This window comes from Gossypium hirsutum, chromosome D10, assembly GCF_007990345.1.
Source record: "Gossypium hirsutum isolate 1008001.06 chromosome D10, Gossypium_hirsutum_v2.1, whole genome shotgun sequence".
Taxonomy (NCBI): Eukaryota; Viridiplantae; Streptophyta; class Magnoliopsida; order Malvales; family Malvaceae; genus Gossypium; species Gossypium hirsutum.
The window spans coordinates 15,947,634-16,019,722 of record NC_053446.1 but is presented as its reverse complement, the minus strand read 5'-3'; the positions used below and the strand labels follow the sequence as shown (position 1 = coordinate 16,019,722).

General features: G+C 32.2%; 3 protein-coding genes and 1 long non-coding RNA gene across 9 annotated transcripts; 2 read left to right on the top strand and 2 right to left on the bottom strand.

Annotated features, from left to right (window-relative positions):
* The first annotated feature begins 3,964 nt into the window (after positions 1–3,964).
* On the top strand, positions 3,965–5,528 carry LOC121222153 (uncharacterized). The gene is made up of 3 exons (XR_005919176.1): positions 3,965–4,112; positions 5,155–5,202; positions 5,284–5,528. It is a non-coding gene; the product is annotated as an uncharacterized lncRNA (long non-coding RNA).
* A 16,960-nt stretch (positions 5,529–22,488) lies between these two features.
* LOC107914401 (protein MKS1) lies at positions 22,489–23,461 on the top strand. Its single transcript, XM_016843309.2, has one exon. The coding sequence runs from the start codon at positions 22,678–22,680 to the stop codon at positions 23,287–23,289; it is 612 nt and encodes a 203-aa protein (XP_016698798.1). The 5' UTR covers positions 22,489–22,677; the 3' UTR covers positions 23,290–23,461.
* Positions 23,439–28,306, bottom strand: LOC107914400 (protein tipD). 6 transcript variants are annotated; one of them, XM_041102112.1, is made up of 9 exons: positions 27,774–28,306; positions 26,623–26,998; positions 25,369–26,380; positions 25,174–25,264; positions 24,876–25,033; positions 24,729–24,783; positions 24,542–24,621; positions 24,360–24,453; positions 23,439–24,128 (listed from the first exon to the last, which is right to left on the bottom strand). In XM_041102112.1, the coding sequence occupies exons 3-9, from the start codon at positions 26,293–26,295 to the stop codon at positions 23,590–23,592; spliced, it is 1,944 nt and encodes a 647-aa protein (XP_040958046.1). In that variant the 5' UTR covers positions 26,296–26,380; positions 26,623–26,998; positions 27,774–28,306; the 3' UTR covers positions 23,439–23,589. The 6 variants fall into 6 exon arrangements, with proteins under 6 accessions (XP_040958046.1, XP_016698796.2, XP_016698795.2 ...); XM_016843307.2 differs by lacking the exon at positions 27,774–28,306 and adding an exon at positions 27,181–27,334; XM_016843306.2 differs by having other exon boundaries at positions 25,369–26,998.
* An 18,630-nt stretch (positions 28,307–46,936) lies between these two features.
* LOC107914723 (U-box domain-containing protein 27) lies at positions 46,937–48,596 on the bottom strand. The gene has a single exon (XM_016843741.2). The coding sequence runs from the start codon at positions 48,435–48,437 to the stop codon at positions 47,229–47,231; it is 1,209 nt and encodes a 402-aa protein (XP_016699230.1). The 5' UTR covers positions 48,438–48,596; the 3' UTR covers positions 46,937–47,228.
* Positions 48,597–72,089: the final 23,493 nt, after the last annotated feature.

The following is a 72,089-nucleotide window of genomic DNA, read 5'->3' as shown; positions in this document are numbered from 1 at the left end:
CCTAAAAAATCTTAAACTAAAACCCTAACCTTAATAAAATTAAAACCTTAACCTTAGGAGACAGAACTAGAAATCTCGTCTAACTAGATGCACTTTCCAGCTAAATCAGCTTATATCTCTAATTAAATTTAAAATTGGTGTAAACCCTAATTAAAAAAACGGCCTATAAGCATTATTTTTCCCATGAAATAACTCTCTTAAAAAAAATTTAAATTTTCTCTCTCGTATAAAGATATTTATTATGTCTCTTTTCTCAATCATCCTAACTCAATATTTATTGGTCAACTTATTTTTCTCTACATAAACTCATTTTATTGTTTTTCATATTTCCAATATAAATTGTATACTTTCCAATTTTGATAATCCTCTTTCATCTTTTTTTTACCCTTTTTCTTCGCCTTAATATTTTCATGCATAAACCCAAAATTATTTCTCTCTAATGACAACATATCATTAGGTTTACAAAATTATTCAACAAATTTGAAATTGTTTTCTTTCCATTCAATAATTTTGAAAAAAAATTCTAAACAAAATAGCTATAAACATTCTTATTCCATTTCATCCTCACTGAATAGTTGATTCGTGCCTAAAAATTTACATTTTACCCTCTCATTTTCTCACCTCAAAAAAGCTCCCACTCAGCCTGATAGCCACTCTCAATCCCGACCTCTATTGCTTCTTTTGTCTCCAGCCAGTAGCAGTCCTCCCTCAGGTAAACCTTTTTTCTCTTTCGTTATTCCTATTTGCCTCTTTTAGTTATCTTAAGAACAAGACTGGTTCAAAGTCTTGAAAATAGAAAAAGCAAAGATTAGATTTTTTTTTACGTACAAAAATTTGGATAGAAATAAAAAGATTTAGTTAATTTCCTCAAAGTTTCCTCCCCAAGTCGAAGAAGAAGTCCTAATAATTTAAGACTGTCAAGGTGGTTTTCATTTCTGCTTCAAATCCCCAATTTGTAGGAGGGAAAAGAAGAGAGATTGAATGGAGAGTGTAGTATAGTAAGGGTTGGCTTTATCTAGAATTTTCTCTTGGATTATAATTACTTTTTATTTCGATGTAACCAAAAAGATTAGATTTTTGTTGCAACTTTGGGTGTCTCACCATGTTGTTTTTGGCACTTTAATCATCTTCAATATCCAGGTTTGGACTAAAATAAACAATACCCAAATTCTCATTTTTCCTTTTTCTTTCATTATTTGTGTTCTTTTTTCCTCTCTAAGCTTTCCTAATTATACTAAGAAAGAAAAGGACTTTTGCTTGTGATGAGCCCTCGGTTTCTTTTTTTCTCCTTTTTATTAATACTGAGATAAAATTTTGTGATGCATTTTGTCTTGTTTATACACTTTATCTTTGAACCTTTTTCTTTGAATTGTAAATTTGGTTTTCTGTGAATTTCAAAGTTGAGGCATTTTAAGTAGTGTGTGTGTGTGTGTATTTATGGTTCATAGTATGCCATTTGAAGTATAAACAATCCTCTCTAGGATAAAAAAAAATGGCACCATATGGTGATTTAGCAGAATAGTTGGTATAATGGGGATCAATTAGAATGTCAAATGGTATAGAATAACAGAGGTAATGTAATAGATAAAGAATTACATGTGTTCCCTCTCTGCAATTGTATGCTCTAAAATAAAAATATAAGCCTAGTTAGTTGTTGAGGGAGCTGCTAGATAGTCTTGTCGTTGTTAAATGTAAGACATTCTGGTATTATAAGTTCGAATACAAATTCCAAAGTTGAGGTAAAAAGGAAGTCTTAATACTGAAATTGTGAAATATACATACACAGGATCAACACTAGAATAGGGTTACATTTGGAACCTTGAAAAAGGGGGGACTTTACCATTATTCCAATACGAGATTATGAAATCACGTTTCCTACCTCTACACATCATAAGTGAACTCTCATCTCAGATCATCAATAAGAAAATGGTATTTTAATTATGTTGGATCAAGTGATATTAAAATGATATTTGATATTTAGAAACATGCATTGTCATCATTATCCTCATATGTAACACATGAATTATATCAATTGAAACCTATTAAATTCTAATAAATATCTTTGTTGCACGGTTCTGTAGCAACAATTTAGACACTGCTAGGTATGTATCTTATACTTTAAATATATAAAAAAATTTAATTGAAACTCAGAAAAATGATTGATTGTGACTTATCAAACATTCAATTTTCACTTTCCTCAAACTTTCACATTGTTATTTAATATTTTGTTCTTTTTAACCTAATTTTCCTGGGATTCTGTCATGCTTGTGCACATAAAAAATGTTTTATTTTTAAAATTTTTTTATTGATATACCAATTCTCTTTTTTCAAATTGGGAGAAATCATTACAACTTATTGACATTTTTGGCCTTATCTTGGTAAGTTATTTCACCTGATTTAAACTGTTCTGGCCAAAGTTTGTCTTTGATATTGATTTCCTTGTTTGTGAAAGTTAAAACTAACTTCAAAATTTCAGATCTTTTGAATGTCGTGTTTTAAAAGACAATACAAAAGTTTTAGTTAAACTTGAACTCACTACATTTTATGTGCATAAACTTTCAACCTGACAATTTAAAGTTTCAACCTTGATATTTACTATTTTAATTATAATCCTCGCATTTCATCAATAACTGGAATTTAAAGAAAATTAGTAGAAATTCCTCATAGATAGCTAGCATTTTTGTATAAAATAAAAGGTCTCAATCCTGATAGCACATTCGATCTTAATTCCAGTTCCACAATAACTGATTCAAACAAAAGTTTTTAAGTTTCCAATATCCTAAGGCATAGGTACAATCCAATTGTATAAAATAAAAGGAGCATTCAAGTTATACTTATAACCAATTATTGAAGTTGTATGAGATTATAAATAATAGAAAATGATGAAGGAGAAAGTCACTAATATAATAGAAAAGAAAGTGGTAAACATAAGAGATGAGAATACCATGGATTAAAGTGAAGTGAGTAGGATGTCATTGCTGAGAACCTGTGTCCATTCATAAAAAACAGAATAGTTTAAACAACATTCCATTGTAAATTGAAGTAAAGTATGGACATAAGCATCTGGTGTATAACATGGCATCTCTAAATATATGGACATAAGCATCTGGTGTATAACATGGCATCTCTAAATATACAAGATAAAAATATGTTTATGTGGACATTAATTTTTGTTTGTAATAGCAAAATGAACAAATCCTTATGTTTTGATTTCAGGGAACTCCTAATTCTTACATCCAACTAGCATCTTGTTTTGTGATTAATTTATACTGTGATTTGAATATATCTAATACTTTAATATCTTGCAGTAATGGCTCATTAGCCTTTAATAGTTTGAATAGAATAGTTTGAACAACATTCTATTGTAAATTAAAATAAAGTGTGGACATAAGCATCTGGTGTCTGACATAGCATCTCTAAAGATACAAGATAAAAATCATGTTTATGTGGACATTAATTTTTGTTTACAGTAGCAAAATAAACAAATCCTTATGTTTTGATTTCAAGGAACTCCTGATTCCTACATCCAACTAGCATCCTATTTTGAGATTAATTTATATTGTGATTTGAAGATATCTAACACTTTAATATCTTGCAGTAATGGCTTGTTTATCTTTAATAGTACAAAGTGAGAGGCGAAAAAGAATTGGTCTTACATTGATAGTATGGTTGCAAATATGTACAGTTGCGAGTTGGTTTAGAGTTGTCCATGGGCCGAGTGGCCCGACCCGGCCCGACGGCCTGCCCGAAATATGGGAGGGTTCGGGTAAAAATATAGGCCTGAAATATGGGCTTGGGCAAAAAATGAGGCCCGTTTAGAAAATGGGCTGGGCCTCGGGCAAAATTTTTTTGGCCCGAGAATATTTTAAATATATATTTTTTATTTTTAAAATATAATAGTTAATTTTAGTTTTAACTTTTAAGTTTTTAGTTTTTAGTTTTATTTTTCAGCCGACAGTCTCTGTCTTCCAAATTCTAAAATCCCTAACATGTGCCTTCTAAAATCCCTAACCCCGTCTATCTGTCTCCATCGATTTCCAATCACCGATCCACCTCCACCGTCAAGATCTCCATCGATCCACCTCCGGTTTTCCAACAAAATCGTATTTAAGGTAAACTCGAAACTGTTTGTTTATTCTTTAAATGATACTTGAATGAAAGTGGGGTAGGATCTTATGATAATATCAGAGAACTAATCGGGTGTATAGATTCTGTTAATCGTAGTAGTGCTGAATATAATCACTGCTTTCTGCACTCAAAAGATGTTTTTCTCATTTTCTTCCTGCTTCCTGCTTCCTAAAATTATATATAGTCATTGTTTCAACCGGATTCTTCTCATTTTCTTCAATGGAATTCAAACCCAAATCTTCATTTCTATTTGAATATGTTTTTGCAGTTTTTTTATGAACTTGAGATCTTTGCTTCCTCATAAGAATTGAGTTTCTCTCATTTCCATCAGATCTTCCTTTCTTGACCTGAATCGGACTCTTCTTCTTAATCCCATTATCAATTAAATTGCATCCCATGTTAATTGAGAAAGAAGAAGGAAACGAGTCAAGCAACAAAGAAATTTTAGATGAGCGCTATTATCAATCTGCATATGCAAGTAATATTAGATGAGCATGAGCCATCATTATATATCATTATGTGTCATCCCCATCATTATATATTATTATATATCATTATATATAATTTTAGGCAAATTTTTTGTTTAATTGTCTGTTGTGTAAACCCTTTTAGTACAACAAAAGGGATGCATTCAGTGACATCTTTTTAGTTTAATTGTTTGTTGTGTAGACCCTTTTGAGGGGTTTAGCTTGACAAAATCATTGCTCAACATATATAAATATTTGATGCACGCTTAAAGGCTTTTTCCACTCTTTATAGTATTTAAAAAGTATAAGCTACGCGTAATTAAGAGGAGAGAAATCAAATGAGTCGTATCTTAAAGAGTAAAATTGAAGAATCCAATATCGTATAATCCTTTTTATATGAAGATTTTCTTATATAGTAGAAGTTTGTCTATGTGTTCTTAGCAGATTTTAATTTACTATATTTTCGTTTAATCTCATCTTTTTTGTTTACTGAGATCACAAGCTTAGTTTCTTCATTTAATCTCATCTTTTTTTTTGTTTTTGCTTTGTTTTATTACAGAAACAATTGACATTGAAATCGATTTGGCTTACCTTAGCTTCCTTTCCTGTAAGCTTTCATTTACATTTTCTTTTTACAATTTAATTTAATTTGATTTTCTTTTGTTTTACTTTGTACATCATTTTGCAGATTAGCAGATTTTCCCATAAGCTAAAATTGCTTATCTACTAGTAGGAAAATAATGGGATTGAGAAATAAAGATGCTTCTATTTATGATTTTGGATTAGATTTATGCAGTTTGAATTTCATTAATTTCTTTTTTGGTACAAATGTAATTTATCTTATAGAATAAGTATGACTATCTCAATTGTTTAAACGCAAAGGATGATTTCTAGTTTAGGTTTATACTATATATACAATAATATGCTTTCTATGTTTATATATAAATTTGAAATCTAATAAATGTTTTTGTTCCATTCAATTCTTATTCTTATTCCTTTTTTGTTTGCATTTTAATTTTGTTTACGTTTTCCTCTACATAACGGTAACGGACTTTCAAAGTTAAACTATTTTATCTAGTTTTCATTTGTAGACCATGATATCTTTTTAAAATTATTTCAATTTTTTTTATACAAGATAATTTTAAAGATAACTGATTGTAGCTTAAAATTATTTCAAAAGTTAGAATGAATTTTATTAAAAAAATTTTAATAACAAATTATATATTTATAAATTTTGAAAGACTAAATTATTTTTTTATTATTTTAAATAGTTCAAACTTCAAAGTACAATTTTACTATTATTAATTTAAAATTTTATATATTATAAAAGTATGCATCTAAGTGGATGAGTAGTGTTTTTTTTTTGTTAATTAGACAGCAAGTTAATTAGTAGTTTAAAGAGTTATTAATTTAAAATTCTATATATTATAAAAGTATGCATTTAAAGAGTTCAAAATATGCATCTAAGCTTATGTTGGTGACTTCCTATAAAGCAAGAGCATAAAATATTATGCTCAACCTTTTAAAATTATAAATGGAACATTAGCCGATTGTTTATATAATGGAAAATTAGCTCAAAATTTCACATTAGCCTATTGTTTATATAATGGAACATTAGCTAGAAATTTCACATTATTGCCTTGCTTTCTTTTATGCTTGGCTGCTCAATCGTGGCTGTTATATAATATTTATGTTCAGTTATTTAATAAAATATTTGTATATATATATTCAATAACAGAGTTATAAATAAGATTATTTTTGGATTTCAGGACTTGAATTTTTATGACTATGGCTAGTTCGAACACTCCTATACCTGTGGACGATGGGTTTAATGAGTATGAAAGTGCTGTCAAACGTCAAAAGTCTACCACTTCAAAGGTGTGGGATGAAGTGACAAAGCTTGAATGTGACAACAAAAATGAATTGAAGGCACAATGTAATCATTGTAAGATTATCTTCTCTGCTAAGTCTTCTAGTGGAACCTCTCATTTAAGACGTCGTCTAAATAGCTGTTTGAAAAAAGTTAATAAGGACATCACTCAATACACCATAGTCACTCAACCATCACCAGAAGGTGTTCCATCTATAAAAAAACTACAAGTTTGATGTTGATGAGTGTCGCCAGACTATTTCTACTTTTCTTGTGTGTGGCAAGCATTCATTTAGGACAGTTGAAGAACCGAGATTTAGATACATGATGAGAATTGCTAGTCCTAATTTTAAGAATATAAGTAGACAAACAGCTACTAGGGATGTCCTAAAGTATTATGCAAAAGAGAGAGATCATGTTAAAGAAGAGTTGGCTAAAGCACCTGGTTTAATTTGTCTAACTTCTGATAATTGGAATTCGGAGCATAGTAATGATGAATATATTTGCATTATTGCTCATTGGGTTGACAAAGATTGGAAGCTACAAAAGAGAATCATAAGGTTTAGAGCTTTATTTCCTCCGTATGATGGTTTGAACATAGCGGATGAACTTGTTTTATGTTTATCTCAATGGGGTATAGATAAGAAAATTTTTAGCATCACTTTGGATAATGCTTCTTATAATGATGTTATGGTTTCTTGTCTTAAAAATCGTTTTCGTGCAAACCGAGCTATTTTGTGTGATGGTACTTTTTTCAAGTTAGATGTTGTGCACATATATTGAATCTTATAGTTAAAGCTGGTTTGGAACTTGCCAATGATGTTGTTTGTAAGATTTGAAATGGGATTAGGTACATAAAAAAGTTAGGAATTCGTAGGAAAAGATTTTATGATGTGGCCGACAAAAGTTTTCATTTGAATGTGACCAAAAAGTTACGTCAAGATGTGTGTGTGTGATGGAATTCTACTTATTTGATGCTTGAATCTTCTCTTTACTATAAAGATGTGCTAGATTATTGGGGCCAACGAGATAAAGATTATCAAATGTTTGCACTTTCTAGCGAGGAGTGGAGAAATGTTGCTATTCTTGCAAATTTTTTAAAGTCTTTTATGATGTAACTTGTGTTTTTTCTGGTTCTAATTATCCAACGACTAATCTTTATTTTAGAGGGGTTTGGAAGGTTCACAAGCTCTTGATTGATACAGTTAAAGGCCCTTATTCATTTTTAACTCCAATGGTTAAGTAAATGCAAGAAAAATTTAATAAGTACTAGGCTGAGTATTCGTTGATATTGTCATGTGCTGCAATTTTAGATCCTCGCTACAAGTTGAATTATGTGCAGTATTGCTTTAATACAATCTATGGTATTCATGCTTCAGATTTTGTTGAGACCATTCTTATCAATCTTAGACTCTTGTTTGATGAGTGTATTAAGAAATCCAATTCCATGTCTTCCTCTTTGGCTGGGAGTTCTTATGTTTCAGATAAAAATCCTGTTGATTCTGGTTTGGATGAACACAATGATAATAGTGCTGATTTTGGGGGATATTTTGATGAGAGTGATGATTATAAATGGTATTTAAATAAATCTAGCACTAGGAGTGAAAAGTCACAGTTGGACATTTATTTGGAAGAACCGGAGCTTGAGTTGAATAGTCAAATAGATGTTTTAGATTATTGGAGCAAAAGTTCAGTTCGATACAATGAGCTTTCATTATTGGCTCGTGATCTTTTGGCAATTCCAATATCGACTGTAGCTTCCGAATCGGCTTTTAGCATGGGTAAGAAAGTTATCACACCTTTGAGGAGTTCACTTAAGCCAAAAACGGTTCAAGCCGTTGTTTGCTTCGATGATTGGATGCGAGCTAAGGGATTTTCAGCAGGTAATTATTATTCTCATTTTATTGTTGTAATTTTATATTTTTTTTCATCAATTTGATTATCTAATTATTCATTTTTATTTCATGTTAGAAATTGGTTGCAAAAGGGACGATGACGACGATGACGACGATGAGGATGATGTTTCTTTAGTTGCTTTTTAAGATACTTTCTTTCTAAAAATTTAAAATTTAATTTAGCTTATAATTTATATTTTGTTATAAAATTAAATATGTTGATGGATTAATGTATGAATATTATGGTTTGTTGTTTATTGCTATAAAATTAAGTATGTTTAAATATTTTGTTATAAAATTTAGGTGACAGGATAAAATTAAGTATGTTTAAATTAAGTATGTTTATTGCTATAAAATATAGTTCTTTATTTGTCCAACTAATTTATGTATAAATAAGAAGTAGAACAGATTTGCTCATTGGTCATTAAATATCAAAATAGAAATAGAAATGGAATAAATAAATCCATGTATTAATGGCTTTAATAATGCACATCAATAATACATATTACATAACTCCTTTTAATTGTTTAATAGAAAGAGACCCAAATGATTCAATGTCTAGTGAATAGGATGGTGTGTTTAATAGAAAGAGACCCAAGTGATTCAATGTCCAGTGAACAGGATGGTGAACATGCAATGAATTTCAATTTTTAGCCGAATAATAGAAATGAAAGCAAATAATTTGATAAAATAATTTAATATAATTTGATTTTTTTAGTAACAATTAATATAATTAACAATTCAAAATTTTATTAACAAAATGTTGACAAAAAAATATAATTTGATACAATTTTAATAACAATTAATTTTGATAACAATTAGTTTTAATTTTATTACAAATATAATTGTAATTTTAATTAAAAACGGGCCGGGCCGGGCCAGGCTCGGGTTCCATATTTATTCCTCGGGTCGGGCTTGGGCAAAATCTCAGGCCCATATTTCAGGCCGGGCCCGGGCCTAGAAAGCGAGCTAAAATTTTTTTCGAGCCAGCCCATGGACAGCTCTAAGTTGGTTCTTAGTTACATTGGGTGTCGTCTCTAGTCTACATATTTATAAACCAAGGATTAGATCATATATTGTAGATTTTTATGCACAATGAGATTATGTGAAAAGACTTGCACATGCTAATGATAAGACCTATATCGAACAAGTTAGAATGAATAGAGTTACTTTTTTTAAACTATGTGAGATGTTACAAACTTTAGGGGGATTGAATTCGTCAAGGAACATGCTTGTTGATGAGCAAGTGGCAATGTTTTTACATATAACTTCTCATAACCTTAAAAATCGAGTTATCAAGGATCACTTTAATAGGCTCGGGGAAACCATTAGCATATCATTTCACAATGTTTTACATGTTGTCATATGCTTACAAGATGTGTTATCTAAAAAGGCAGAGACAATTACAGCAAATTCTACAAACCTAAGGTGGATATGGTTTAAGGTATTGGAGTGAGTTCCATATATAGTTTGTACATAATTCACTTGATTCAGATTTAAATATAGTATCCTAACCTTAGGTTTTTAAACTATTTTTTGTAGAATTGGTTAGGTGCTTTAGATGGGATCCACATCAAGATTAGGGTTCCAAAAGTTAATAAACCTAGATATCAAATGCAAAAAGGTGATATAACAACAAATATGTTAGGTTTTTGTACACCTGATATACATTTTGTTTATGTTCTTCCTGGTTGGGAAGGTTCTATTGTTGAGGGACAGGTTCTTCAAGATGCCATTAGTAGGAGATATGGACTAAAAGTTCCTCATGGTAAAGTGTAGAATCGGAGGAATTTGAATTAATTTTTAAGATCATATTGTTTTGGAAAAGTTAACCATAATAAATAGTTTCTTTTTTCTTTTTTATAGGTTGTTATTATCTAGTTGATGCTAGTTACACAAACTGTGAGAGATTTCTTATGCCTTTTAGAGGACAAATATATCATTTGAATGAGTTGCATCAGGGTTACCAGCCAAGTACTCCAGAAGAATTTTTCAATATGAAACACGCTTCAGCACGTAATGTTAATGAAAGATGCTTTGGGTTAATAAAACTTAGATGGGAAATACTTAGGAGTCCATTATTCTATCCTGTGAAGGTGCACAATAGAATCATTATGTTGTTTTCTTCATAATTTTATTCTAACCTATATAAGTCTTGACCCCATTGAAATGGAGTTGATAGAAGGATTACCTAGTAATGTAATAGATGACGATAAATTGAATATCGTAAATATTCATCCATCGGATGCATGGGCTACTTGGAGGATGGAACTAGGCAATCAAATGTTCTATGAATGGAAAGCATCTAGAAATTAGTTAGGTTTAGGTTAAAAATAGTATAAGGTTAATTTTTTTATGTTATTTCATGTATCTAGTTTATGAAACTTTGGTGGTGTTTGAATCGTCTTTCTGTATTGTACTAGACTTGTTGAATTACAACTTTAATTTATTTCCTTTTAATTCGTCATGTGTTATAATTTTATAAAGTGTCGACCTTTTGATTCATAATATCGAACCTAATTTTAATTTGCGTTTTTTCCTAAGATAGTTATGTCAGGCTTTTCACAATCAAGTGTTTCTTTCCAAATTCTCGAGGAACCAAAAGGAAATGGGTTCCAGAAGAAGATGTTGTGTTGGTTGCCTGTATGCTCGACTTGCACAATGTTGAAACCTTTAACGCAGATACGAGATTCAAGGCCGGTTATTTAAATGAGCTGGAAAGAATGTTAGAAAATTTTTTACCCCATGTTATGTTAAAGGCTAAACCTAATCTTGAATCGAGGATTAAGACATTGAAAAGGGATTGAGTAATCGTTTATGACATGCTCAGTAGAAAAGATAATAGCAACTTTGGTTGGGACGAGCATAGGCAGCTTGTTGTTGTTAAAGACGTTGTGTAGAACTCGTATATAAGTGTAAGAATTATTTCCTGTCATTATTATCTTGTTTTGACCAAACTTATATTTAATATGAATTCCTCCTTTTTTATAGAGTCATAAAGAAGCCAGTCAATTTAGACATCGTAGTTTCCTTTATTATGACCAACTTACTGCCATCTACTCAAAAGATAAAGCCACTGGGAAAGATGCTCAAACAGCCGCTACTATTATTGAAGAAATAGATGCTAAGGATGTAGCTACTGTAATTACTCAAGAAGAAAAAATGATTTCCATGCATGCGAAGTTGATGTTTCTTTGGATGAGATGAATCTCTCAGTTACACGATCGAAACCATCTAGAAACCAAGATGATTCCACATTTTCAAAGGAAAAAAAAAGATTTCTAATGCAAGTGAACAAATTTCTTTTACTTCATTTACTGATGCTACCACGTTATTGGCGGAAAATATACGGGCCATTGGCCTTGCAATAAGTAGGAGCATTGTCTCCGAAGTGCTAATTCAAAAAAAGTCAGAAATGGTCATTCAAAAAAGTGCTCTAAAATTATATTCAACCTTATGTGAACTAGAAGGATTAACTAAGAATGAGCGCTATCTAGCGTTGAGCAAAATTCCTGACCATCTAACGCAAATGCTCATTTTCTTTAGTCTACCTTCTTCTATATGATTGGAATAGGAGAGAGGATTGCTTTGTGACCATTAAAAATCATGGTTGTGTTGGTGACGTTTTGGTAACTTTTTGTATATGTAGTATTTGGATGGTATAATGACATGATAGAATGCCATTACAATGTTGTAACTTTTTGATGTTGTAAAATTTTAACATATAGATTATGACATATAAGCTAATGACATCATGTAACTTTTTGTTAATATATGAACATTATGTTTGGATGTAAAATACAATTCTCAAGCTATTTATTACTTTTAATATTTTTCTTTTTTATTTTAGAAAATAATTAAATTATTTGTTTCGCTAATGATATTTTAGCACATTAAATATGTATTGCAGTTTAAAAATAATAACGTAGGTTATATATTATTTTTATAATATTATATATTATGATTTTTTAATTCATATTTTAATAATATTTTTATTAAGAATGTTATTAAATTATATATTATTTTATTAAATTTTATTTTTATTGTTATTAAAATATATCTAATAATAATCTTATTAAAATTTAATAACAATAACAATAATCATCTGCTTAAAAAATTAATGCTAAGGGTACTTTGGTCATTTAAGTCTTTTGCCTTATGCTATTATAACATCTATTCTATTCAACCAAATACAAGAATGTTGTTACAGCTCTATTTCATTCCATTCAACCAAACAATTGAGTTACTGATTATAGCTCTATTCTATTACAACCCTATTTAATAATAGCCTTATTCTATTATAGTGAACCAAACATGACATAACCCTTTTAAAATAATTTTGACAAAATTATTGTTTGTTAATTTTAATTCTTTTCTCATTCAAAATAGTGTAGGAGTGCAACTTTTTAAATGAAAATAATTAAAATAAAAAATATCTCATTTAATCGTAAATTATTATTATAAAAATGTTTGATTAATATTAAAATAAATTCAATGATAAAAAATTTGAAACGAAAATATATTGTTGTGTATTAGTTCTATCAATATTGAATACATTCATTGTTGCTCTATATTACTCGACGTCGCTATATTGAAATTTTTTTAATTATAATTTTTAATTTAGTATTATCTAGTTTATTAATTTATTTGTTACCATAATTTTAATATGTCTATAAGATAGATAGATAGATATAATATGATATTAGTCTGTATATGATTTTGGTATGTCTATTTGTACAAAAGAATAGATATAATTCTTAATTTCACCTCTATAGTAGGTTAGTCTCTTTAATTTTTAAAAATTTAATGAAATTGATAATGCTATTGAACCCTACTATTAAATTGTTAATCTAGGAGTTAACGGTTCAACAATTTATATATAATGAATTAACAAAAATTGAGATTTCAACAATTTATATGCATCAAACTAGCAAAAATCAGTAGTTAAAGTTTATGTATTTACCAACAACTAAACTAACTTTGTAGTTATTATAAAATACGATGATCAAATTATAACAAATTAAAGTAAAAAAAAAACTATTTTTTTTTGAATTTTCATAAAATAAGGGATGAAATCCATAATTAAATGAATAATTGAAACTTAGGTAACTTAAAATTAAGTTATGAATAAAGCCATATAAAATATTTAAGATAATTAAAATCCAATTTGATTAACAAATTAATAATCTTACACAACATTAATAAATTATGCAACTAATCAAATAAACCTAATTAACAAATCATGAAGAACACCATATATGCACAAATTGTGTGAACTAATGGTTTAGTTTTATCTTTGAGATTTAGAATCAATGTAGGGTTGTTCTTTCCATCGTTTTAACTAGTTACTAGATACATACATACATAATGATAATGTGAATACATTATGGATAATATGAAATTTTGTAAAAATCAAATTTCAAGCCAATGATCGACTACCAATTATGTATGTATGTATAAAGAGAAGATGTAAATGTTTTAGTAATTAACTTTCAAATTTAAAGTTATTTTGATATGCATGCATACATATATATATGAACTAATTCAACTCTAATATATGTTTTCTTAAAAAAAGTTAAACCCTAATCTCAATTTTTGTCCAAGCTTGTCTATGTTTAAAAATAGTTAACTCAAGTCCCTTTTAAGTTTATCTATTATTTTTCATTCTTTTTAAAATATTATTTTTAATTAAATCTTATCTTTTCTTAATTTTGGTGAATTTCTTTTCAGCCTGCCCATTATTTTTAACTCTTTCTAAAATATCAATATTTTTTAATATTTACATTATAGTATTATATATTTAATTTAATTTAATTTTATATAAAATACATAATATATAAAGTATATATATTATAAAGTAGAAATCCGGCCAAGCTCGAGCTTTTAATGTTGGAGCACAAGCTTGACTCATTTTAAATGGGTTTAATTTTTTTCCCAAGCTTACTTTTTTGGGCTTCCTACTTTTGTTCAAACTCTCATATTTCAGGCATGCCTTTAGCCTTGGACAAGTAATCTAGCCCTTGAACAGGTCTATCTCCATGCTTAACATCTAAAATTTGTTACATATGTGAAAAATAATATATTATATATTTTTAATAAATAAAAGTTACATGAATAATAATTAATATTTTAGTTTTTGACAAATATGAACGAATAGTTTTAATTAAAAAATGATTTTTCAAGTAATTAACCAAAGAGTACTGAATAAATTCAATTTATATATAAAATATTTAAATGATATAATTATCTTTATATTCAAAAAATAATAGCCTTAGATTTTTTTGTACTTTTACCAACTAAGTTTATACCATTTGATTTGTGACATCAAACTTAATCAAATATTTTATTATACTATAAATAATTATCTTGTGATCATTGTAATAAGCCCAACTGGCCCGGACCCATATAATAAACCAAAACACACAAAAATAAGCAATCCATTTTACACAGCCCAATTAATTGGCCCGAAACACAAACCCAATAATTAAAATAGCCCAACACAGCAAAACTAAAAAAAAAACCCTAACAGCAAGTAGCGCCGCAGCCTCCCCGCCTCCAGCAAGTGCCCAGTCGCCGCAAAACTCGGGGCTGACTCCTCCACGTTCGCTCCACAAGTACCTGCAAGTGTCACGGGGCTAGACCTTTCATCTCGTAATCCGTGCGGCCTTAGGCGATCCATTCGTCCCAAACTCGCCTAAGTCAGCCTTTACGCCCAAAAGTGAGGATTCTTTAGAACTCCTCCAAGGCACCGATTTGTATAGCGGAAGCAATTGTGCCAAAAGAAGCTACAAAAGAACAACAGAAAGCCAAAGAAAGAATGCACACAAAGTGTTTGAGTAAATGCTCAAGAATTCTATTACTCTTAAGAATTCAGCTTACAATGGATGATTACAAATGAGGGGGAAGCTCTCTATCTATAGTTGAGCTCCCCCTAAACCGACGGTCAAGATACATTTACATCGACGGACGAGATTCACTATATCCCTTGATTTTAGGGATTTACAAGATTTGTCATATCAAATCTAATCTAATCTTTACAAGATATGATTCTCTCTATCTTCTAAGATTAGTTACTAAAATTAGCCTAAGTTGCCATGTCTTCATCATCGGGCCAACCAAGCTTCAATCTGACAGGTTTGTCCAATAGCTCTTTGAATCGGGCCAGTTCTCGTGTGCTAAATGTTCCCTATCTAATCAATAGACCTCCATGGGGCGCTTCTTGTAGCATGGTCACAAGCTTTGCACTTTGGCCCGTGACATTCTCCCCCACCCATTCTCGCAATGCCCTCGTTGCGACTTCTGAATGGCACTGGCTTGATTCGCCTCGGTCTCGTCTCGACTCTTTAGCCTTTCCCTTCCTTCGGGACTTTTGCCTCGGCTTACGTCGCTTCTTATCTTGAACTGTTGCACTCGTTGGTACATTCTGTTGGCAAGAAGTCTCCTCTTTAACTTGCCCCAATTTTGACTTGTTCCCATTGGAATCCCCTCGATTCTCATACCTCGGCTTCGTCCCGCCCACAGTTCCTTGGCCTCTTTGCTTATGAACTTTGAAAGGGCCCCTACGACTTTGCCAAGCCAATAAGTCGGAATTCAGAACACTATCAGGGTATTTGTAATGTACCTTACTTGCAGCATTTACTCGTCTAGACTGTCTTTGCATCGCTCCTTTTCTCTTGATGCTCGATGCACAACCAACCTTTCCCAAAGGTGCCGGCTCCACAGTCGATCATGTAGGCTTCATATCGGTTTCTTGTGCCACCAACACTTTCGAAGGCACTTTCGTAGCATTCCGTTTTGACGAATTAATGTTTCTCCCATACGAAACATCTTCGACTAGTTAGATTGACGATAACACCTTAGTCCCAACCTTCATATCCCGATGCACCGGCACAACCGTTTTTGTTGACGGATCGGTGACAATATGGATTTGATCGGCCCATGGTTGCAGAGTTGCCTAAATCCTGACAAGAAAATTTAAGCCAAGCACAAAATCGTAATCATATAATCGGATTACCTCAAATTCTTCCTTGCTCTTCCATTCGTTGTTTGTAGTTCCACATCACGAACTACTCCCACAGTTGAGGCTTTTTCAGAAGTTGCTACATTGATCTTCTTATTTGATTTTATAATCGCCAGACCAAGCTTCTTTGCAGCCTTTTCCGACATGAACAAGTCTGATGCTCTCGTATCAATAAGAGCACTCCGCTTCTGACCCACAATGTTGATGTTCACAAACATCAACCCATTTTCACCATTCCCCTTCCCAGGAATGAGCACCATCGAACTGACTTTCGATGTCTTTCCCTCGGTAGGCTTCGCCTCTTCTTTCGGCTCATCATTCTTTTTGATTGCTGAAATCATCACTTTATTCGAACATTTTCGCGCCATGTGTAGTCCTTGACAAAGGAAGCATTTATCTTCTTCCTCTTGTCCCTTGGGTTGTCTAATCCCCGCTTCGCATCTCGTGGTTTCCCATTACCACTTGCGCTATCGGTACTGTTGCCATCATCGATATGTCCCTCTTCATCTTTTTCATGGTTTCTCTCACCATTGCCCTTTCCATTGGGCTTAGATGCCTCAAGCTTGTCTCCCGCTGGATCAAGCTCAACAAAGGACTCTGCTTCGACCATGGCTAAAGTAAGTTCGGTGATTCCTTGGCTTCGCAACTCATGCTTTGCTCACGGCTTTAACCCATCCTCGAACCAATAGAAAGCTTTTTTCTCGCTCAAGTCAGAGATTTGAAGCATCAACTTGCTAAATGCCCGAACATACTCCCGAACCGTGCCTTGTTACGTGAGACGACGCAACTTTGCTCGAGCCTTCTTTTCGACAAACTGAGGGTAAAACTACTTCTTCAACTCTCTTTGGAACTCCTCCCAAGTCCCAATTACGTTCCCACCACGTTTCTCATCCGTGGACCTACGACGCCACCACAAGAGAGCCACATCAGTAAAATAGATTGAAGTAGTATTTACCTTAATGACATCATCCTCGATGCCCATCGCTCGGAAGTATTGCTCCATTTCCCATAAGAAGTTGTCCACATCCCTTACGGATCGTGCACCATTGAACTTCTCCGGTTTGGGAACATCCATTGCTTGTTGCTTCGGCCTTGAAGACAACATCCCATTACTCAAAGCGGCTTTGTAAATCGTGAGCTCCCCCTTGAGCTCCTCTATTTCTTTCTTCATGGCTAACACCATATCCTCGAGATACTCATCCCTCTCTACCAGCTTTTCCTCAGTGGACTCGAGTAATTCCTTTATCTTTTCCCTATTTGCATCGAGAGAATCCAACACAAAATCTCTGAGTTTCTCTTCCATCGAGTCAAACCCATCTGTGCGTCCCTCGACCAATTCAAGCGTATCTTTCACGTTCCCTACAGATTCCTCGAGATTAACCACTCGATTTTCCAAAGCTGTCAGCATTTCCCTCGAGCGACTGGATTTTCTAGCCCTCCCACGGGTCTCTATTGGCTCACTCTGACAAACGACTTCTTTTGACACCCCAACGGTGCCTTCGAACCAACTCGAATATTACTTGGTTCAAACCTGGTTCTGATACCACTTGTCACGGGGCTAGACCTTTCGTCTCATAATTCGTGCGGCCTTAGGCGATCCGTTCGTCCCAAACTCGCCTAAGTCAGCCTTTACGCCCAAAATTGAGGATTCTTTAGAACTCTTCCAAGGTACCAATTTGTATAGCGGACGTGATTGTGCCAAAAGAAGCTACAAAAGAACAACAGAAAGCCAAAGAAAGAATGCACACAAAGTGTTTGAGTAAATGCTCAAGAATTCTATTACTCTTAAGAATTCAGCTTACAATGGATGATTACAAATGAGGGGGAGGCTCTCTATTTATAGTTGAGCTCCCCCTAAACCGACGGTCAAGATACATTTACATCGACGGACGAGATTTACTATATCCCTTGATTTTAGGGATTTACAAGATTTGCCATATCAAATCTAATCTAATCTTTACAAGATATGATTCTCTCTATCTTCTAAGATTAGTTACTAAAATTAGCCTAAGTTGCCATGTCTTCATCATCGGGCCAACCAGGCTTCAATCTGATAGGCTTGTCCAATAGCTCTTTGAATCGGGCCAGTTCTCGTGGGCTAAATGTTCCCCATCTAATCGATAGACCTCCATGGGGCGCTTCTTGTGGCATGGTCACGGGCTTTGCACTTTGGCCCATGACACAAGCACGGACTCAAAAGAGTCTGAATAAGAAGAAACAGTAAAAAATAGCACTTGTATTTGATTTTTTCGGGCTATATATAAGGCCATATCCATTTTGTAAAGGGGAATTTTTGGAGGGTAAAAAGGCATACGAAAACAGAAAAAAGAAATACAAAATTTTTTCCGAATACGGAGGTGATTTTTCCGTTTCACTTTATTTGGCGTTCGTTGCCCTTTAGATTGTTGGTTTTGTTTTTTTGATTTATTTTTATTGCTTAAAAAAAGAAAGGGGAAAGGACTAACCTTTGCCGCCTAAACCGTCGAAACGGTCCCCCTCCGTCGCGATCGGAGGCTGGGGCGGCGATTGAGCCGTGGGGTTCTTGAACTGCGGCGGGGAGGAAAAGAGAGTGAAACCCTAGCAGAGGGTTTTCACTGCTGTTTGGGGTTTCAAAACCAAAAGGAAAATGAGTTTCTTTTAAGAAAATTTTGATTTTTATTGAAACTGCAAGACGGCGCCGTTTTACCCAGGCAGACCCGCGCGGTGACCCGACCCGGAGGGGAGGATCCGCGCGTTCTGGCCTGAAAGGGTAAATTGCGCATTTGGCCTCTTTTTTGTGTTGCATTTCAATTAAACCCATTTTGTCTTTTTTAAAATTGAGCGGCACATTTCATTTTTGTATCAATTTGGCCCATCGCTGCGCAGTGTTTTGGAGTGCGGGAATAATTTCCCTTTTGGTCCTCCATTATTGCTTGCGCATTCAAGTGGGTCCCATTTTTATTTATTTTGAATTTACCCCATTTTTTTCGTCTTTTGTTCAATTTAATCCAGTTTTTGAACTATTTTACTAATTAATTATTTTTTTAAAACATTATTATTATATTATATATTATCATCATTACTATTATTATCTCCATATTCACTCACATGCAATGTTTGTATATAATATATATATGCATGTTATACAGTACGTCTACCAATATATTTTATACATATATTTTTCTTTTTCTTTTTTATTTCTTAACTTCTATATGTACATATATATATATTTATTTCAAAAATCTCTTACTTTTGTAAATTTATAAATACGCATATTTTTTTTATATATATATTATCCTTCGTAAACTTTTTTTTACAAACATATATATATGTATACATACACATTTTAAAATACAAAATACACGATTTTCCAACACATATACACCTATACATTTTTTTATTTTGTAAATATATATACATATGCATACTCTAGTATTGTTATCTTATTTTCATAATTTTCACGTGTACATACACGTTTTTTATACATGCATATTTTTAGAAATTATTGTAAGTTTGTTATACATCTATTTCTTTACTTTCCCTTTTATATGTACACTTATATTTATGTGTTAAATATATGCATACACATATTCTCAAAATTCACTTACATACCATCCTTATATATGTTTTATAAATACATATACATGTATAATTTAAATTAAAGTAATGGTTTCATGTTATGCATTAACATTTTATCATACTTTTAAAGGAAATATATTTTGGTTTCGTCAAAGCATTAAAACCATCATATTTTATAAATTTTCAAAATATTTGGCATTCATGATTCTCGAGAAAGACCGTGTCCTAACTTACTGGATCGCAATTATTTTTCGATGAATTTAGAAAACCAAGTATTTATTTTGCAATAAATTCACGCAAATTTTAAATAAAAGCTTATTTTCGGGAATCCAAAAATGCCGGGTCCTAACTTACTGGTCATGACATTTTGCCGTCTTGAAATAAGAATTTCTAAAACAAAAGGCATTATTCGGTATTTAGAATTTTGAGAAATTGTGCCCTAACTTACTGGGTCTCTATTTTCTTCATTTGTCCAAAATAATCGAATATCCTTCTTAGATTTAACTGTGAGTTTTTCAAAAGACAAACTTAATTTTGAAGATTTAAAAATATTGTGCCCTAACTCACTGGGTGTGATGTTTTATTTCTTTGAAATAATAATGTTTTATTATTTTAATTCATTCACGAGTTTAAAGTTTTCTTTTAAAATCTCTTCAAATTTTCGACACCAAGACATTAAATAATCAATTTGGTACCGATTTTGGGCGTTACGAGGGTGCTAACCCTTCCTCGTGCGTAACTGACTCCCGAACCTATTTTCTCAAATTTCGTAGACCAAAATTGTTTTTAAGGTGAGCCGGTCACACCTCAATCAAGGATCGGTGGCGACTCCAGTTTTATTTTCAAAGTCGACAACTAAATTTTTTATTTTTCAAAAAAACGGTTTCGACAATCATATATATGAAATAGTGATCATATACATATATCAATATACGAAATAACTTAGTTTTTAAATCCATAATTATAGTGATTAAGGTTCAATTTTTGTCACTAATATCAATAAAAAATGAAGTTTAGTAAATTATACTTTTTTTATTGGGAATTAATTAATTATGAGAAAGTGTATTTATATTTATTATAAGAATAATATATGATGCATCGTCAGTACATAAGTCTCAAGCATCATCCGTAACTAATAATAAGACATGCAGGAGGAAAGCCAGAAAATTTTTTTAGGGGGCGAAATTAAATTGTAATTTTTACAATAGTAAAAATGCAATTTCACCATTTTAATAGCCTTTATCTTTATAATTTTTGAAGGATTAAATCAAACTTTTATCATTTTTAGGGGGTCAAAGTGCAATTTTACCTTTATTAATTTAAAATTTTAAAAATTTCAAAGGGCTTAAATAGAAAATTTTTTCATTTTAGGGGGTGGGGCTCTTGTTAACCTCCCCTAGTTTTACCCCTGATGACATGTCATTATTAAATTAAACAAAAAAATGAAAGATTTGTAAATAAATATTAATAAAACGTTTTTACATTAATTATGTTATAGGAAGTGTGCTTATATTAATTATATATATATATATAAAAGTAAGTTTATATTAATGAGAGGAAAAATGAATGGAAAAAAATACAAATTTTATCAATAATGATATCAATATATACCCTATTTGGCAATTGGTTGATAGTTGATAGCTGATTATTGATTGTAGTAGTTGGTTTGACCAACTGATTCTATTAATTGTTTAGTTGAAAGTGTTTAGTAAAACTTAGTTGATAGCTAAAAGCTGATGCGTAAAATAACAAATAAGGATATGCCACATTTTATTCTTTAAGTATTTATTTGTTTATAATACTTTAATTTTTATTGGGTGAAATTATTGAAATGAAACACTATTACCAAGAAATGAAAACATCCATTATGAAAATTAAGTAGTGGATATTTTAGAAATTTAAATAAACAAAGTTCTTAAGTTCCTTATTTGCAAATATTAGCCTTGTGGAAATTGTATAATTGTAAATTATATATAATTATATCATGTTCTTAGTATACAAATTAGTGATAATTATGTCACACTCTAAATAAATTTGTCAAGTAGTATATTTCAATTAATATAAAATTGCATAAGAAATTATTTTACACAAGTAAATTAAAAATAAATTAAGATACATAAATATTCAAGGATGAATGGGCTCAACTGAAAATTTCTCGTAGCAATATTGATTTTTGTTGATTCATGGTGGAGTGTTTTTTTGTAGATTCACATGGAGGGTTTTTTTTTTTGAGATTTACTTTGGACTTTAGAGGTGAAATGAAAATGGGAGAATAAATGCTACTGATATATTGGCACTCTATTAGGTTTGAGTATATGGCAAAGAGTAATTTTTTAGCAAGTATGATTAGATATATCATTCCACATATCTCACTTCCAATCGGCCATAGAAAAAAGTTATTCATTCCAACGTTTTTTATTTTGAAGGTTTTAGCTCAACAAGCTCTTATAAACTTTTATCATCAAACATTACAATTTGAGTATTAAATCCAAACTCTTGCAGCCCAAAACAACTAAAACAATCTGCCCACCCCTAAATTTATAAGTTGGAGATAAATTTCAAAAAGGAAAAAAAAGGAAGTAATACTAATATTTGCATTGACTAGTCAATTCTTTTGGTCAAAAGTCAAAATAATGTGCCTCAAAGCCTCTTATCATATCATTACCAACTAAATAAAAATTGCTCATCATTCTCTGATCTTCGTCTCTCGAAACCTTTCTTTACTGCCCATCCTCAATCATGGACCTTCACTTTCCCAAGCGCCAGTTACAAATCCAAGGTCCACGCCCCAACCCACTCAGACTCAGCAAAGACTCCCATAAAGTTAAAAAACCACCTCACCCGCCACCTCGCGCCGCTGCCCCTCCCGCTGTCCAACACCGTCGCGAGCCTGTAGTCATCTACGCTGTCTCACCCAAAGTCATCCACGCTGAACAATCCGACTTCATGTCAGTAGTACAACGATACACCGGGCTTTCATCCGAAAGCTTCTCTAGCGGTGGCGCAATATCGCCGGCGGCTAGGATGGCAGTGACGGAGAAGGCAAGTCTGACCCCAAGAGAGAGAGTAGTAGAAGTGGGGGTGTTCGGGGAAGGTGGGATGGAAGAGAGTTTGATTCGGATTCCACCAGGGATACTTTCGCCTGCGCCGGAAGCGTTGCCGGCTGTAGAAACGGGAACGATCTTTTCGCCGGCGTCGGAAGCTCGAATGATGACGGTTTTGAATGACTGGAGCCCGATGTTTTACGGGAGTGGGTTAATGGCAAGCCCCTCTTCTATATTGCTTTCCGAGTCTTTAATTTCTTCTCCAACTCTTTCTTCTGATTTTTTTACTCAAATTTGGAAACTTTAACCAAAATTTATTTAAATTTTCCAAATCAAATTTTGGGTTTCTATATTTGGAGATTGTATTGTTAGATTTAGTGGCTTCTTCAATTGTAATAATATGCTAACTTTATAAAAAGAAATGATGAATTTGTTGTAAGAGTTTATTTTTTTATGTAAAAAGATGCAATTTTAATTTAGCTTGTATTTGAATTTTAATTCTAATTTTAACTGAAATCTGGTGGCCAATGGGTTGAATATCTTCAACCTAGAAAAAAATTCACAAATGAGAGTTCTTTCAAGTCGACCCCTTGCAACAAAAAAAATCCTATAGACTAACAGGCAATCCATAGTTGTGGAATGTCTTGATTCTTCCGTTCCGTCCGCCTGCAACAATCACGAGGCCCCATGTTTCTGGCAAGGTTGCGTGATAGTCGCCGTAGTTGTGACAGAGCTGTTGTTGTTCATACGAATAATACTCGTCTTCTGCAACTGTTATTTCCCACAACATAAGTTTTTCTTCAGGCCATGTTGCAGAACCCTTGCAGGAGCCATCTATGGAGAACCAGTTTCCAAGTGAGAATCGTTGCGAATCTCTGATCCAAGAAGTGCCCTCTATCTGATCCCCTCTCAGTGACCGATCCGAGTGCCGCTGATCTGAACCTTGGCCTAACCAAGGTATTGCTACAGACACATCTTCACAGAAGAAGTGTTCGCAAGAAGAAACAGATTTTGTATGTTTCGATGTTCGAGGGCAAATGTCATCGTAGTTCCAAACATAAACACGACAGTCTTCTCCAACTGAGATTATATGTCTCCCAGTGGACGTAAAAGATGCTGACATCTGACTTCTGGACTTGGGGAGTCCTGCAATATTCAAGCAAAATATTAGACTATGAAAATTACAACTTAATGACTGAAGTTTTGAACCTTTTCGTAATAATGCAACTTTGGATATGTTTTCGAATCAAGGAAAGGCAGGCAGCAAGCAATCAACTAAAAGAACTATCATTGCCATCAAATTCAAAGTGCAGACTGAAGAACAGAGCAAGCACCAAATGAACAAACCCAATTCCGGGTCAGAATACAAAATGTTACCTTTAAATTTACGAACAGTATCAACCCCATCGAGTATTCGGAGTTTGGAATCTTTAGAAGTTATCATAACTTTGTGAGGTTCATCCTGGGAGTACTGGAAGATGGAATGGAAATAATAAGTAATGAATGAAAATGTTACTGCAAGCAAGTTATATGTAGCACCAAGATCTTCAGTGCAAAACCTGAATACTTGTGATTTTGTTGCCTGAAGTTTTCTTTCTGCCATGAATATGAATCTCGGCCTCCAAAATAATGTCGTCACCTATAGTGCCAATAACATAATATCAAAAACACTCTGGCCGAATTGAAAGGAATGATTGAACAACTAAAAACAGTAGAATAGAACTCGAACATGGAAGAAACCATTACCTGATACTTGATAAAAATGGCAAGTACCTCTAATGGAACCGGCAATAAATTCCTGCTAGAATGAAGGGGCATGAAAGAATTACGATCACCAGAAAAAACGTTTTTAGCAGAAGAATATTTGATCAAGTATTCAGACACCACACACACCTTTCCATCTGGCCTGTAACATATAGCAGTTACAATGTCCCAAACATCCACCCAGTGAACGACTCGCGTCTCCGACACTCCCCAAATCCTAACTTTTCCATCTATAGAACCACTGATGAAATAACTGTCATCAATGGGATTGAACTGAATGCAAGTGACTGTTTACATACAACATATATATAGGGTCAGAATTTAGACTATGACATTACATATTTCAAACTAGAGAAATCGACAATATAAGCCAATCTAAACCAAAAAGGGACTAATATCAAATAGGATAGAGTCATTTCATGGTTACCGTAATTGTTATGATGAAAAACATTTAAACACTGATTGCAGCCGACTTTCCAGAGACGGACCGTTTTATCCATGGAAGAGGAAATGAGAAACTGCAACAAAAAATTTGATTCAGGCAAACAAAAATAAAAAAACAAGGGTCTAAAGAGAATTTAATTCAAGTACGATAGACTGCTAAGTTTCTGCATCTACTCACATTTGATCTGGACCATGCAACATCTAAAACGTCACTGCCATGACCATGAAGCTCCTGGATTGGTGACTCCTCAATCCGAAAAATCTTATTAGGAATAACAACTTGAGAGTCAACCAGCTTCTCTCTGCCAAAACCGAATTTCCCTTTGCCCATCGATCTACCTAAATTGTGCTCAGCCATCAAAGGTTTACTAAAGGCATCTGTTGACATCACACACCATATACGGACTACCCCATCTTCACCACCACTTGCTAAATACTGACCATCAGGGCTAAACTTCATTGTCCAGATGAAGCCCTTGTGAGCCTGTATTTCTTGTCCCATGTAAAGTGCTGAAAACTCCATGTATCCTTTCTTGTTGGACTGAACCATCACTCTGTTTGTTTCACATACTTTGAAACTCGGTTTCGATGTCTTAGATGAACCCCTGCTTTCCCCAACTTTCCTCATGCTGGAAAAGTGTTTCCACCATTTCTTGAATTTCTTCCTATTAACTTCAGCCTTTTCAGATTCATCCAAGTGTTGTTGTGTTTCCTGTTGTTCAAATACCTTATTCTCGCTCTCGAGAGCTGCTGCTGTTGATTCATCGAGCAACAAATTGGCTTCACACATCAGTTTCCTATCACAATCAGCAATACTTCCTTCACCATTGCCAGCAGACGGACACGAAGAACTCAAGACAGCATCACTGCACTCTGTGATCCTCTGCAAATCCTTTATCCTTGATGAATTTGCAAACTCAACTAGATCCATTCCGAGAAGAAATCTTTCACGCCGCTCCTTAACATTTCCAGGTTCATTCATCCAAATTTCATACTCTAATTTCCCACACTCTAATCCTTGTTTCGCTAAAACAGGCTCTTCGATCGACAAGCAATCCAAAGAATCAAAGAAGACGTCATTTTCACCCTCTTCAGAGCTTAGCATGACTAGTAACTAAGACTAGTGTTCCACATCAAAACCAACTCTTTCAGTACATGCCTCTAAGCAACCCAAGAACTTTCCTGGAACCCTTTTTGAATCCCCAATTCACAGACAAGAGTTTTAACTCAATTGATAAAGCAAAATAATGGGATTGAAGTCAAGCAATTCAAAGCAAAATTAGCAACAAGCATGCTCTAGAACTTGAACATATATGGATCCCAATATACAATTAACATTAAAAAAAATGATGATACCCAGGGCCCGGAATGGTGGAAATAATCAAATAGTTAAAAACAAAGGCCGATGTTTGAATGGTTTCAAGGCTAGTACCTTGGGTTCCATGCAAAAAGCAGACAATGGAAATTTCCAGAAAAACACTATCACCGACTCTTCCCTTTTGATCATGGGTTGCTCAACACCTCAAAACTCGATTTTAAACCTTTGGAAAAACCTTGAAACTCTTAAAGGGGCAAATATGAAGAGAAACCCAGAATCGAAAACCAAATGGGTTATAGAGAGAGTGTGTGGTTCGGCATTGAGGGCCTCGAGATTTGGGATTTTGGGAACGCACGAGCGACAAGAAGAAGCGGCGCAGCTCGGGAAACAAGAACCTAGACTTGTGCTTTTTCTGCAACAAAGCTCTTTCTCTTTTTTTCTCTTGGATTTGTGTTGGTAAGGGAATGGTGATGATTATATCTACCGATATCTGTAAACACCAACAAGTTAACCAAAATTAATGGCAGAACAGAACGAAATGGGGAAATTTTGGAAACTCCATAACACCAAATGAAGAAGGTTTTGAACATGAAAATATGGAAACTCTGCTAGAATTTAAAAATGTATAATACTAATTGGTAATAGTAATAAGGACTAAATTATTCTTAGTACCCCGATACAGCAGAATTCTGAAGGAAGAAAACTGACAATTCAGCTTTTAAGTAGTGAGGAGAAAAAGAAAAGTTGTGAAAAGTAAGTTGCATATCATAGATTATTGGAGTAGATAAAAGTTTTAAAATTTTCTTTTTCAGAAAAATAAAAAAGGACTTAACCTTTAAAAGCTAGTACAGGTTCTGTTATGTGATTTAATTAGGCTGAGTTTTAAAAGGCCAAGAAAGGGCATTAAATGGTGGGAATTAGACAGCCTATGAAACACCAACAGTAGCAGCAATAGGCTCAACGACACCAGTTCAGCTTATTTAAGAGAAAAGGGTCCCCAATAAAGCACAAAAAGAATAGTTAAAAAAATAATTATATAATTACAGAGGCTAGGGGTCTCTACTGAGCTAGCAAAGAAACCATAAATGGTTTAAAAACATATAGGTAGGCTGGATTCATTTTCAGCAAACCAAAAACAACACACCCTCAGATTCAGACCCTCTCTTGGGTTTGGTATTGCAGCAGATGATTTTATGTTGATCTTTTAAGTTTGATAAAAAGAGGCGAACATCAAGAAGAGTGTAGCTTTGTTGATCTCAGTTTACCTGTTCTGGTTTTGAGTGTGTTGGGTGTTTCCCTCATCTAAGTTGATCTGTCTGTGCCTTATTTTAGAGCAAAATTCCGGGTTTTTTGGGGTGTTGCTGGTACCTAATCCAAACCAGATCATCATCAAAATGGGGAAGGGTTCCTTACTTGGGGATTCTGGGGTTTCAATTCCATCTTCAACAAAACAAAAGATTTCATCTTGGGATTTTTATCACGTCATCATTGAACTCAAAATGAAAGAAAGTAAAAAAAAAAAGAAGAAGAAGAAAGAAAGAAAGACCCTTTTTTCTATTCCATTTCTTCTCCTACATATAGGTTTAGCTTTTGAAGTTACACCAAAATCTCAAACAAGCTTTGCCATTTTTGTTCACTACAGTTTCATGAGGCACATTTTATTTGCTTGTGCTAAGAGAGTCTAAGATTCTGATTACGGGATTGTACGGTGGTGACATTGAAGAAAATAAACTGAGAAGATAAATATGGGTGATGGCATGAACCAGTCGGCAAAATATCAAAAGCTTCCAAAACCCAGTGTCACTTTCTTTGCTAATGGCAAATGGGGTTGCCTTGAGACCACGCCATTTTCACCTTTTTTCCCTTTAAAAAAAAATTTATTTTCCAACCCATTATTTGATTTAGACTTTTGGAGTTTTTTGGATTATGTTTACAACAATCCACCATTGCCACTCCCATTGAAGCCATTCATGTGTCAATAAATCTCATGATAACCTGATGAAAAGGATTTGGATAATAACCCAACCTTAGGCTGCACTAGTGGGAGAACAAATATAATATATATAAATATATCTTTGATGTGAACGTGTTGTTTGACTTGAAAAAAAAAGAAAGTTGAAAATGGCATGAACAATAGAAAAAAAGATTTTGTATTGTTATTTTCTATATTACATCTTTCTTTTCAAGGAAATATAAAATGAATTTGGAAGGATAAACATTATGCATCTGTAACGTTGATTCATAAACAAACAAACAAAAAAAGATATTCAATGTGTGAATTATGATTGGCTAACATTTTATTTTTTATTGAGAAGGGGATTAACAGCAAAGTAGTCAATATATACAAAAGGTAGAAAACCATCCACGTGGTTGTTTATTTGTTTATTTTATAGGATAGATTTAACTACAGGACAGATTTGAACACCTCCATTCATTCCACACTGTTGTTTGTAATTTTATTTATATATATATATTATGTTTAGGTTGATTTTTAAAAAATATTTATTAACTCAATTAGATAATTATATTTTATTTCAAAATGTAATTAAATTATTTAAATTAAGTTATGAATACCCTAATTCTCAATTTTTTTACGCTCTCTTCCTCCTGCCCCTGCAATTCTTTCTTCTCTTTTAATGCATTTCTTTTTTTCTTCTATTAGACAACTTTCCTCTGCAATCCTTGTACAATTTTTTTCTATATAACTTCTTCTTAGTATTTGGGTTTTATGATTTATTTGAGTTTTTTCGGTTCAATGAATATTAATTATTTTATGTAAAGTATATAGAAATAAAGAGAGAAAATTATTATTTTTTTAAATAATATATAGGTCTTGAATCAAGGTCAATGTTTAAAAATGAAAAAGAAAATACCTGGATTTTGTTATCAAATATTGGGTTTGGATGAGTTTGGGGGTTTTTGAATTTTTTGTCATTGGAGTTTTTAAGTGAAGAAAAAAAAGATGAACATTTTATAAGGTCTTTAAAAATAAACTCAAAGAAATCATATTTGTTTTTTAACTTTTTAAGTTAAAATTTGCCACATGCCATAAGATGATTGGCTAAGATAACTTTTTCCAATAGTTAGGGTATCCTGAGTAATGGAGTATAATTTAGATACCACTTTAGGCAACAAGAGTATAATTAGGGTGTCACTTGTGACAAAGAAAATGATGAGATAACAACATGAGAAAAAGAAAATAATTTAAATACCATTTTTTTTGAATAATCTCATTATAAATTCTGATAATATTTGCTTCAACACACTGAACTCATATTCTCCTACATTAGCAATAATGCACATACTAATTGAGTTATGACACAATCGAGTAGAGTTAAGTAATAAGTAATAATTAATAAATGTATTCCTGAATTTCTTTATTATATTGTATAGCATAATAAAAGAATTTGTGATTAAATTAAAGATGTTATTGTCACCTCAAGCTTAGTGCCGGGAAACTTGGAGTAAAAATGAGAAATCGGCACCAAAATCAAAAGTGAAGGAATCACCTTTTCAAATTTTAATATAATTATTTAGTGGGAAAATTAAAGTAATAGAGTTTAATTAAAAGAGATAGTTACAAATTTAAATATAAAGACAAATAGGTGTAAAATCAAGTGGGTTGCCAATTAATGGTATTATATTTTGACAATGGCTAACAATTTCCATTAAAAATTACCACTCTCTTTTTAAGAATATTTATTTCATAATTTCTTTTTTCTTTAATCTAGTTTTAGGGTGTTTAATGTTATCAAATTTACAACTCACTTAGAACCCTAAAACTAATACGTATAGGTGTAAAATCATGTGGCTTGTCAAATGCCAAGCAGATGTAAAGACAAACACAAAGTAGCCAAAGGAGCAAGAAAGAAGGTAAAAGGGAAAACAAAAGGCAGTGGTTTTGGCAACAAATCCCCCATCCCTTCAATTATTTATGTTTCATATCATTAATTAATTTCCTTGTTTCTTCACTTATAACATCTTCCTTCTTCTATTCTCTTGCGCTATCATAATTTTGTCTCCCAAACCAAAAATTAACCCGATCAAATTAGTCACTCAGATTCATTGGATTAGAAATTGAGCAGAGTACCAATTCAAAAAGTAATTTTGAATCATTTAAATCGAGAATCAATACAAATCGATTGAATCAAGTTTTTTATTTTATTTTTCATTTTTTAATATTTTTAATTGAACCAATGGACTGACAAACTTATAAAATTTTTAATGTTTTAATTGTCAAAAAATAAGAATTTAATTTTAAAAAAATTAATAATCAAAATTAATTTCTTTTTAAAAAATTGAGGGTGAAATTTAACTCCAACAAAATAAACTCCAAATTAACAAATATACAAACAGCCTAGTTTTATTAGTATGCCAAAAAAAAAAAAAAGAGTTCACTTCTTATAGAAAAAATGGGTTGTAGATATAAACAAGAAAAATGAAAACATGAGAAAAAAAAAAGAGAAAACAAATATTATAACAGGAAATAGATAAATAATAAATTAGATATGGAGAAGTAAAGAACTAACCTTGAACTCAGTGGTGCAAAGGAGGGAATCTCCACTAGGAAAAGAGAGTGAAAGTATCGTGTGTTGGCAATGAAGTTATATGTATAAAATGATTTGATTAAGCCAATATTAGCCACCTAAGGATTGATTAGTCCCTAGCTGTTAGGGGCACATCTCCACTCAATCTTCTCTCGATTTCCTCTCATTTAAGGCCAAAAGATGAATGCTTATTTTATACTCCCTCATGTTATTAGCGAATAATTAAACAACATTGATGACATCTTGCAATCAAACCCTCATCAGCTGCCAAATTAGTGCTGTCAACCCTTTTCCTTTTTGGTTAAGTTTATATGTTTGAAATTGATTAGTGAAGTTGGAATTCATATGTTTTTATGTTGATAGCAGTGTTATTGTCAATTAAATTAAAACTTAATCCAAGTAACAAAAATCTTTACAACTTGTGTACATGAGGTCCTATTTTAAAGACCTCTATCACTTTGGAAATACCCAATCGTTTTATGCTTTTTCTTTTTCTTTTTTAACAACAAATCTTCAAACAAATTTGAATTGAAAATTTTAATATTTAGAATTTTTTTCAATCAACCTCTTTTCTTTATTTTATTTATTATTGGAAAAGTGTTTTTTGTAGATTTAAAAGTTTTTTCAAAATATTGGAGGAAATGCTTGTTAAGAAGTACTATTAAGAGTAAGTAAAATTTGATTCGATTCGAAAAAATCGAAAAAGATTTTGAATTTCGAGTTAATCGAATTGAGTTATTCGAATTATTCGAGTCAACTTGAATAACTTGATTCAAGTTTTGAGTTCAAGTCGAGTTGAATTTCACAATTCAGATAACTCAAATAATTTGAATAAGCAAATTGGTCTCTCACAAAAAAATTATAAAAAAAAAATTTAAATAATTTTCAAAAATTCAAAATTTATATTTTTAAAAAATTCTCAAACTTTTAAAAAAATTCTAAAAAATATATAAAAAGTTAAAATTTTAAAAATATTCTAAAATAATAACTGTGGGACCTAATTAATGATTCAAATTTATCATACTGAAGTATTTTTTTATTTTGCTTTAAAAAAATTCAAATATATATGGTTTCAAATTTATGTGCTCTAACATGGAATTAGTTATACCATAATAATGTTTTTATTTAACATGTTTAGTTTTTTTAATTTAACTCGAATAATTTCACTCGATTCGATTTAAAAATTTTCAAATTAAATTAGGATGACAAAATGAGACTCGTGAACTCGATTAACTTAAAATTTTTTCACTCAATTCGATCGAACAGTCACACCTAAGTATCATAATAGTATTGCTTTTGTCAAACATAAAATGAGTTGAATTAGTCTCATGAGAATAAAGTGCATTTTATGGTCAATTATTTATTTCTTTGGGGAGTATCTACGACGAAGGAATGAGGGTGAAGCTAAAGGATAAGGGGTTTGAGTCAAGGTAGTTAGTATGGTATTTGTGGGCGTATTGTTTTTGTGTTGGTATTAGTATGTATCGATATTGATATATTTTGGTGTACCGTTGTGAGTTTATCGATATTTTAAAAGATTTTTTGTATATATATTTATAGTTTAACTTTTAGTTTCTTGATAAATTGTATATACATTTAAATATTTTCCACATATATATTTATAGCCTAAGTTTTAGTTTCTTCACAAATTATATGTTATTTTGTTCAAAAAATAAATTTTATATTATAAATACATGTAAATATATCTCAATGCATCCATATAAATATATTTATATGTAAATAAAAATTTCTAAAATTATAAAATAATAAAAGTAGAATTACATTTTGGTCCCTCAAAGATGGTAAAATTGTGATTTAATTTTTCTAAAAAATATAAAAATATAATCTAATACAATGGCACAATTATATTTAGCTCTCTTTAAAATGTTAACTTTGTTTCAACCATAGAACGAGTCATAAGTGCCGCTATTTTAAGAAGGTATAATGATAAATTTAGTACTTAACGTTTATATTTAGTCAATTTGGCTCTTATTCTTTTTTTGGCTAAATTTAGTCATTAACCTTTCAAAATGATCAGTTAAATTATTTTTCTTTAACAAAAATACTAACTAAAAAATTAATTTTTTAACGATGTTAGTGTGATGACCCTTTTGGTAGTCCATGTGTATTTCATGTTGATATGTAACTATTTGTCTTATACGCCACATCAATAAATACTTTAAAAACTATAAAATATTCAAAAAAATGTAAAATGTTCATGAAAAAAAGAGCATAAAGTATACTTGGGTTGTCATGTTTAAAAATTTAATGTTTTAGCCGGTGTTTTCATAAAAAAAAATTAATTCTACTCATTTTGAAATGTTAGATGGCCAAATTCGATTCTTTTGAAAAAGTTGAAGACTAAATTTAAGTAAAAAAAAAAGAATAAGAGCCAAATTGAGAAGAGATATAAAGATTAAAAAGATGGTAAGGTATGGTGGAAATCATGATATTGAAAGTATGAGTTTAGTCAACCATGATATTATATAATCAATTAATGGGTTCGTGCGGTAATGTCCGAAAATGTGTAGCGTAGTTTAGTTAAAGCACTAATTTGTGGTAATTGGCATGTGTACACCAAAAGGCAATCTTTGCCATATAAGCAGATCAAGGTCTTTAGTTGTTGAGGACATATCTCCTCAAAATCTTCTTATTCCCTTTCCAGTAAACAAAAGGTGTATTTTGTTTCTATATTGTAATTACTTTTTCTACGTAAAAAGATAATTGCAAGTTGAATTTTAAAAACATACACAAGCATTCCAATTCCCAACTCCCAAGTTGTATGGTAAAAGGGAACTCCTCACTGCCTCGCCAAATCTTGGGGCACTTGGGCTGCACCAAAAAGAGGGTCTAATATTTGATAATTGAAATTATACATATTTTAACCCCCAACTTAAGACTTGGAAAATGCACATTGCCCCAACTCCCTACCATTTCAGCTTCTCAATTTCCAAGGCGCCCTTTCCTCTCATTCCCCCTTGCGTAACATTTTAAGTGAATTATTAGATTAAAAAAAGTTGATTTGTTTTAGTTTGTGGGTGCCATTTGATTAATTAAGATTAGAAGGAAAGATGGACATCCCCTCGAGATACGAATCTCCTGCATCAATTACTTCTTAATTGTAATACAAAATAAGCAATTAAAGCTATTATCAGTAGGAGCATGTGAACATATATTTGTTTTCACCTAATATATGATTTTCTTTTAACATTAATGCATAACTGCCGTATCAATATCTTTTTTATTTTAACTTCACTACATTATCCTTATGTTCTCATACTTATATACTACTTAGTATTAATATTACAAATTTTAAAATCTATTGATTTTTTAGATTTGGTTAATATATAACATAATTACCGTTTTTGGTTAATATATATTTGGTTTTAATCTATATTAATTATCATAATTATGATTAATTGTTGAATTAATTTAATTTGATATATATTAAATGTATTGTTTTTTCATACATGGCTTAAGACTACAACTAAAGGTATAAATGAGACACTGGTGCTCGCAAGTTACTCGAATTCAACTAAAAGAAATTGAACTCGGTTCAACAATTATCGAGCTCGGGTAGCTCAAGCTATTGATCTAGTCGAATTCGAGTGTAATGCCCCAAAATATAAGAGGTTGGATGAAATGAATAACTAAGAAATAAGTCTTAGGCTTGATAGTTAAGTAACTAGTACACTCCTTAAAGATCCTAGGTTATAACCACATCTCTCTCATTTCTTTTCTTTTTTCTAATTTCAGCAAACTAGAATGAAAAACACCCCTAAAACATATATTAAATGGAGTAGAAAATATTTTCCAAAAAAAAAATGGAGTAGAAAATAAACAAGTGTGGGCAGCAGTCTAATTGGTTAAGCATTCTCCCTTATCCCTTGGATTCTCAAGTCTAAGTCACGCCAAACTCCCCCATTTTCCTTTTAGTTTCGACGGCAAGGGTAAATTACCCTACAACCCCTTAAAAAATTTGAAAACCTAGCTATTTAGTCCCCTTTTTCCTAATTACATTATGATTTTGTTTTATTTTCCATTCCAAATTAGAATTCCTCCCTCTTTTCTCTTTCTCTTCATCTTTTCTTTTCTCCCTATTTTTTTCATCATATTTCAAATTATTTTGTTGTTGAAAATTATTTTGTTTCCCGAACCCAAAAATCTATTCTCGATTTAAAGACGATTCTCAACTGGTTTCGTAGTCACCCTTTGAAACGTCCTAAATCCTCCCCAAGAATAGGTAAGTTCAATTTGATCCCGATTATTAATGCCAAATTCTTGTAGCATTTACATCTGATGTTAATCTTTTATTCGAATTAATGGATCTTTTAAGAATTTTGCCAAAAATCTACTAAAATCTTGATTTTACTTCAAAATCGTTATTAATTCTTGCGTAATTGTCGGTTGAAGGACTTGTTATAGGTACCTTAGATCAGATTTGAATGTGAGGAAAGTCACTCAGGTTGTCGATGAAAGGTGTATGTTTCTTTACAAGCGAATCGAGACAAACCGTGCCTTGGAATAGGGTTACACGGCCAACCACACGGGCGTGTGAGCCACCCGTGTGGACTACATGACCCCTTACAAGGTCATGTTCCCCTTAAAACAGGTTTTACGATTCTCACATGTTCCAAGACCCTTTACACGACCCAAGACCTTCTACAGAGCCTGTCACATGACCATGTCTCCCTTCTAGGTTGACTTTGTAAATGCCACACGACCACAGTCTATCACACAGCCTAGCCACACGGTCGTGTGTCCCCTGTTTCACAAATACTATAGTTTTGACCTAAAATCTTATGTTTCGTTCAATTTAGTCCTTAATTGATTCCCAATTTGTTTTTGGTGATTTAAATTGTTCAATTAAGTCCATGATATTATGAAATATGCTAGAATCCATGAATTGACTGACTGAATTATTCATATTATGTATATGTATGATATGTTCAGTTTAGTCTTTATATATGCCCAGAATTATTTTTGGAGTTTTATTTGCACGAATTAGTCCCTAACTTGGTGTTATTCTAGAAATTGAGATATAATAACCGAAATGTTATGGCTATATTGAATGTGAAGTATATGTATATGCTACTTGTTGGAACGCCGATACGTTCCATGATGCAGCGAAAAAATTATTCTGGCAATCATCAACCATGGATCCATGTACGAGGAACGAATTGGGTTGAAACAAGGGTCGAAAATATAACTTTTTGAAACTGGAAGAGCGATGAACAACATTTGTTGATATGATTCCTTTAAACGATGTCGATCCTAAGTTGCAACAATAACGTCTTGGCCTTTACATAATCCACCTAGTAAAAAATGAACAGTAAAATTCTCTTGAACTTTTGAGAGAGAAAAAAATCAAAAACAACTACTAGACCTTTTGATATTGTTTTCTTGGTAACCCTAACACACTAAAGGATTTTATTTTCTTTTGATATCACATATCAGAAATAAAACGGGATTATTACCTTATTATTAGAGAAACAAATGAAAAGTCAGAAAGCAAACAACGGCTTGAACCAGTTTTGGTTTATGTGAACTCTTTAAATGTGTGATAATTTTCTTCCCCATGCTAAAAGCCAACTCAAAAGCTACAGTCGATATTGGAATTACTAAAAGATAACGAGCCAATAATGAAAGCTCATGATATCGAATTGAAGTTTTGCTCCAATAATCCAATACATCGATTTGGCTATTCAACTCAAGCTCTAATTCTTCCAAATAAATGTTTAACTTTGACGTTTCACTCTTAGTATTGGATTCACTTAAGTATCGATTATAATCATCACTCTTATCATATTCTCCTCCCAAATTAGCCCTATTACCATTGAGTTGATGCAAACTAGAATTAACAGGATCATTATCCGAAACATTGAAACTCCCAACCAAAGAGGAAGACGTGCATTTGAAGTTTTTAACATACTCATCAAACAATAGTTTAAAATTTCTAAGAATGGTTTGCATAAAGTCTGAAGCATGAGTACCATAAATTGTAATAAAGCACTACTGCACATAATTTAACTTGTAACCAGGATCTAAAATTGTAGCATGTTAAAGAATACTCAACCCAATATTTATTAAATTTCTCTTATATTTGCTCAACCATCGGAGTTAAAAAAGAATGAGAAACATTTAACTGTATCAAGTAAGACCTTTTAAACCTTCTAAACCCCTCTAAAATAAAGGTTATCCGTTGGATAATTAGAACCAGAAAAAACACGTCACATCATAAAAGACTTTCAAAAATTTACAAAGAATAACAACATTTCTCCACTCATCATCAAAAAGTGCAAATATTTGAAAATCTTTATGTCGTTAGCCCCAATAATCTAACACATCTATATCGTAAAGAGCATATTCAAGCATCAAATAAGTAGAATTCCATCTCATACACACATCTTGATGCAACTTTTTGGTCATATTCAAATGAAAGCTTTTATCAGCCACATCATAAAATATTTTCCTACAAATTCCTGACTTTTTTATGTACTTTAGTCCTTTTCAAATCTTACCAACAATATCATCATCAAGTTCCAAACCAACTTTAACTATAAGATTTGATATATGTGCACATCTAACTTGAAAAGAAAATACCATCACACAAAATAGCTGATTTGCATGAAAACAATCTCTAAGACAAGAAACCATAACATCATTTTAAGAAGCATTATCCAAAATGATGTAAAAATTTTCTTGTCTATACCCCCACTAAGATAAACATAAAATAAGTTCATCCATTATGTTCAAACCATCATACGAAGGAGATAAAGCTCTAAACCTTATGATTCTCTTTTGTAGCTTTCACTCTTTGTCAACCCAATGAGCAATAATGCAAATGTATTCATCATTAGTATGCTCAAAGTTACAATTATCATAAGTTAGATAAATTAAACTAGGTGCTTTAGCCAACTCTTCTTTAACATGGTCTCTCTCTTTTGCATAATACATTAGGACATCCCTAGCAGTTGTATGTCTACTTATATTCTTAAAATTAGGACTAGCAATACTCATCATGTATATAAATCCTAGTTCTTCAACTGTCCTAAATGCCATACACAAGAAAAGTATAAATAACTTGACGACACTCATAAGCATCAAACTTGTAAGATTTTATAGATAAACCACTTCTTAAGGATGGTTGAGTGGCTATGGTGTATTGCGTGACGTCTTTAATAAAATTTTCCAAACAACTATTTAGATGACGTCTTAAATGGGAGGTTCCATTAGAAGATTTAACATAGAATATGGTATTACATTGATTGCACTGTGCCTTCAATTCGTCTTTGTTCTCACATTCAAGCTCTACCATTTCATCCCATACCTTTGAAGTAGTAGACTTTTGAAATTTAAGAGCAATTTCATATTCATTAAAATCATCCACAAGTATTGGATTGTTCAAATTAGCCATTTTCATAAAAAATCAAGTCCTGAAATAGTAAACACTCAATTAATATACAGGAAAAAAAGATAATAGAATCAAATTTTAAAGACATATATGGTTGGCTGCAAAAAACTCAATTATTAAAAACTCAAGTCATTTTTAGAAGGGGCACCCAAGGCAATGCTCCAAAAGAGAATATATATCACAATTCCATACTTTGGTAGCAGAAATATGACATGCATAATCTTCAATAATGAATAAGAGGGAAAAAATAGCTGTTATATCTCTCTTATTTACTTATACATAAGTTATACACATACTTAAACATAAAAAAACATATCATCCAACTATTTTAGTGTGTGTGTATGTGTATGTGTGTGTCTTTTACTTGAAATTCTTTTCTATCTGGCTTGTTGTTTTCTACTAAATGATAAAGCCATCAATACTTACACAACAAACTAACAAACATGAAATGAACCAAGAAAACTTAAGCAGAATTTATGAAAATAAGAATAACCAAGGTTGGTCAAATATTTGGATGATATATGTGCAATTAGTTGAATTAAAAAATCATGAATACACGAGTGAATCAAGAAGGATAACAACAAGAAATGAAAATCCATATTGCCCAGTTTAACTTTTTCATTTAAAAAGCAACAACTTGTTTCTTTCCAACTAGATTATGGTATTGTAAAGAAGTGAAAACATAACGTTAACTTAAAATTAAAGGACTAAATCCTACCTTTACCTTATGGAACTTTCCTTCCCAATTGGTCGTATACTTGTGTACAATTTTTGGACCCTAAGGACCTAAGCCTTTGCATACAGAATCATCTAGAAAACACAAAGCAACTAATAAACTATTTCATTCCAAAAGCAATCAATGAAACTAAATACAAAATCAAACAAATCAAATTGCGGTTAGAGGACTTTGACAACAATATAAACAGAGGAGTCCCACAAAATTATTCCAACAACAGTTTAACGTAGAAGCAATAACCAAATAAGAGTCGATGGAGGGATAAGATTTTAGTTCTCAATAGCAACAGGTTACCACGTTTTTCCTAGCATTTGTGGCTTTCTTTTGTCGAACCCCAAAAGCTATTTGATTACAGTGAGGGTTTGTTTAGGTTTAGAATGCTTTAGGGAGAATGTTGATAGAGTCAAAGTTTTTGGGGATCCAAAATAACAACGCACAAGGAGAGGAAAATTTGAGAAAAGGGAAGAGAAAATTGACCAAAACAATGGATGAAACCAAACTAGTGTAAAAATGAGAGGGAAAGGGAGATTCCTAACTTGAGTTACCTTCGGGTTCTTAATCTTACTACAACAAGGTTGAACGATGATGGTCCGGTAGGTGTATAGTGGATCGGTGGTGATCGGAATGGTGAACAATGATGGTAGTGGCCGATGGGTGTTGGAATGGAGAATGGATTTAGAGTTGTTATTGTTAGGGATTAGACTTAGAAATTTAGGGGAGGGTCGGCTAAGGAAACCTGGAAAAGAAAAGAAAAGAAATGGTATAGACCTGTTAAGCCATGTGTTTTGGGTTGGGTCTATATTTTTGTTCAAATCCTCTTACTTTTTGGGCGGGTCTTCAGGCTTGGTCGAGTGGTTCGACCTATGATCAAGTTTAGATATAACTTGTTCATTCATGTGTTGAAAATTCGTAATCTTATTTAAAACATTTTATATTTATACAATTCTTGTTTACTTGTGCCTAGTCTTATCTGTGAGTAGTATGGAGGATTTGGGTGAAGTTTGGGCAATGATTTTTTTTTATATTAAGTTAAATTAGTTTAAATTTAATTTATAAAATTAAAATTAAATTTTAAATTTTAATTATAAAAAAATAATATATTATTAGGTTTTAATTTTATTTATTTATTTGTAGAATTGGAAGTCATTGTGATGTGGAAATACATTTGTGTAATTGAAATCCAAATTGTGTTTAAACCGGTACTTGTGCTAAAATTGCAAAAGAGTTAAGAGTAGAAGCATCAAATCCAATAAAATAATGCAGGAGTTGATGTGTCGTTATTGTAGGGCAATTGCCAACTTCCCAATTTTTGTTTTGGTATATAAAAATGTGGATGGAGTTGACATGGACCACGTTGCTGCCTCCCTCCATCCTCTTTTTCACTCGCTTTTAGCCTTTCCTTTACAAATTGCTCTTCACTCTTTTCCCCCATCAATAAATATTATAAATATAAAATGTGTGAATCCTTAACATCCACATCCAAATCAGATTCGTTTCCACGTTTTGGTTACATTTATCCTTAAATCCAACACCATGTAATTATAATAATTTAAGAACGATACAATTTTATATATTAAACATTATCGACTGAAATTTAACTTAATTGACGTTAGTGTAAGAGGACGTGGATTCAATTAAACTGAAGCATGTTTATCCTCCTATTTTAAAGTTGCGGAAACGTTGTGAGTAGTTCTGGACGTTATATCAAAGAAAATATTAGAACACTCGAAGTTGCACATGAATTTTAATTCATTGTCTTTGATTTGATGTAATTATACACATTAAACTTTAATTGTGATTCAAATGTATACATGAAATTTTGTTTTAAAATCATCAATTTATTTTTACATTAGATAAATTTAATATTTGTGTATGCAACGTAATGGTATAAATATGAAATTTGAATCAAATCAAAATTTCATATATAAAATTACACCGATATATTTTTATATTTATTTCATTTATAAATAATTATTGCGGACTCCGATGTCTATCTAGATTGATGAATTGGGTTTATAAAGAATATGGATCCAATTAATTTCATTCCATAGCTCTATTTTCTTTGGACTTCTTAGAAACTCAACTCATTTAAAATGGTGAGACCAAAAAAGGCTTATTAATTCATTATTTTGACCCTGTTTTACCTTTATAAAAATTCTTTCCATTGAAATTGAATTATCCCTTTAAAAAAATTATCAATTTTAAAATTGAGTACGCTAAAATTTTTCAATTTTGACTGATATAATAATAAATTTAATTTTTAAAGTTTACATATTCTATCAATTTAGTTCTAACTTAACAAATTTATATCGCAACATTACGTAAATGTTGAAATTGAATTTATAGAATTTTTTAGAATTAAGACCAAAATAACAAAATTAATTTATATACTTTCATTTCCATTCTTTTTTTATTTATTTATTAATTAATTTTAGCTATTCATCAATTATTTAATGAAGATTCTGTTATGGCTCGAATTAGCAGACCGTTAAGTTGGTTAGTTCAACGCGGCGTTTAGGTTAAAAAAACTGTTAGACCCTATTTTGTGTTTAATGAAACGGTTAGTTTTGGGCTAAAGTTACAGCTGCTTAACTGATTTTTGCTGTAATGGTTTATTTATTTATTTATGGAAAGAATGAAATGAAATGAAATTTCTCTTTCTCTTCTTCTCTGGAAATTCCAGTACTGAAATTCGGAAAACTTTTCTATGCCAAAAGTTAGACTAACTTAGAGTTAGTTTGGATGGACGTCACGTTTACCTACGATTAGTGTAAAAATAATGGTGACGGTGAAATTAGATACTATAGCGTGAGACAAAAAGTAAACTAAACATACCACACCGCACCCAATTGTCCATCCAAACCCACCATTAGTAAAGAAAAATAGAAATTTGACACCACCTTTTTCCTGCTTTTCATAATGTTGAAATTTTAGTTTTAAATTTATTCTTAAGTCTTTTAAATTTTAATTTTGTTAAATTCAAATATTTATTTAATTTGCAAAAATTTTAGCTGTTAAAATATGCGTACATTTTTCAAAAATTAGAAATTTAATTCTTTTACTTTTTAGATTTCAAATTTAGGTTTAACTATTAATATTATTATTATTTTTGTTAAATTCAGATTAATTACAAAATCTTTTTTAATTACATGACTACCAAATAAATAGTTTTTTTAATTTCAAAATGTTACAATAACCAATTTAATAAAAAAAACAGTATTAATAATTGAACCTAGATTTTGAAATATGAAATAAAAAAATTAAAATTTTAAAAATACAAGTATAAAGACTAAATTCGTAATTTTTAAAAAACACAGACACATTTTAACCTAAAATAAATTATGTTGAAGTATCTTTTTAAAAATTGAGCTTGAATCGGACAATTAGGCTTCAAATTGTATTTTAAATAAAAATGAGCTTAAATTTTGAAAAGGAGTTCAATTGGGCTTAAAAAATGCACTTGAAACAAATTTAGGATTGATTCGGGCTGTAATAGGAATAATGATTTTAAACAAGGCCCAATAACGTGTCTCAAATGGACTCTCAATACAGCCCAACAAATTTTAGACAAATTATAACTTCAAATTAATTTATAAAAACAAAACAAAACCAATTTCTATTTTATTTTAAAAATGCTTAATTCACAAATTGGCCCTTAAAGTATACCTATTTCCTATATTAGTATTTAATTTTTTTTATCTCAATTTAGTATCTCAAGTATACTTACGATATGTTTTTTAGTCCCTAATTTAACATACATTAAAAAAAAAACGATTGGGCTGTTTTGACCAATGAAAAAGTGCCACGTGACATTTCTTTATAAAAATATAAATTATCTTTTATCAAAATATAAACCTTAAAAATCATTAAAAATAAAAATAAATATATAGAAATTCAGAAAAATACATATAATTTTATAAAAAAAATAATTCAAATCTTTTCTCCAATGTTCTCTATGTCTCTCTCCTCCTCCTCGTTCATCCTCTTCCCCACTCTTTCTTCTCTAAATAAATTTGGATTTACTTCAAGTTGAATATAATGCAATTCAAACCAACTTATTTAACGATAATTCTATAAACTAAATTAAAATTTCATAAAAATCAAAAAGTCCAAAAGCCCCCGTACCAAAAACTCTATATGCAATAACCAATCAAAATTTTTATTAACATATATAACTTCAGCAAAATACCCCCACTCTTTTAAAGTTTTTAGATTAGGAGATGACCCTTCCATTGTTTAAACGTGTTTTACTAGTTTTTCTTACCAGGGATCCAATTTTGTACATAACATGTTTGATAAAATCATTCCCCCACAGATTTTCAGTTGCATTATTTTTCACTAAAATCATTTAACAGTACATGCTCTGATCTAATTCTTATAATCTTTTTGTTTAACTGATTTTTTACTCTGGCTTTATACTTAACAAACTTGTCAAAGACTTCATCTTTATTTCAAAGAAATTATAGCTTAGTTTATCTTGAAAAATCATCAATAAAAGTCTTATAATATCTTTTACCTCCTTTAGTCATGGTTTGTTTTTAGTCTCCAAAGTCTATGAATTAAGTTTAAAAATTCTATTTCTCTAGAGTTGACAAACAAGTTTTCTTAGTTTGTTTTGATTTAGCATGTATTGCACATTTTTGTTTGTAGATATTATTATTACAAGAAATTAACCCGAGTTGTTGCATTTTTTAAGATATTCACATGTTCTAATTTAGCATGTCATAAATCATACGAGTCAGTCAATTAAGCAAAAGAATTGATTCTTCCATTTATTATTTCACAAACCGTAAGTACAAATAGTCCATTATTGCATTAACCCTTACCTATGAATACGTTATTCTTGGTCATTATGACCTTATTAGATTCAAAGGAAGCTTTTACCCCAACCTTTCCTAATACCCCAACTAAAACCAAGTTGGTTCGAATATTAGGAAGGTGAAACAAACCATTTAAGGCAAAGACCTTTCTAAAAGTAAGTTTAAGCATAACCTTGCCTTTCCAAGCACACTACCTGTTTGTGAGTCTCAAAATAGACTGTTTCTTCTCTTTTCTCCACTTAAGAGTGGGAAGCAAATGCATTTCGATTGCCATAGATATGTCTAATGCAGTTAGAGTCTATTACCCACTCTTTTACATTTATCACAATGTTGGCTTGAGAAATGATCACCGCGATTATTTCATCTGCTTCGACCACATTGACATTTGTACTAGTAGGATTGTCCCCTTTTGGTGCTTGCATTGATGTGCACAATAGCCTAATTTGCCACAAACAAAGTAGGTTCTTTTTTATTCTTAAAGGCAGGGTTTTTTGTTTTAGACTTATGATCATTTTTTTAACCATACTTCTCTTAGGCTTACCATTAATCAAGTTGGCGAGAGTAATGATCTCCTTTCTCTTGGCAGCTCTAGCTTCTTTTTTGTCAGTCTCCTTAATGATAATATGGGTGATTAGGTCTGCCAAAAAAAAGTTGCGTATGCTTGCGTTTGAGATATTTTTTGTAGTTGTACCATGATGGGGGGAATTTTTCGATTAATAATCCAGCGACAAACTCTTCCGATAAGGTGATGTTCTTAGATTTTAGATCCTTCAACAACTTGTGGTACTCATTGATTTGTACCTTTACATCCTTGTATCAGACATCTCCTATCGCTAGTATTTTCCAATGAAAACCTTCTGTTTACCAGTATCTTCATCAGTGTACTTGACAATCATTTTATCCTACAGCTCTTTTGCTTCCTTGTACGAACAATAAACATAAAAAAAATTCTTTCGGAAGAGTTGAAATAATTGTGTGTCTACATACCTTGTTCGCATGTACCCATAGTTCAGTCTGCTTATTTAAGGAATCAAACGACAGTTTTTCAGTACGGGCGAAAACAACTCCATGCATATGAAACACCAAAAATATGTGTTCCTGCCACCATTTGAAGTTGTTTCCATCAAACACCTCAATCTTGGATATGTCAGGAAATGGTTTAGTGAAGGAAACATGAAGTGCGATTGGATTTGGGGCAGTGATAGTTGCAATATGTGCAGTATTTGGCGAAGCGTGGATGCCACAGATGCTAGCAACAACATCGGGAGGTGTAGCGACGTTGGTAGCAGCGTTAGGATCCATAATATCCTTAGGAGTGTTGGAAAAAGGGAGTTGAAAGTAAATAGGCCATTGAAATGCTTGAAGTGTGACTAGCAGGGTCCTTAATGTTGTGGATCCCTAAAGATTCAACAAGGACTTCTGTTTTGGAAGCCAAAAAGCAAAAATGAACCGAGCCTTGTATCGCACACAGTGGGAAAACTTGATTGATTTGCACTCAATTAAGCTTTCAAGCTCAATTCTTGTGTGTGCATGTCCATCTCTTATTTTGGCTCTTATAAGCCTAATACCCAAGTTATGTTATGCAAGTAAACACACCGAATATAAAAGACACCTGCAGAAATTAGAAAAGGAGATTAATAATTAAAATCAAAGAAAAAATAACAAATTGTTTTGAGATAACCCATTGTGAATTTGTGATCCCTCTTTGTTCACCATCACTACTCCCTTGAACTAACCATCACCGGTGCACATTATCGAACCCCCTCTCAACAGTCGACTCACCATTACCATAGACCACCGATTTCATCAATATACCCAACTTTCATCATCTCCTCTCAACCACCCAACGACCCACAGCCATTCCTTCTACCATTTGTCCATTTTCATGACCATACCAACTAACTCACCACATCAATATACCCATTGACCATACCCAAGTCCTTGCATTATTGTGTATTATTTCTTTACTTGGTTTATTGACATTAATGAATGATGGCGTTAAGAGTTCTTTTTCATTATTAAAGTTGACACTTGATAGCCATTATTATTACCATTGTTCTTTTTTTCCAATGCTGTCATTAGTGCATGCGTAGATACATACATACACGAATGCATGCCATCAGAGATACGTGATGATGGTGTAATTAGGATCCATATCTTACGTTTGACTCCATATCATTAGTATTGATATGTACTTATTTAATTAGTTTTTAAAAATTTAAATGTAGATCCTGAAATTCTCTTTTTAAAAGATTTTTAAAGTTTCTTTTATAAAAGATAATGTTGTACCTGTTCTAGCAAAATGAAATTTCTTCAAACCCAATTTTTAATTTAATTTGACAATATTATTTTAATTCCTTATATTTTTTTGTATTCTGTGATATTTTTAATCATTTTATGAATTATTAAAATTTCAAATTATATTAGATGATTTACTTTAAACATAATATATTACGATTTATAAGACCCTTTTTTATATATTAGCCTCTTTATTACTTTTTATAATAAAATTCTTTTTGTTACCGTTAATTATAATTGTTTTTATAAATAAATTTATTTGTTAGTGCAAAATTTTTAAGAAAATATTGACATATATATTTACTACAATCATTTTATATAATATTTCAAATCCAAACTTTTTATTTATTTATTTTAACAATTGACATCTCTATTTATTATAATGATTTTAATATAATATTTTCACACATCATAACAAAACATATATTTTACATATTACTAATATGTATTATTGATTTTAAACCGATTACATTGTTAAACAATATCACACGGGTATGCAAACTAATTAATGGTTGAATTTTTTATATAAAATAAATAGTTAAAAAATTACTTCATAAATAAAACATAAAAATTCATGATATAAAAACTATATTAATTTGTAAATAAATCTATGTAGCTTTTAATTTATTAAAGAGTAGCTTTATTTTACAACTAATTAAGGTTGATGAATGTATTGTTTCAAAATAAAATTAGTGATTCAATTATGAGTTATTTTTTCTTTTGGAATCAGGAAAAGAGTCAAAATTAAAAAATGGAAGTCAGATCTTAAATCTAATAGTACTGACCCATTACAGTGATTGACCATCCCAGAGTACCACAACTTGAACTGCTCTTTATGACTGGCATTAAATGATCTTGGTCCTATCAAATCAAATCAAAACACAGTACAGTCAACATGGGGTTCTTCAACAGGGCATAATATGGGTAGTCTTGGTATCATAATTCGATAAACAAAGTTTATAATTAACCCCCAAAACCTTGACTAAGTCCCCCGACATTTGCCTAACCGCCGGCGAACAATTGCTCTGCATCAGCAACAACAACTTGGTCATCCCATTACTACTAGCCACCGCTTCTTGCGCTTTCCGGTCTCTAAACAAATAACAACCGCTCCAAAGTATCGCCACCGCGTGCTCTGTCGCATTGCTCGATACTTTCAACACTGTCTCACCAATCCTTCCTAGCAATACCGAATCATGCCATATCTCCACTCTCCCTTCTTTGCAAGTGGACAACTCTTCCAGCAGTTCCAATGCCTTCTCTGTTATCGAAGTAGTAGTGTTTGGTTGGGACAAAAGGTACTTTAATTCTGGGATTATTCGATATTGGATTACTACGGTTTTTATACGTTTTGGCATTGTGATTGCGATAAAAAATGATAAGCTGGCTTCAATTAATCTTGGGTTTTCTTTTCTTAATGATTTTACCAATTCCGCTACTAATCCCTCCTTTTCACCTATTTTGAGCTTCGACTCTCCATCCACCGCTATAGACTCCAGTAATCGAACCGCTTCGATTTGTGAATCTGAATTCCCACTTTGTAAAACCAGAAGAATCGTCGACAAGCAATTCGTCTCCAACAATGGCTTCTTATCGGAAATTTTGGTTAACATCAAATCCAAAATCTTAACAACCTGTTCCACTATTTTAATGCCCGATTCCGCATTCCTCATAAAATCCAGCACCTTGCTGAAAAACCCGTCCATCTGGGCGAGGAATTCCCGGTTTTCCTCTGACTCTCGCGCGAAACAAATGATCTTCGTCAACGATGAGAAGCAATTGATGTCAAGGTGTTTGACCAAGAGTTTGACCTGATTTTGAGAAGGAACAGCAGCTGAATTGCGGACCGAGTCGGCGTCGAGTTGACGGCGAGCGACTGAGTCAAGCCAGATCTGGATGAGTCGTTGTAAATTCCGGTTGGGAACAAGGTCTTTGCTTTCGAGGACTTGCATTGTGGCGGGACAGGTGTTGTTGCCGCTGTCTAGCCAGCGTTGGATGCTGGCTCGGTCGTATGTCACCCCCGTGCACAAGCTCACTGGGGATTTCATCACATCCAACGATATCGGACACCGAAAAGAACTTGGAACCGCAATGTATAAATCGTCTCTTGCCATTTTGTTTCTTTCTTATCCTCGTTTGGACGACGAGAAAGTGAGTGGAAAATGAAAATTTTGTGAAATAGGAAGAGGGAAAATAGAAAAAGGTGGGAGAAGCGAAAGGGAGAGAGTTGAGGTTTAAAGAAGGAAGAGAATTTAGTCAAAGGATTCTTGACAACGTTATCAGCTACCTTTTTTTTATTTGTTAAATACAATAATATCTTACTAATTTAAGTTTTTATTAAAAAAACTAAATTATAAACACATTGTGAATTAAATATTATGCCCTGAAAAATGGAAATTATAAACAAATTAATACAGCACAAAATTACAATCAGAGATAATGAGAAGGATAGAATTTTAAAAAAAAAATTAAGAATTATGAATAATAAAAATGTAAAGATATTTACATAGTATAAATAATACACGATAAATAAGACATTACAATTTGATGCACAAATTCATGTTTATAAAATAATTTTTATCTGATGCACAAATGTTATGCCCGTAGAATAATCTTTATTAGGAGAAAGACAAATTAGTAGTACTAGCTAGTCATCATTAGAACAACTTGATGATAAACTCTTAACTAAGAAGCCATTATTAAGAGCCGAAAATACCCGCTTCATCAATAATGCACAAAAGGCCAAATCTTATATAGCCTATCCTCCTCCTCCTCATCTCATATTTCAATTTTACAAACACTTTCATAATGATCTATTATGATAAGGTTCTCCAAGAAAAGTTTCCATCATCCTTTTTCTTTTGACAAATCTCATATATATGCTATAACATAACTATAAACTAAAAATTAAAAGTTAGACCTCAAATCACCACTAATTTTAAAGAAAATAAAAACCATGATATACTATTAAAGAAGCCACGAAGTTAGCAAAGTAAAAATTTGGTTTGAAAAAAATTGAGTGGCTAGAATTTTTAAATCAAGAAAAGATGGAACAAAATTTATGAACTAATTTTTTAACTCGCCAGAATAATATTCCTAATATTGTATTTATTATATGTTTGATGTGAATATATAAATATTATTATCTTACTCTTTAAAATAATATTGGAATATATAAATCTATTACCATAATTTTTTTCAATTATTTAACACCAATCTTATATTAAATTTGTTTCATTTCCAATTTTAATCCACTCCCCATCAAATTCAATTTTTTAAAGGTGGAAACTCCACAACAAAAAGAATAAGAAAAAAAATATAAAAATTACGCTTAGGGCGTTCCCTCGTCGGACTTCACCACAGAACTGTATTTGGCTGCGAGAGGTTGGTAATTTGTCTAGTCTGGCATCTGGTATTGTCTTCAATCCAAATATTGATGCTCTTGGAGTTAACTCGACTTTTGACTTTGAGAATATGATCAACAAACGTATGGGGTGAATTTAGGTGGGGTTGCACATATTGAAGGAAGACGCTATGGATAATTTGGTACAAGACCATGAGGGTATGGAGGTTATGGGCATTGTTCATGAGGATCAACTAATGGAGGTGGTAGATGAGAATAAAAGGGCAAGGGTTCTATCTTCTGTCTTTATTGTTTCTATGAATGCTAATTCGATAAAGACTACTTATTCTAAAGTGACAAGCTCTATTAGGCAGAGCAATCAACCATTATGAATTTCCCGAGTTGGGGAAACCGCGGACTGGGGAATTTGCGGAACATTCGGCAGGTTCAGTATATGTTGAAAAAATATAACCCCAAGATGATTTTTCTTATTGAAATGAAGGTTAATGGTCGATGCATGGAAGAAATTCAGCGTAAATTAAGCTTTCTTTTTGGCATCGATGTTCCTGCTTTGGGTTCTCGGGGTGGATTGTCGATGGGTTGAAAGTAAGATTCTAATGTTCAATTACGAAAATTTTTGGGCTCTCATGTTGATGTGGTTATTAGGGATGATTCAGATGGTTTGGGATAAACAACGTCAAATGAAGCTTGCCACAGGTTGATTAGTTGAATTGAGTAAAGCAGACCCTTCTGAAGATGTTCTGGTAGAAATTATGGATGTCAAATTGGCTATGAACTTAGAAGCTGACAAAGAAGAACTTTTTTGGGAACAAAGAGCGCGAGCAAATTGGTTGAAGCAAAGAGATCGTAATATTGCATTTTTCCATATGTTTGCCTCCAATCGAAAATGTATAAATACTATAGATTGTTTGGAAGATGTGAATGACTCTCTTGTTACTTCGTATGAGGTTATGGTAGGGGTTTCTAAATAGTATTTTTAGGATTTATTTTCCACAGCAGGTTAAGGGGATTTGGCTAATTTGTTGGGGGAGTTGCTGCTTGTATTAGTGATTGAATGAATGTTGATTTGATGATGACTTTTTTGGAAGAAAAGGTACAGATTGCAGTGAAAGGGATCTCTTGTTAAGGCATCAAGAGTTGATGGTTATCATGCTATTTTCTATCAAAAGTATTGGCATGTTATTGGTGATGGTGTTATTTCCTATTGTCTGGCTGTTCTTCAGAGAGATATTCCCTTGGATGAAGTTAATTAGACTAATATTGTGCTCATTCCAAGGTGTTTGTGAATCAGTTTCAAAGGGTTCTTGACTTGTGTATTGATGAAACTCAAAGCGCTTTTGTTCCTGGTTAATCCATTTCGGATAATGTACTTATTGCCTATGAAGTTTTCATCCATTTAAGAGGAGGCGATTTGGAAAGAAGGGATCTTTTGCTTTCAAGGTCGATATGAGCAAGGCCTATGATCGAGTTGAGTGGCACTTTATTGAAGCAATGATGTTAAAAATGGGTTTTTGTAGTGAATGGGTTCTGTTGATCATGTTGTGTGTACATTCGGTTTCTTATTCGGTGGTTTTGAATGGACAAGTAAGTGAAGTCTTCAAACCAACTAAAGGACTCCGTCAAGGTGACCTATTGAGCCCTTATTTGTTTCTTATATGTGGGGAGGGACTTTCATCGTTGCTTTGACTGGCTCAACGTGGGGGTTTCATAGATGGTGTGCGTGTTGGCAGGTCTGGTCCATGCTTGACACACATGTTATTTGTTGATGATAGCATTATTTTCGACGAGGCCATTGTCATTGGTGCATGTAATGTTCAGTCCATTTTAAGTGAATATGAGGCATGCTCAGGACAAAAAGTTAATTTTTATAAGTCTCTGATATATTTTAGTGCAAATTTTGGTGATGCATATTGTTCTTAGATTGGCTTTGTTTTAGGGGTTCGGGTTATTTCTAATTCTAAAAATTATTTTGGGCTTCTGACTGTGGCGAGGAGGCATAAAAGGGAAGCTTTTCAGCATTTTAAAAATCATTTCAAAAGGTGTATTGACAGTTAGAGTGTCCGATTTTTGTCTTGGGGAGGTAAGGAAGTTTTTATTAAGTCAATGTTGCAAGCAATTCCAACTTATGCGATGCAGTGTTTTTTATTATCGTCCTCCATGTACAAAGAATTAGAATCTATCATGTGCAAGTTTTGGTGGCAGAAAACTGGGGGAATGGGAGGTATGCATTGGTATTCCTGGGCAGCTTTTTGTGATTCGAAGTTGCATGGGGGTATGGGGTTTCGAGATTTGGCTAAATTCAATATTGCTCTTTTAGCTAAACAGTGTTGGCGCATCTTGTCTAATCCTGGTTGCCTTATGAGTCAAGTAATCAAAGATAAATATTTTCCTCATTTGGGTTTTTTAAATGCTAGATTGGGATTATATCCATCTTATTCTTGGTGTAACACCACATACTCAACCTAGTCGCCATGTCCGAGCTACAGTGTGTCACATCTGTTACCAAGGAAACTACAATTAATTTATATACAAATATACATCACAATTCATATAACTTGATTATGAGTATATAATAACATTTAATAAATACTAATTTTATACTCAAATTCATATAAACATAAAGATATACTAACAGCGACTCAACTAGATAGGTACATGTCAAACTATTAAAAAACGCAAATACACCAACATTTCCGAGTTCGAGATCTTCTCTGGATGCTAAACTCGAAATTCAGGATTTTGAATATAACCTAACTTGCGCACAAAAAACAAATTGTACGCTGAGTAATCAACTCAGTGTTATTTCTACAAATTTAATATCAACGTGAATAAGTTAATAAAAATACTCAATAATTACACATATGCAAAACATCCTACTAAGTACATCGTTTATACCACTCAAATCAATTTAAATAAGTTCTATAACTAGTTCAATAGTATAACATGTTAGCATATTATATTCCAAATCGAGTCAATTAATTCGTCCCAATTTCATACTATCCTTCCGAATTATAACCTGTTATGCATAATCTTTCACAATTGCTATTCATGTTAAATCTCATTATCATATTTTATAATCTAACACTTTCCAATACAATATAACATGCTATTATTACATATATAATGCATAAAAAACAAAATTGAGTCTAATTTGAGCTTATGAAAGCCATTCAATATAGTACAAAAACATTTCAAAACATTTCTAAATATTCATTAAACCAATATGCTACAATTGGCACCTCAAACACAAAAATTACATAATACTTTACAAGTCTTCCACACCATTCAAACAAAACATTTTAATAGCCAACATGTTAATATGCCAATTCCTTTGTGACTTTCATGTCACCGTAACTCAACAACCAAAGTTATCGTTGGCCTTTATGCATACTTATATACCTTTAATTTTAAAGCATGAAACATCCAAGATGCTAGCACAAGCTAGATCCAATCATCACCATTCAAATGAATTTAAACATTTAACAAAGCTTATACACCTATCATATAATCATCAAGCGTAAGTATTATGTGCACATCATAACCATTAACATCCAAATGACACTTATACATACTAAGATTTCTATAACATGAACCATTCAACCAATCTAAATTCCAAACCATTTATAAGTTCAAGTCTTACCTTTGAGCCTTCAAAACTTTTTCATTCATATTCCATATATACTTAGCATTATGCCCAAAACACATAAGATTCATATCCCTTTATGTAACAAAGGCATTAATCATATAATTTACTTAGCTAAATGCGCACTAATTCATATAATCATGAACCATTTCAAAACCTTTCTATTCTATTCAATGCAGTCCATGTCTCGATATTCATTTCCACTCTTAGCATTTTCACTCAATATCTATTAATAGCTTGCCTTAATGCTATATAATGCATATATCATAAATATGCATTAACTGAAGTTAGTTTCGATTCATAGAAATACAAACCGAAAGCTCGCGTCACCTATCGTCAACTCTCGCATTCCCTTTCCCTTTTAATGACCATGTGTAATTTTTAGCTACAAATAATATTTCAATAATTATATAATATTAAATTCTATTCAAATCACATTCAATTTCAAGGTCATACATATTTTGCAAATTATTCAATTTAATCCTTTATCTCAATAATCAATCAAAATTCATACCAGTTCTATTCGATCAATCATAATCAAATATCAATTCATTAAATATATCAAATTGTAATTCATCATATTAACTTATCATTTCTTTACGATTTAGTCCATATCACACCTTTTTGTACCAAATTATAAATAATTCAAATTACAACCATAGAAAAACAATTTTAATTCAAGAATCAATTTCATAATTCAAGAATATGTTACAATTATATATAACCCTACCATATGAACTTACTTGGTTAAAACAGTAAAGAAGTTGAAACTTTAAGGACTATTCAACAATTGTCTTTTCCTTGATTATTTTCGATTTGGTCTAATTTTTCATCTATACAATTATTTCGTTCAATTTATCAATTTCAACCCTCTTATTTCATCCTATTATAGACATGTATCAGCTCAATTTCATTTTTTAAATGTTCTCTAAAGTTTTATGTTTTATTCAATTTAATCCCTAAAATCGAAATAGTTATAACTTTCAAATTTGACCCTCGATTTCGGAACCGTTCTCAATTTCATACTTCTACAACCCACTACTATTCATAATTGTAGAAAATTCATACTAAAATATTTACACTTTAGTCCATATGTTCAAAACTAACAACTTTCACTTTACAAATCTAGGCTTTAAATCTAACCATTTAACACAAAAAGCTTCAAGATTCAACAATGGAAATATTTATAAACTTTAGCAGTTTCAAAATTAACACAAGAGTTAGCTAAATCAAGCTCCCGGGATATAAAAAATATAAAAATTACAAGAAAATAAATCAATTGAACTAACTAATTGAAGATGTAAAGCTTGAAACCCTTAAGTTGAAAGCTTGGTTTCTTTGGCTATGGAAAATGGTGGAGTGAGAAAGATGGTGTTTAATCTCTTCCTTTCCACTTACTTTGTTTTCATTTATAAATTATAAATTATACATTATAAATAATTAAATTATAAATTTTATAACATATAAATTTTATACCATAGTTTCCTACCGTCCAACATCATTACTTAAGTGGTATTATTACCACTTTAGTCCCTAATTCAAGTTCTAATTAAAATATCATTAGAAATTGAATTTTTACTACTATTATAATTTAGTGCCCGTACCCTGACTAATCACTAATTCAACAAAATTCCCTAACTAAAAATCAATTCACCTATAATATAAATCTGTAAATATCTAAAGGAAATATTTTTAGATTCGATTTATGGAAACGAGGTCTTGAGACTGCATTTTTCAATACCACTTACTTTAGGATCATTACACTTGAAACTCAATTAAATAACAATTAAACAAACTTTATAGACCAAAATTTTAATATATTTTTATACTAGTCTTGTAAATATTAAATATTAATATTTATGAACACAATTTATAGAAATGACGTTTCAAAATCGTAATTTTTGACACCACTGGAAATCGGGTTGTTACACTTGGCGTAGCATTTAGAGTTCGCGAGGATTGCTGGAAAAAGGATTGGGTTGGCGTGTTGGAAACAAGAATTCTATCTCCATCTGGAATGACTGTTGGCTTCTAGGAGCTAGTAGATGTAAGGTTGTAGACACGAATGTTAATGGTTCTATTTTTTTGGGTTAAGGACCTTCTGCAACATGGTTTAAATAAATGGGATATTGATAGGGTTCGTACTCTTTTTTTGGAGGCCAAAGTTGATAGAAATTTGTCGATACCACTATCTGAATTTATTCATGAAGATGTACTTGTTTAGAAGGGTGATCCAACTGGTGTATACATAGTGCGTAGTGGATATCAATTGCTGTTCTCATCTTCAGATATGAACCATTCCCATGGTTGACATGATACAGATAACCCAAATAAATGTTTCTATACAAAATTGTGGAAAACAATTGTAACAGCCCGTTTTCAGTGAAATCAGAATAGTGGTTTCGGGACCACAAATTCGAGGTCGAAAGAAAATTTATTTTAATATTATTTTATGGTCTACAGCATGATAGAAATATCGTACAAAAATTTAGTTAAGAAATTTTACTGTTTACATGCCTAGCTTGATAAAAAGGACCAAATTGCGTAAGATGCAAAAGTTGAGTTCTAGTAGCTAAAGGGATCAAATAGCTGTGGAATTTAAAATTAGAGGTCCTTATATGGCAAATAGACCATTTAAAGGAGTTAGTAGATAAGGATGATTATTCATCATTGGAAATTAAGAAATTATAAAGGTTAATTTTGGAAAGATGATAAAATAATGATGATAAAAGAAATAAATAATTAAAATATAATCATATTCATCATATTTCCTAAAAAAAATACATGGAAACCTAGCCATGGATGTTGAGTTCAAGTAAGCTATTTTTGCTTAATTAGGTATGCATTTTTGACCCGTTTTTAATAATTTTTATGTTTCCGAGATCGTAATAGCTTAATCTAGCTATCTCGGGGATTAATTTGCAAAACGATTAAAGTGTTAGGGTTTTTCCATGGATGAGTATAGTTGAATTATGAATTTTTATGGTAGAAAATGAAAGGTGGTTGATAGATAAACAACTTTTGTAAAGATAATTTTGATGAAATTATGATTTAGAGACTAAATTGAAAAGATGAAAAATTCATGGAAAAATTCTAAATTTTATGAAATACATGGGCTGCCATTGTTATATATGAAAATCAGTTAGGCTTGGAATAAGGATTAAATTGTATGAATTTTATTTTCCGAGCCTAGGGACAATTGTAATTAATTAAAAGTATAGGGGAAAATAGTAATTTTTTCAAAGATGTGTGTTGGATTGAATTGAATATGAATTATATTAAATTAAGTTAAATTCATTCGTATAGATTCGGGTATACCTAATACGGAGTTAGATCGAGGAAAAGAAAAAGTATCATATTAGTAGCCTGTGTATCTACGAACACTTGTCGAGGTAAGTTCGTGTAACTAAATTGTATATTTGTATGATTTGAATTGAATATTGTTGTGTGTGATTTGTATAAAATGTCATGTATATTATTGATCACATATCCGACAAGTACCAAGTCCCGTTTGAACCTTAGAAAGTTGATGGATACAAATGACATGTCATTAAGGGTTCTTGGTTTGGTTGTGGTCCTGCATGTGTCGTGGACACACCACAGCTCTTATGAGCATCCCAATATTTGGCTTTCACGAGCTTCCCGATTAATGGCTGTCTTAAGTCTTCCCATTTATGGCTCTTATGAGATTCCTGATATACAGCTTGATTGAACTTCCCGTTATATAGCTCACATGAGCTTCCCGTTATATGGCTCGAAAGAGCTTCCCGTTTACATGTTCGTATGAGCATTCCTGAATATGAATTGATGGATTATAGTTTTGTACACTTTGTGTGTACTTCCCGTGTATCCAATGATATTTTAAATGGTTCAACGGGTTAAGTTTTGATATGAGATAAAACGAACTATTACCCGTATATACATGAAGTACATGGAAATGATATTACTTGATATACTGAAGCATGAAATGATTGTTACATGTATGTGGAACTTGCTTGATGACTTTGTTTATCCATGATGATGGGCTATTATATATGCTTACATGGCTAACGTGTTGAAGATATATGTTTAGGCTTTTGGCCAAGTTGATTGGAATATGTTTTGTATGCTTACCTTAAATGTAATTGAATGGTAAGTAAAATTCCATGTTATACAAACTTACTAAGTTTAAATGTTTACTCTATTTTATTTTCCCTGTTTTATAGTAACTCAGAAGCTCTATTTGGTTGGAAGCTGGTCGGAGCAGATTCACACTATCCAATAGCCCTTTTCGGTACATATAGTAAATTAATTTTAGTTATAATGGCATGTATAGGTTGATTTGACCAATGATGGCATACAATTGTTTTGTTGTGATTAGCCATTTGAATGACTTGAATATGATGTATTTATATAAGTGGCCTTATCATGTTTAATGAGTGCTTGGTATGGTTGAATGATGGATAATTATAGGCATATTAATGATTGGATTGAGATAGTATGTTTGGTCTAAATATGCAAATATGTGTTTTTGATCAATTTGGTAAGTATGGATTCTTGAATATACATGATGTTATGTAATGTATAAAATTTGGTTTTGGCTTGGTTGAATGCCTTGATATAGATTGTTAATGTCCAAAAATGTTTGGTTAGGTTGTTGGCAAATTGGGTGAGAAATGTGGCTTGGAAATGACCTATTTTTGTCTACACGGGTAGAGACATGAGCGTCTGTCGTAGCCGTGACACGGTCGTGTGTCCCCTGTATCTTTTAATTAGTGCAAAATAGAATGCTCACATGGCCTAGCACATAGGCGTGTGGCTTGGCCGTGTAACCCCTGCATCTTATTAATGCAAGTCAATATGCTCACACGGCCTAGTGCATGGGCGTGTGGCTTGGCCGTGTGACCCAAGTCAGAGAACTCATAAGTTTGGACACGGGCTGGGACACGGCCGTGTGTCCCTATTTCAAATGCCCATACGGTCTGAGACACGGGTGTGTCTCTTGACCGTGTGAGACACACGGCCTGGCCACACAGACATGTGTCCTCTACACCATTGAGAAATTTTAATTTTTTTTCGAAAAATTCTTTAAATACCCAATTTGGTCCCGACTTGTTTTTAATGTGTATTTTGGGCTTCGAGGGCTCACATAAGGGACATTATGCTTGATTTCGATTGGTTTCTGATATGAATGCTATATGATATGAAATATCTATTTATTTGTTTTGTAAATTCTGGTAATGCTCAGTAACCTTGTTTTGGCGACAGATACGAGTTAGGGGTGTTAGAAAAACAATGCCTCTTAAAATCTGTATTATAAACTAGAGATTCTGTCAAAACTACATTCCTACTCTTTTTAATCTATTCAACAAAAGGATTTATTTGACTAAGTTTTGTCTTAAATGCAATACAATTCCAGAAACTGTTACCCATGTAGTTTGCGATTGTATGATGGCAGTTGCAATGTAGCAATCTCTAAATATTTCTTGGCCTGTGATACACAACAATACTGATGTTATTGATTGGTTATCATTTCTCTTTAATAAACATTCTACGGATACTGTTAATCTCATTCTAATTGCGATTTGGGCTTTATGGATGTTGCAGAACAAAGGTTATCATGAAGTGGTTGTTCAAACAGCCTCATCTTTGGTGTCTCTAATCTATTCCTATTACAAGGAAGTTCAAGTTTTGGGTGAAGTTTGTAGTCCTCGTGTTGGACATCACAAAATGAAATGGTATTCGCCGACAAAACTATATGTTAAGGTTAATTTTGATACAGCCTATAGGGTACATTCTTGATAGTCTTGCTCGGAAGTTGTGGTGAGGGATTCGAATGGCCTAATTTTAGGGGCAAGTACACAATTCGATCATTATGTATCTAATGCTTTTGTTGTGGAAGCAAGGGTGTTTATCCAAATGGTATCTTTCGCTAATGATCTTAGATTAAGGTACATGATGTTTGAGGGAGATTCTTTGATTGTAATCAAGAAGATTTTGCTCCATGCATGATGACCGGTCTAAAATCGCAGCTCTCATAAAGAAAGGTAAGTATATTAACGGTTCTTTTTCTCAAATTTTATTGTCAAACACTGTTATAGAGAAGAGAACATGGTTTCTCACCTTCTTGTTATCGTGGGTTTTAATTTAGGGATGGATCATTTCTGGGTGGAGGAGATTTCAGTAGAAGTCGGAGTAGTTGTTGCTGCCAACATATGGTGGGTGGATCTGCCGGATTAATTTGTTCTCGGATTAGCTTTTGGAAGCAAGAATTTTTCTATACTGCTTGGCATCATGTTTCTTTCCTTTGGTGTTCACTCATTGTCATATAATCCAAATTAGGAGATTTTCCTAACTTTAGTGTTGTGATTTTTAGCACGGAGAGACTGTGGGTTTTTTCTTGATTCTTCTAGCGTTTGTCATATAATCCAAATTAGGAGATTTTTCTAACTTTAGTGTTGTGATTTTTAGCACAAAGAGACTGGGTTTTTTCTCGATTCTTCTAGCGTTTGGTTTGCTTTTTGACCAATTGATTTTAGTATGCTTTTAATTTTCTTTTGTTTGTTCTTTGTTTGCTTTTATTTCTCATTTATTGTTTTTGTTTCCAATAGTTTTATGTTCTCTCCCTTCCTTTTTTTTTAATAAATGCCAGCTTTCAATAAAAAATATAGAAATTAAAAAAAAAAGCATGACCGAATATCAGGTAAACAATTAAAAACATGAAAGTAAAAACGTGTAATAATATTATTTAAGATAATGTAAGTATATAATAATTATTTTAAATTGATAAATTATTTAATTTAAAAGATAATTTTTTAAAACGTGTAATAATTGATTTTTTAAAAGTAAAGATAGTCATAGTGTTTCCTTCCGTCATTATTTTAGATTAAAAATATGTTTATGTTGGGAGTTAAATTTGCACTAACTGAATTAATAAAATTTTAAATTTATCATTTAATCAAAATTTTATTTTAATTTTTTATACATTTTATTTTGATATATACAATTTATTATCTTTGTTAGTTATATATATCTAAACTATTATTTAAGTCATTGGTTGAGTTGGTGTCATGAGTCAACTGGATTCCAACTCAGTTATAGAAATTACGAAAATATCATTTAGTAATTAAAACATGTTATACTATTTTAGGGGACTTTAGTCTTTTTATTATAACAAAACCAAAAATATGTGTATAATAAGATTTTCACATATATAAGCGTGTAATAAGATTTCTTATAAATAATGTTGTTGATTGAGATGGTGTCACAAATTAACTCGATACAAACTTAAGATTGATAAGAATATGATAACTAATTGTATTCAATTAGGAAAATTAATCTGATGTATTCACGTATTTAAATTTCTTTTTACTCACAAGTTAATTTAATTTTTTTTATTTTAATATCGTACACACTTCACATATTATTAATTAGTTTCAAATCATGTGTTTCATTACGTGTTAACGAAAAAGGATATTTATGTATTTTGAAACTTTTAAAATACTATTCTGTATATATTTCATCAATTCTTAGTTTTGTTTTTCGTTTTAAATATGTAAATGAAGTTTGTGAGTGTTGAGTGGTTGGTGGCAGGGGTTTGGAACTAATGATTAAGCGCGTCCAGTTCAAATACGAGCCGTGTGATGGATGTAATAATGTCTACGAATCACGGCGTGGATGAAAGGGCGAGGGCCCCACCCTCACTGATTCGGTGGGTCAATAGTAATTGCATTATTTGTACGTAGCAGAAACCCGTGGATCTTTGATTAGTGGAACTGTAACTTTTTACTTTAATCCTCTTTTAGCACCTATTCATTCATATTTCTCAAAAAGAACGAGTTAAATATCTGAAAATTAGTGTTAATTTTAACCCTAGTTTATGTATCTTTGTTTTGCAGTACCATTTTTTGTAAAGTGTCTTTGATTTTTATTTTATGATTTATGAAAATTTATTTTTTAAATTTTATAATTGTTTCCTTTAATAATATTATTTGTAAGACTTAAATTTAATTTTTCTTACTCAAAATGCATTATTTAACATAGGATTCAATACTTATTTGTAAAATGTAATACTTTTATACATATTTCTTTTAAGTTTAAAACAAACATTCAAATTTAAATGAATAACTTAGACCTTGAATATATATATATATAACGTACTAGAAAATTTTGTGATAATAAGAGGAATAACTTATTTTGAGGAGGTTCTATTATTTTTTTCTCAAGAGTTTTATTATGAACCAATTTAGTATTATTTTTCAGAAATATTTTTGGGCCAAAAAATATTTTTGAGTAAAAGTCAAAATTTTCTACTTCTGCTTTTGGAAAAAAAATACTTTTGCAAAATATATATTTTTTGTTCCAAAAGTACTTTTGAAAAGCTAAAAAGCATTTTGTTTAGCAATACTTTTATCTCAAAAATGTTTTTTTTTGTCCCAAAAGTATTTTTAAGAAGTAATGCTAAACTGACCTATATCTTTCAAATTTCAAATTTAAATTTGTACTGATTAAATTTTCATGTCTAACAATTTTAATGCATATATTAAATTTTTTTTTATGTTATTACACTAGTAACCAAACATGTTATTAATAGTTTAGGATTTTGTGCATTAAATATATAAATTTTATTGAATTAAACAATTGTAATTCATTAATTACATGTTTCTTAGGTACCCATTAACCATTTGAGTTGTTGGAATCGAACGGGATTAGTCGGTCGAACTAGTTGAATTGAGAGCTATTTAATATATCAGTTTGGATAAAAAGATTGAATCGATCATTTAACAAACCATTGAAAACTAATAAAAAATTAAAAATCGAGATAAAAAACCAATAATTTAATATGATTTTATTATTTTCAATAAATTATTTTAATTATTGTTAAATTGACAATTAAATCGATTAAATAAAAAATTGATAATTTAAGCAATTTTTAAAAACATTAGGTTGTATGTATATCCTTGACTAATGTATAATGACACTAATTCACTTTTCACACTAAAATCATTGCTAAAACTTGGGCTAATAGTGAATGACATTAAAGTTGAGATTTTAATTACGTAAATCATGATCTCTAGATTTATTTCAATATATATATTCTTTTAAAAAAAATTCAAGTTTTGCTTAATAATGATCGAATTACGATTACGCTAGTTAGCAATAATGTTATAGTAGCCTTACTTTATTCCTTCGAGAATCGAGGTGAAATAAAAGCGTAAGGAAGCTATAAATGAATCAACAATTTTCCCAGGTCCATCACCATTAAACTCATCCAGATTTTTCTGTTCTCAGCAATCTCATCTATATTAACATCACATAAATGAATCTTAAAAAATGTAGATCAAAACGAATTTTGAATGGGATAATCAACTTCAAAAATATGTGCTTTGAATATTCGTAATGGAATCTAATTGCCCAATTTTCTAAAAAATGTTTTGATTACTACTCTTCTTCTTATTATTTGTACAAAGTTGTAAAGGAAATGTTTAGTTACAAAGCCACTTGTTTGAAATTGGGATTAAGAACATGATTACAATGTAGCTTGCAAGCCACTACCAATAAAAGCAAATGATTTCAATTCACCACCAATGTCCATAACACTAATCACTCAATTGTCCATCTAGCCATCCAGTTTCATTTTTCGCCACATTGGTAGTTTAACTTTAAGATTTTTACAACATAAAACTTAGGGTGATTTGTTATGAGGGTTCACATCATGAAGAGTGTGAAGAGTTGGAAAAATAAGGACAATTCACTCCATAAATAGTGTGGAAAGCCATTAAGATTGGTGACTTGGCATGGGTCCCTGCCATTGAGCTTTCTACTTCTATAGATGTTGTGATAGGGTGGAAGATGCCAGCCTAGGGCACTATTGGAGTCGACTTGAAGGAACTAGATGAGATGCTTGCTAGGCTTGGATGTGATGGATTTATGGATGTTGTCAAGAACTATCACACCTTGGTTTGGCAAATTGGATTGGTTCGGGAGACTACGCTGGTGAATACCGCCTAAGTTGCGAGACTTAGACCAGATAAGGTGTGTAACCTTGTGACAGAGTACTTCGTAGAACTTCGCCAATGCTGCGAAATTTCACTTCGAAGGATGACGAGTTTTAGCTAATGGCGATATCATAGTTAGGGCGAGGACCTTATTAGGTGCACTTTCCTGGTAATAAGATCAGCACTCGTGTTTTTGTGTCACTACTAAAGTAAGTATGATAGCTTGTGAGATACGTTTAAGTCACCTGGCTTCCTAGTGGAGGCAATGTGTCAGTAATTAGGACACATGGAGAGTCTCGTAGGATGTGGTTAATTAGTGAAAGCGTACGAGAACGAGTAATAATTAGAAATAATTCTGATTGGGATTTGGACGTGAGTTATCTATAAATAGGATAGCGTGATATTGGATAGAGGATTTCTGATTCATCTTCTCCACTAGACTTTGTTATCATTGAAGAAACCAAGAGAGTTCTTCTTTGCTAACAAATGTGTTAACTGTAAAATCTTAGGAGAGCTTTTGTACTAGTCGTCTGCTGGTAAATTCTTAACCCTTTCTTTAAGTTTTACTAGATAGATAGAAGCTAACATAAGAAAGGATTGATAGGATTTCTTGGAATACTGGGTAGGAAGGAAACTTTTATCCAGAAACTGTTTGCATATCTATAGATTCTTGTTATATAGTAAAGACTTGGTCATTTTTTATGTTAAAAGAAGTTGTATTACTATTTTAGCTAAAGAAATGATAGAAGGTCTCAGTATTAAGGGGAATGAACCAGTAGAGTAGACAAAGCTCAGAGTAAAGTATTATGGTGAGTTCCTCTGTACCTTGAGTTTGGTACCATCGTTAATTCGTTTAATCTTTTGTATTTGGTGTTCATGTTTAAGGGAACATATTCACTGAGTCAGTGCATGCAAGGTTATATACAGTTAAACAGACCCAAAAAACCTGATATATACATGGTATGAGTACTCTTTCCTTGGTGCACAAGCTTTGTATCCAAACTGGTGTAAGGAGGCAATAGAGGGATGTTATTTATAATGATAAAAAAGATATAGGATAAAATGTTTTGCCTCCGGTACGACACTTTGATGCAAACCATGATTGGTGAAAACTTGGTCTTGTAAGGGAACACCTATATGTTTAAATAAGGAGAGGAGTTAGAAGGATATGAAGGAGATGTTTGCTAAATAGCTCTGATGAGCGGATATGAAGATACAAGAAAAATGGGTTCTTCAGGAAATTGGATTAGAAGCTAGTATAAAGGAGTTCGTGAGAAAAAAAGTGCATGTGGTACTGTACGTTGCATGAAAATGTAAATAGCAAGTCTGTCAATCATAAATGGTAGTCTACGCAAATGGTGTGTTTTATGGAGTAGATGTGCCCGTGACCGTCATATATGAGTATAGAAATCAGTACTATCCGTCAATAGGATGGGATGGTCATAGTAGTATCCTCCAGTTGATCTATGGGTCAAAGTAATGTATCCGCCAAATATGACAAACTAATTTGTCAGCTTGAGTCCTATTTCTTGATGTTTGATAGTAATTCTAATGGGATTTTTTTCCCAGGAACTCATTAAGTTCTTAAGAACTTATCCAATTTCTTATTCCTTTTATTTTTTTAGGTTGAACGTGGTGATCGAAAGGATACAGCAAGATCTGCGACCATTTGTGGGTCTTCTTATTTTATTGGGTAACATATATTTGTTGGGGTGTGGTAGGACAACTATTAGATGCCTCCATTTTGAAACCATTAATCTGTATTGAAACTTTATTTTGAATACATCAAACGTTGGCCAATAGCCTTGTTGGCTTAACATTATTTATGATTTATAAATGTTATTTAAGTAGTCGCCAAAGACTATTTCTTGTATATTTAAATATTTAAAGGTGGCAGGGTACCATTATAAAATTTTGTTTCCAAATAAAAATGATCTTAATTTACAGAACATCATGCTAGTAAAAAAGGGTACTTACCAAAACGAAATAATAATTTTTAAAAATAGTGTAGCGTGTTTCAATTGTTTGACCTGTGACGCTCCATACCTAGATCTGACGATCAGGTTAGGTATGAGGTGTTACAAGTTTTGTTAGTATCAGATCTTCAAATTAGCCGATTCTCTGAAACCAATGTTAATTAGAAACCCCACAATACATGTTACATTGATCTGGCTGGAACCTTCATAGTGTTGCTAACTAAATGTGGGTTATAGGGAAGAAATAACAATGTTGGTAAATGCTAGAGATGTTGACGTCTTATCGGAACAATGTAGAGAAGATGCAAAGTAATGACCCTCCACTATTGGGCAACCATGCGCCTTTTACGAGCCAAGGAGTATCAGGAACAGAGGTTAAAGATGTCTTATCAGAAATAATGGGACATGTTATGAGGCAATAGTTTGACCGGTACATGAGAGCTGCCCAATCTCATCTCATAGACGTCATGATGAATCGGTGAGACAAGAGGAGACGGTGAGGACAACAGAGGTTGTACCATTAGCAAATCCTGCAACTCTAGTTCTGACTATAACAGTGTCTAGAGAGGACTCGATGGAGACCATCCGTAAATAATGTGCCAAAGAGTTTCGAGGTAGTAAGGAGAATGATCTAGTTACAGCAGAAAACTAGCAGCCTCGAATCTGTCTAGTAGTTGGGGAACTGTAGTGTTTCACAACTTAGAGTTTGAGATGCGTCGTCTCTATGCTTGAAGATGAGGCGTACCAATGGTGGACCACAGTGTCCAGCATGACCTTAAGAGATCAGGTGAATTGGGACTTTTTCCTAAATAAGTTTAGGGAAAAGTTGATCGATAGACTCTTTTTTGAATAGGTGAAGTAGAAATTTTTGGAACTCAAATAAGGAAAATAACAATGCTAGAGTATGAGAAGGAGCTTATTAGGCTAAGCATGTACGCCGAGGACTTGGTGCTAGACGTGGAAGGCCTGTGCATTAGGTTTAAAGGAGATTTGAATAAGGAATTGAGGGTACTACTGTCTACCCTTGAGATTAGAGACTTTGTAGCCTTGTCTGTTAAGGCCCAAAGAATAGAGGTAGCCATTTAAGAAAGAAATAAGGTTAGGGACAGGAAAATGAGTAAGTGCGTAGCTTCTAGTGCAGTTTCTAATGTTGGGCTCAAAATACCCAGAGATGTCAGAGGGTATTTTCGCATCAGCAAGGGAGTAACATAAAGTACACTTTCAACGGGAACGGAATGTGCGCCAAGCATCATCTATGGCTAGCATGGGAGGGGAGGATCCTAGAGAATGAAAATTCTCGTTTTCAATGGTTACGGGAAGAACCATACTAGAGTATGCTGGAGGGTCACTATGGGATATTATAATTGTAGAGCCTAGGACCAGTACAAGAGAGATTGTCCCGTAAAGATAGTCAAAACACTGAACAATCTATTTAGGTAGTTAGGGAGTCTTAACCTGAAGTGAAAATGGGGACAATGGTTAAATTAGGGTCGGTCTAGGGAGCTCCAAGAAGAAATATAGTCAGACCTAGCCCAAAAGCTTCAGTCAGAGTGTACATCATGTAGGCAAAGGAGGATGCCGAAGCTCACGATGTTATTACGGGTAACTTCTCTTTATTTGACACTTGTATATATGCATTGATAGACACTGGTCAACCTATTCTTATATTTTTGATAAGTTTATGATTGGGAGAATCTTAGATTTGTCCCCAAAGAGGTTAGTATGTTAGTCACAAATCCTCTAGGCTAGAAAACTGTAGTAAACAAAATGGTGAAGGGCTGTTCGCTGAGTTTTGGTAGACGTGTATTCTTGGCGGATTTGATGCTTTTGAGTTTTCATGAGTTCGATGCCATATTGGATTTGATTGACTGACGAAGCATAATGCAGTAGTTGAATGCAAGTCTAGAGGGGTGTGGTTAACAATAAAGTGTTTGTCTCAGGAATAAGGCGGGAGATAAAAAACAATATAGTTTTAGCAATTTTAGCCCATAAATTGTTGGTTAAGGTGTATATGCTTATTTGGAATATATCTTGGATTCTAAGATGGTGATGAAAGACTTCGACCAGGTACCAATAGTGGAAGAGTTTCTAGATGTCTTTCCAGAAGAGTTACCGGGGAATCTATCAAATGAAGACATGGAGTTCTGTATTTATGTGGACCAGAAATTGCTCCTATCTCAAGTGCATATTATAGAATGGAACTAGTAGAGTTCAAAGAGTTGAAAACTCAGCTGCAAGAACTGTTGGATAAGAGGTTCATCAAACCAAGTGTTTTACCTTGAGGCACCAATACTGTTCATTAAAAAAAATGATGGGACCCTTCGGTTGTGTATTGACTATAGGAAGCTGAACAAGGTAACCATACAGAACACTATGCTGGTAAAAAAGGGTACCCGTCAAAATAGAATATGATTTTTTAAAAGGAAGAGTAGCATGTTTCAATGGTTTGACTTGTGAAGCTCCATACCCGAATCTGACGATCGGGTTGGGCGTTAGGTGTAACAAGAACCCTTCACAATATATATTTTATAGGTTGTGTAGGCATACCCAATGTGACATGATGTTTAGGTGAGGCATGTGGCTCTCCCAGTAAAGCCATGAGGCTAAGCTTTGCCATGAATAAGGTTCTGTGTCGTCAAGTTTTTGTTGAAGTCAAATGATCTGGCAAGAGAATTATTGAGAGGGGTAGTTGCTAAATTCTAAGAAAAACAAAATGCCACTACAAAAGCCAATGTAATGAATATAACAAAAACATGGCATGCATACTTTGACAATATCAACATCATTCAAAACCCAAAGATTTTGTTTAAAAAGTTTCAAACTTCAGATATGGCAAGTAACAAGATCTGTTGCAGTGTTAGTTGTAGTGGGCACTACCGTTGGCACTTTGACAGCCATTTAGAAGACACTTACCTTAACAAAGGTCTAGGGCCAGGGTATAATAATTTCCCCTAGAAGATTTGCAAGTTATATGGTGGCCTAACTTAAGTTAGTTTTCTGGGAGAGGCTTACTAAAGTGCTTGGTGAAGCTTTTGTAGGCTTTTGAAAATTTATCATTATCCCATTGATCCTTTCGCATTTGTATTAATGTCTTTCAAACGCATAGAAACCTTTGATTGAAGGTTTTAAAAATGTATATTTTTTTTATTTTTGTCGTTGTTTGTAACACCATCTACTCGACTTGATCACTAGGTCTAGGTATCGGATGTTACACTAACTAGAATGACTTAAAAAAATTTCTATTTCTGATTTTAATTACATACTTAAACAAATTGAATTTGAAAATATATTTAATATTACAACTCATATTTAACTGGTGAAAAATCTTTAAGATTTTGCATCCAGCAGATGTTTACAAATGTTGGATTGAGGGTCAATAATGTTTATAGTCAACTTAAATCCTGAGGCGAGGCCTCTACAGGTGCCCCTCTGACACATGAACAACTATCGCGGTTCACCTAGTTCCCAACAAAGTCTGGCTTGGTTCCTCTTGATTTTCGAGTCTTTATCTAATGTGCATTTAAGCAATAATTTTATAAGTTCCAAAGAACTCAATGAGATCCGCATATAGAATTTAAGAAAAAATTGATACTTCTTGCTCAAAATTTTACTCCCTAAATTTCATCTAAGAATTCATGAACTTAGTTGTAAAAGTCCTTGCCTTATGTGTTCTGTGCTGTTTATTAGTGTACTAGACCCTGGTCTAGTCCCGATCACGATCTTTCTTGGGACTCACCATTTTTTGTTTTTCGATTCTCCTTGCTCCGTCTCCCTGATACTCACATTCATTATTTCTGACTGACGATCTTTGATAACTACCCAAGTAATCACCATAACTGTGATCTTTACTAGAATACAATGCCCTACTACCTTGGAGTACTAGTGCCCACGACACAACACCATAGTTCTCGCTTCGTTGATCCATTCCTTAATAAGGTTCCATTATTCATGCAGTTTCTACCCTTGCCAAATCATCAAGATCTCTAATGTTTTTCATGGTCCTCATAGGCCTTCACTTTCCACTATTCTATAATGGGCTTTACTGGCCATTCAACCTTAAGCAGGCGTTCCCTATCACGAAACTCTTATCTATCTATTCAAACTTCCAGATGAATTTTTGTTGACTTACAAAAATAAGACTACATCCTATTACAGCCTAATCCGTGTTTGCTAAAATCATATGAGTTGCGCAGCTACTTTAGCAAACTCGTTTTGACGAATATTTTTTTTACCTCATTATTTAAGGAATGTAATAGCCTGTTTTCAGTAAAATCGGAACAGTGGTTTTGGGACCATAAGTTCGAGTCTGAAAATAAAATTATTTTAATATTATTTCATGGTCTAAATTATGATAGGAAAATCTTATGAAAAAATCGTTAAGAAAATTTTACCGATTTGATTCTTAATTAGATGAAAATGACCAAATTGCATGAAATGCAAAAGTTGAGTTCTAGTAGCTATATGTATCAAATAGCTATGGAATTCAAAGTTTGGGGTCCTAATATGGCAAATTGACCATTAAGATAAGTTAGTGGATAAGGATGATGATTCATCCATGGAAATTTAATTAAAGAAAATGATGAAATTGGAAAGAAAAATATGAAAAGATGATTAATAATTAATTAACCAAAAATATCATCATTTTTCATCATCTTTCCCAATTTTTTTATGGAAACCCTAGCTAAGAGAAAAGAGCTCAAGCAAGCTTTCCTGGCTTAATTAGGTATGAATTCTTGTCCCGTTTTTAGTAATTTTTATGTTTCCGAGATCGTAATAGCTTAATTAAGCTATTTTGGGGATTAATTTACAAAATGATCAAAGTTCTAGGATTTTTCCATGGATGAATATAGTTGAATTATGAAGTTTTATGATAGAAAATGAAAGGTTGTTGATAGATAAACATTTTTTGTTAAGGGAATTTTGATGAAAACATGATTTAGGGGCTAAATTGATAAGTTGTAAAATTCATGAAAAAATTTTGATTTTTGAGAAATTCATGGGCTGTTATTGTTATGTGTAAAAATCGACTAGGCTTGGAATAAGGACTAAATTGAATAAATTTCATTTTTTCGAGCCTAAGGACGAAATCATCATTAATTAAAAGTATATTGGGAAAATGGTAATTTTGCCTAGGATGTGAAATGGATTGAATTGATTATGAATTGTATTAAATTAAGTTAAATTAACTAGTATAGATCCAGAAAGACAAAATACAGAATTTGATCGAGGAAAGGAAAAAAGTATCAGATTAGTAGATTACGATTCACGAACATTTGTCAAGGTAAGTTTGTGTAACTTAATTGTGTAATTATATGTTTGAATTGATTTGAATGATTTGTACGTGAATTGTGTATTGGCCATGTATATGAAATCTAATCACATATCCGAAAAATACCAAGATAAATGTTAAATCTCGTTTGAATGAATGAAATTCGATTGGATACGGGGTTCTATTTCCCGAAATGGTAGTGGTCTTGCATATGTTGCGGACATCCCGCAGCTCGAAAGAGCGTCCCGTTACAAGCCCTCTCAAGCTTCCCGTTAAATGATTCTTGTGAGCTTCCCATTAATAGCTCTTCGGAGCATCCCGATCGGTCGTGACCCTATATGTGTTGTAGGCATACCGCAGCTCTTATGAGCGTCCCGTATATGGCTATTTGTGAGCTTCTCGTTATTGCTCGCTTGAACTTCCCGTTATATGGCTATCCGATGTTTCCTGATTAAATGCTCCTCGGAGCTACCCGTTAAGTGCTTTTCGGAGCTACTCGTTATATGCTCGCATGAGCATTCTAAATATGACTCTTATGAGCTTCTCGTTATTAGGCCTGGATAAGCTTCCCGTTACATGCTCACATGATCATCCCGTTATATAGGCTTGAGAGATAGCTTTCTGTTTATGTGCTTGTAAAAGCACTCCCGAATACGAATTGACGAAATTATAGTATTGTACACTTCGTGTGTACGGCCCAAGTATCCATCGAGATTTCAAATGATTCAACGGGCAAAATTCTGACATGAAAACATATGAAATGAAAATGAAATCATTATTTGTATATACATGAAATACTTGGAAACCCGATATTTGATGAGCTCATCCTTGTTATTGATATTTACATGAAATACATTACTAACATGTTTGTTGAGGTTATGTGTATTAGACTAATGACCAAATTGCTTTAGATGTATTCTTGTATGTTTACTATAAATGTAAATGAATGGTAAGTAAATTTTCTGTTGTACGGACTTACTAAGTACTAAGTGCTTATTCAGTTGTATTTCCTCTGTTTTATAGTTCTTGGAGGCTCATTGGGTTGGAAGCTTGGCGAAGATCACTCACCCTATCCACTGGCCCATTTTCGGTACAAGTATGAAACTAATTTTGGTTATAATGAGATGCATAGGTTAACTTGGCCATTGATGGTATATACATATTTTGGTTGTAAATAGCCATTTAAAGGGCTATGTTTGGTATGTTGTGATGTGTAAATAGTCTTAATATACTTGATGTGTGTTTGAAACGGTCAAATGATGGTAAGTACATGGATGAATGGATCAAGATAGCATATTTGGTAAAATATGCATATATGTGAATTTGATCAATTAGGTAAGATGGAGTTTATGAATACATGTAATGAAAATATCATTATATGACTTGGTTTTGGCTTGATTTAAATGTCTTGTATTGGATTCGGAATGTGTTTAAGTATTGATGTAGGTGGAGGATAAGATTGGGTGAGAAATAGGGCTTAGAAATAACCTTATTTTGTCCACATGGGCAGAGACACGGGCATGTGTCTCAGCCGTGT

Bases quoted from the DNA above. Each gene is read 5' to 3' on its own strand.
- LOC107914401 (XM_016843309.2), top strand. From the start codon at position 22,678: ATGGACCTTCACTTTCCCAAGCGCCAGTTACAAATCCAAGGTCCACGC.
- LOC107914400 (XM_016843306.2), bottom strand. From the start codon at position 26,295: ATGCTAAGCTCTGAAGAGGGTGAAAATGACGTCTTCTTTGATTCTTTG. The intron at 25,265-25,368 runs GTGAGTAGATGC...TTTTTGTTGCAG, and splicing joins TTGCATGGTCCAGATCAAAT to TTTCTCATTTCCTCTTCCAT. The intron at 24,784-24,875 runs GTGTGTGTGGTG...CCTTCATTCTAG, and splicing joins GTTACAGGCCAGATGGAAAG to CAGGAATTTATTGCCGGTTC.
- LOC107914723 (XM_016843741.2), bottom strand. From the start codon at position 48,437: ATGGCAAGAGACGATTTATACATTGCGGTTCCAAGTTCTTTTCGGTGT.